We start from the raw sequence: 72,089 nt of genomic DNA on the forward strand, positions 1-72,089 counted from the left end.
AACCCTATGGGCAGATCTGTTCTTATCTCTTGAAATTTGTACTGTATTGCACACAATATCTAACTATTACAACGGAAAACATTAGGCCATAGGGTTAGACCATAGGCCATAGGGGGTGTCCTCGGATGGGGCCACAGTGTCTCATGACCCCTCCTGTCTCAGCCTCCAGTATTTATGCTACAGTAGTTTATGTGTCGGGGGGCTAGGGTCAGTTTGTTATATCTGGAGTACTTCTCCTGTCCTATTCGGTGTCCTGTGTGAATTTAAGTGTGCTTTCTCTAATTCTCTCTTTCTCTCTTTCTTTCTCTCTCTCGGAGGACCTGAGCCCTAGGACCATGCCCCAGGACTACCTGACATGATGACTCCTTGCTGTCCCCAGTCCACCTGGCAGTGCTGCTGCTCCAGTTTCAACTGTTCTGCCTTATTATTATTGGACCATGCTTGTCATTTATGAACATTTGAACATCTTGGCCATGTTCTGTTATAATCTCCACCCGGCACAGCCAGAAGAGGACTGGCCACCCCACATGTGCTCTCTCTAATTCTCTCTTTCTCTCTTTCTTTCTCTCTCTCGGAGGACCTGAGCCCTAGGACCATGCCCCAGGACTACCTGACATGATGACTCCTTGCTGTCCCCAGTCCACCTGGCCGTGCTGCTGCTCCAGTTTCAACTGTTCTGCCTTATTATTATTCAACCATGCCGGTCATTTATGAACATTTGAACATCTTGGCCATGTTCTGTTATAATCTCCACCCGGCACAGCCAGAAGAGGACTGGCCACCCCACATAGCCTGGTTCCTCTCTAGGTTTCTTCTTAGGTTTTGGCCTTTCTAGGGAGTTTTTCCTAGCCACCGTGCTTCTACACCTGCATTGCTTGCTGTTTGGGGTTTTAGACTGGGTTTCTGTACAGCACTTTGAGATATCAGCTGATGTACTAAGGGCTATATAAATCAATTTGATTTTGATTTGATTTGACAAGATCATGTCCTGGCTTGTTGACATGCAGGATTTGTTTTGATTGTGTACATGCAGCGTGATCAATCCAAAATCAAATCTAATCAAATGTTATTTGTCACCTGCGTCGAATACAACAGGCGTAGACCTTACTGTGAAACGCTTACTTACAAGCCCTTAACCAACAATGCAGTTCAAGAAATAGAGTTAAGAAAATATTGACTAAATAAACAAAAGTAAAAAATGTAATAAAAAGTAACACAATAAAATAACAATAACGAGGCCATAATACAAGGGTACCGAGCCAATGTGCGGAGGTACAAGTTAGTCAAGGTAATATGTACATGTAGGTAGGGGTAAAGTGACTATGCATAGATAGTAAACGGTGAGTAGCAGCAGTGTAAAAACAATGTGGGGGTGGGGTGTCAATGTAGATAGTCCAGGGGGCCACTTGAGGGAGAGGTTGTCGTCCTGGCACCACACTGCCAGATCTCTGGCCTCCTCCTTATAGGCTGTCTCATCGTTGTCGGTGATCAGGCCTACCACTGTCGTGTCTTCAGCAAACTTAATGATGGTGTTGGTGTCGTGCTTAGCCATGCAGTCGTGGGTAAACAGGGAGTACAGGAGGGGACTGACTAAGCATGCACCCCTGATGGGCCACCGTGTTGAAGATCAGCGTGGCAGATGTGTTATTGCCTACCGTGACCACCTGGGGGGTGGCCTGTCAAGATGTCCAGGATTCAGTTGGAGAGGGAGGTGTTTGGTCCCAGGGTCATTTCCTAAGTGATTTGTGGGCACTATGGTGTTGAACGCTGAGCTGTAGTCAATGAACAGCATTCTCACATACAGTCTCTTCGGAAAGTATTCAGACTCCTTGACTTTTTCCACATTTTGTTAAGTTACAGCCTTGTTCTAAAATGGATTCAATATTATTATTTTTTTAGTAATCTACTCACAATACACAATACATAATGACAAAGTGAAAACAGGTTTTTAGAAATTGTTGCAAATGTATTAAAAATTAAAAACAGAAAAACCTTATTTACAAAAGTATTCAGACCCTTTGAAATGAGACTCGAAATTGAGCTCTGGTGCATCCTGTTTCCATTGATCATCATTGATCCTTGCGATCTTACTACGTCTTGATTGGAGTCCACCTGTGGTAAATTCAATTGATTGGACATGATTTGGAAAGGCGTACAACAGTCTATAGAAGGTCCTTCAGTTGACAGTGCATGTCAGAGCAAAAAGCAAGCCATGAGGACAAAATAATTGGCCGTAGAACTCAGAGACAGGATTGTGTCGAAGCACAGATCGGGGGGAGGGTACCAAAAAATGTCTGCAGCATTGAAGGTCCCCAAGAACACAGTGACCTCCATCATTCTTAAATTGAAGAAGTCTGGAACCACCAAGATGCTTTCTATTGCATTTACATTTAATGCTGGCCGCCAGGCCAAACTGACAAACGGGGGAGAAGGGCCTTGGTCAGGGAGGTGACCAAGAACCCGATGGTCAATCTGACAGAGCTCTAGAGTTCCTTAATGGAGATGGCAGAAACTTCCAGAAGAACAAACATCTCTGCAGCACTCCACCAATCAGGCTTTTATGGTAGTGTGGCCAGACGGAAGCCACTCCTCAGTAAAAGGCACATGACAGCCCACTTGGAGTTTGCCAAAAGTCACCTAAAGACTCTCAGACCATGAGAAACAAGATTCTCTGGTCTGTTGAAACCAAGATTGAACTCTTTGGCCTGAATGCCAAGCATCACGTCTGGAGGAAACCAGGCACCATCCCTACAGTGAAGCATGGTAGTGGCAGCATCATGATGTGTTGATGTTTTTCAGCAGCAGGGGCTGGGAGACTAGTCAGGGATGAGGAAAAGATGAATGGAGCAAAGTACAGCAAAATCCTTGATGAAAACCTGCTCCAGAGCGCTCAGGACCTCAGACTGAAGGTTCACCTTCTAACAGGACAACGACCCTAAGCACACAGCCAAGACAACGCAGGACTGTCTTCGGGACAAGTCTCTGAATGTCCTTGAGTGCCCCAGCCAGAACCCAGACTAGAACCCGATCGAACATCTCTGGAGAGACCTGAAAATAGCTGTCCAGAAACGCTCCCCATCTAACCTGACAGAGCTTGAGAGGATTTTCAGAGAAGAATAAGAGAAACTCAAAAAATACAGGTGTACCAAGCTTGTAGCATCATACCCAAGAAGACTCGATGCTGTTATCGCTGCCAAAGATGCTTCTACAAAGTACTGAGTAAAAGGTCTGAATACTTAATTGTAATACATTTGCAAAATAACAAAACAAACAGTTTATGTGGTATTGTGTGTAGATTAATGAGGGGGAAAACGATTGAATCAATCTTAGAATAAGTCTGTAACATAACAAAATGTGGAAAGAGGTTTTTGAATTCTTTCCGAAGGCACTGTAGGTGTTCCTTTTGTCCAGGTGGGAAAGGGCAGTGTGGAGTGTGATTGAGATTGTGTCATCTGTGGATCTGTTGTAGCGGTATGCGAGTGGAGTGGGTCTAGGGTTTCTGAAATGATGGTGTTGATGTGAGTCATGACAGCCTTTCAAAGAACTTCATGGCTACCGATGTGAGTGCTACAGGGCGGTAGTCATTTAGGCAGGTTTCCTTCGCTTTCTTCGGCACAGGGACTGTGGTGATCTGTTTGAAACATGAAGGTATTACAGACTAAGGTCAGGGAAAGGTTGAACACATCAGTGAAGACACTTGCCAGTTGGTATGCACATGCTCTGAGTACACGTCCTTGTAATCCATCTGGCCTTGTGATTGTTGACCTGTTTAAAGATCTAGCTCACATCGGCTATGGAGAGCGTGATCACACAGTCAATCCGGAACAGCTGGTGCTCTCATGCATGCTTCAGTGTTGCTTGCCTCAAAGAGAGCATAAAAGGCATTTAGCTCATCTGGTAGGCTCGCGCCACTGGGCAGCTCGCTGCTGGGTTTCCCTTTGTAGTCAGTAATGGTTTGCAAGACATTCGTCTGTAGCCATGAAGTGCTTTGAAAGGTTGGTCATGACATCAACATCATTATACCAGAAATCCTAGTCCCACTCCAATTTGCATACCGCCCCAACAGATCCACAGATGATGCAATCTCTATTGCACTCCACACTGCCCCTTCCCACCTGGACAAAAGGAACACCTACATGAGAATTCATTGACTACAGCTCAGCATTCAACACCATAGTGCCCTCAAAGCTCATCAATAAGCTAAGGACCCTGGGACTTAACACCTCCTTCTGCAACTGGATTCTGGACTTCCTGACGGGCCGCCCCCCAGGTGGTAAGGGTAGGTAACAACACATCCGCCACGCTGATCCTCAACACAGGGACCCCTCAGGGGTGCGTGCTTAGTCCCCTCCTGTACTCTCTGTTCACTCATGACTGCATGGCCAGGCACGACTCCAACACCATCATTAAGTTTGCAGATGACACAACAGTGGTAGGCCTGATCACCGATAACGATGAGACAGCCTATAGGGGGGAGGCCAGGACAACAACCTCTCCCTCAACGTGATCAAGACAAAGGAGATAATTGTGGACTACAGGAAAAAGAGGACCAAGCACGCCCCCATTCTAATTGACGGGGCTGCATTGGAGCTGGTTGAGAGCTTCAAGTTCCTTGGTGTCCACATCACCAACAAACTAACATGGTCCAAGCACCCGAAGACAGAACCTATTCCCCCTCAGGAGACTGAAAAGATTTGTTATGGGTCCTCAGATCCTCATAAGGTTCTACAGCTGCACCATCGAGAGCATCACTGGTTGCATCACTGCCTGATATGGCAACTGCTCGGCCTCCGACCGCAAGGCACTACAGAGGGTAGTGTGAACGGCCCAGTACATCACTGGGACCAAGCTTCCTGCCATCCAGGACCTCTATACCAGGCGGTGTCAGAGGAAGGCCCTAAAAATTGTCAAAGACTCCAGCCACCCTAGTCATAGACTGTTCTCTTTGCTACCGCACGGCAAGCGGTACCAGAGTGTCAAGTCTAGGTCCAAGAGGCATCTAAACAGCTTCTACCCCCAAGCCATAAGACTCCTGAACATCTAATCAAATGGCTACCCAGACTATTGCCCCCCACCCTCCCCCTCTTTTACACCGCTGCTACTCTCTGTTGTTATCATCTTTGCATATTCACTTTAATAACTCTACCTTCATGTGCATATTACCTCAACTAACCGGTGCCCCCGCACATTGACTCTCTACCGGTACCCCCTGTATATAGTCTCGCTATAGTTATTTTACTTCTGCTCTTTAATTACTTGTTACTTTTATTATCTGTATTTAAAATAAAATAAAATGTAACTGCATTGTTGGTTAGGCGCTCGTAAGTAAGCATTTCACTGTAATACCGGTTGTATTCGGCGCATGTGACTAATATAATTTGATTTGATTTGATTTGATCTTCATAAATGCCTTGAATTACTCAGTTGCAGAGAGAGAAAGAGAGCGAGAGAGAGACATAGGAGGTATTTTTTGTTCAGACCTGTAGCGCCTCACCCACGAAGCAGTCATCCTTTTTGACCGTCAGGACTCGGCTGATACACTTGATGCTGCAGTGAGAGAACTTATCGTTGTTCTCCCAGACCTCGTTAGTGGTGTGAGGGAACATCAGGAACCTGCCTTTCACTCCAAAATAACTAAGGTTCCAATTTTGGAAAAAGCAACTACTTTTTAAAATAGTTAATTCCCCTCAAGATCACAGGCTGAAGACTAAAACAAGGTCTCTTTATTGATAGACACAAACGCTTGTTAACTTAGGTGAAGGTCATTTGACACAAAAGACAAAAGTGCTGTGTTACTGATGCCCATAGTTCTGGAACAGGAATACATTGTTTTCATAACAAACGACACACCAAGGACAGCACAGATATATGGTGCTGCAAGGACAGCACAGATATATGTTTGGTATACTGTATATGAGTCAGCAGTGTTTGATGAAATAATGTGTGTGGGTATACATGCCCTGTCAGCAATTGATCAGCCAATCTGTGGGAACCAGATCATGGATGAGGGGGAGGAGTGTGATCTGGGCCATAACAAGACAGACGTCTGCTGCACAGAGAACAAGGAACCCATGGAGTGTTGCCTGAAACCTGGCAACATTGCAGGTAACTTCTGGTCAAAAATTTGCTGTAGGATCAAATCAAATCCAAATACAACTTACAAGCCCTTAACCAACAATGCAGTTTTAAGAAAAATAAGTGTTAAGAAAGTATTTACTAAAATAAACTTAAGTAAAAAAATATATATATAAAAATTCAGGTAATTGATGTAATATGTAGGTAGAGGTAAAGTGACTATGCATAGATAATAAACAGAGTAGCAGCAGCTACTCTGGGGGGACAATGCAAATAGTCCAAGTAGCCATTTGATTAGCTGTTCAGGAGTAGGATGAAAAAAAGCCCTTTGTGATTTGCTGGTCCTAAATCTGTTTCTATGGGTAATTACTCTTTTCTGTCCAAAAGTTTACATAACATCTCCCATGGAGCTCTTAATAAGAAGATTAACATGGTTGTAGCTAAAGGGATAATTACTGCATTTCATACCATTCAAACAAAATAGTAAACAACACCCATGTTATGAAATTGTCTCTGCCTGTCTGCCCACCCACCTGTTTCTTTCTTTCCTTCTGTCCCCTCAGTCCCAGTCAGGGACTGTGCTGTGGCCAAGAGTGTATCATAAGCTGTCAGGGGACAGATGTGAGGAGGAGTCGGACTGTCAGCTGGAGAGTGTGTGCTCTGGTCTCTCCCTCATCTGCCCTGAGCCTACAGCCAAGGCCAACATGACCGTATGTAGTCGGGGCACTCGGGTGTGTCTCAATGGAGGGCCAGATAATGACTCAACATTTTCAGTCCTTGTACCCACTGTCTCAATGTGATGACATTCCAACGTCAGCAGTATCCACTTTAACAGGATCTGTTGTCCTTGGTTGCCATCTTGAGTGAATTTCCTCCATTATTTTACCCTTTCAGATGATAAATGTGGTTCTGGGTTTGGAGAGTCGTTCTGGTTGGGAAGATTTCAATGTAAATTCCATATGTATGGCTCTCTATGGGGGCATACATCCTGAATTATTAGATTTGGGCCAGAACCCATTTCTGATGCAGCCTGGATCAGGGAACAAGTTAACTGAACACGGATGTTTAGGATTTGTGAGAATGAGTAGGCCTGTCTGGCACTATCTAGCAGACATTTTTTTCTGTGAGACTTTGGTGTTCTTTTTCTTGTGTTCTCCTTTCATTCTCTCTATGTCCTCTCCCCTCTCTCCTGTATTGTATTTCACCCTCCCTCTTTTCCTCTCTCTCACTATCCTTCCCTCCTCTTACCCTGTCCTTTTCCCTTTCTCCATCTCTCTCTCGCCCTTTCTCCCTCCTTCCCTCTCGCCTATCCTTCTCTCTCTGTCCATTTCTCCATCTATTTCTCAGAATTGTCACTTTGAGTCACAGTGTGTGAGTTACATCCTGGAGCAGTGTGACTGTCTGGGAGAGTCCAAGAAAGGGAAGTGCCACGTGCTGCCAGCAGCCAGGTAACCACAATCCCTCTTCTCCTCCCTCACCCCCGACTCCTCCTTCACCCTCTTCTCCTCCCTCACCCCCGTCTCCTCCCCTGCTGCGCTTAAATCTGGGGAATGTGTTTACGATTTGGGGACAAACAAGATCGTGTACATTTGCTTAGTCTTTCCCTTAACAACCAAAAGGGCATCTGATGTGGTGGGCTGTGTAAAAGCAGAATTTAACAAGGATAAGGAGCTTGGTTACCAATGTGTGCATGTGCTTTTTCCCTCGGAAAACTCAATCTTTCACCGTTAACAAAACCTGTATTTCCCATGTATTTCTTCACCTTAGACATGCCTGCGACCTGCGACCTGCACCACTTCCTCTGTCCTGACTAAGCAGTTCCAGGTTAAGCGCGTAGCCTTGTTTGCCGGGGAGCCGTGTTCAGCCAAGCAGGTCTACTGCGACAAGTTCCTGGTGTTCAAGGCATCCTGAACACTGACAGGCCCATCGCCAGGCTGAAGAACTCCTTCCTCCACCTGGTAGACCTGGATGAGTTTGACAACCTGGCTGAGTGGATGAAGGTTTGTTTTATGGGGGTCGGCTATCTATCTACCCTATGATGTATTCAGGTTGTTAATTTACAACAGGCCAGAGGATCCTAGAAGATGTAGTGTGTTGAGATGCGTGTAGAGCTCAGTGTGTATATGGAAAGCTTCCTGTTTTGATGTTCTTGATGTTCCAGCTTGATGTTCCAGCCTCAGATGGCTTTGAGCTTTGGCCATGCTGTGAAGTGCAGTGAATCAGGAATGCCCAAGAGCTACTTGGGTCACACATCAGGTTGAGTTAGCGAGAAGGTGACCCCTACTCAGGGTTGGGGAGTAAGGGATTACAAAACAACGGTTACAGTAATCAGTCACGTTACAAGCAAAAATATTGTAATCAGATTACAGATACTTTTGAAAAACTATGTGATTACTTTGAGTATTACTTTTAAATTCAGAAAGGATGTTTGCGTAAAAAAATATTTAACACTTCTCTGATTTTGTCAATGACATTCAAATTAGCATTGAAAAAAGGCACAAGTTTAAGTTTGTTCCACCTGAGCGAGTCTGACCACAAGTCAGAGACCACTATGATGACACACCAAATGTGTTTGAAGGATTGCGGGAAAAGAGTTGGAATAGGCTTTTTTGTAGTCTACAGTCCAAGCTATGTTGGACTGCTGTCGGCATCCAAAGATTATCTAACTTGAATAAATGCTTGGAGGTAAGGATGACAGCAGTGGTGTAGTCTACGGTGATACGGATATCAGTTATTATTGATATTTACAGTGCATTGATGTGACTCATACTGTTGCTCTCTCATTTAGCTATTTGCGCCTTACGGATTGTGGTTGTTGTGGATGGCTGTTCACAAATCTAAATGTATATTTGAACCCAATAATGGTTGAATTCAAGAAGTTTAAGCTGCCTATCAATCATTGTTTTTGAAACCAGTGGACAGCCAGTGAAAAATACGCTCTTGCAACAGCTACGTAGTGCAGATCCCAGCCTATGGAATAAAAGTGGGGCTTTTATTGCTCAATCTAATTCATGCTGATAAAAAAAAATGACATCCATTTGCCTAATGGACACATGCTCAAACTCGCACACTTTTGATAAAGGGCAATCTGTAGTTGCTACATCCATTTTTGGACAAATTATATATATTGATGTAAAGATATAATTTAATCGTATTATTATATGTAGTAGAAAGCGAATGGTTAGAAGAATCCTCCATAACCAACCCATAAAGTAAAATGTAACATTCATGTACAGTATGGCCAGCTATGTAAACTTTAACATTGATTTATCCTTCAATAGATGTCATTCAATTGGTAACATACATTTTTGTCTTCTTCTAATGCCTCTTAAGGGGAAAGTAATCTAAAAGTAACAGAATGTAATCAGATTATGTTACTGAGTTTGGGTAATCCAAAAGTTACGTTACTAATTACAATTTTGGACAGGTAACTATAATGTATTACATTAAGAAAGTGACCTACCCAACCCAGCCCCTACTTGCGCTTAGATGTACCGTTCACTCCCTATGACCAGGGATTTTTAGTGTTAATGGATTTTCTATTGTCTGTATCTGTGCATCCATACCCCCTTCCAGCTCAAAGAAAATACTTTTTTTTTCTCCCCAATTGGCAGTTACAGTCGTGTCCCATCACTGCAACTACTGTACGCGAGAGGCGAAGTTCGAGAGCCATGTATCTGCACTGCTTCTTGACACACTGCCCGATTAACCCGGAAGCCAGCTGCACCAATGTGTCAGAGGAAACACTGTACACCTGGTGACCGAAGTCAGCATGCATGCGCCCGGACTGCCATAGGAATCACTAGAGCGCAATGGGACAAGGACATCCCGGCAGGCCAAACCCTCCCCTAACCCGGACAACGCTGGGCCAATTGTGCGCTGCCTCATGGCTCTCCCGATCGTGGCCGGCTGCGATATAGCCTGGGATCGAACCCGGGCTGTAGTGATGCCTCTAGCACTGCACTCGGGAGGCCCCCAGCTCAAAGTTGATGTCTTATCTTTTCTTTGATTCGAGAACAGTACTACACATAACTGGTTTAGGAGCTATGCCAGCTATGGTTAAGGTTATTAGGCTGTGATATGGCAACAGTAGTGTTTCCACACCACAGCTGAACCGCTAATGCATGCCCATTGGTTCCATCCAAATCAATGTGTCACATTTGGAATGTGAACTGACTAACGTCCTGTAGCAAATGGCTTCTTGAAGAAAAGACCTCAAGTCTATGTGAATGAAAGTAAATGGAATTGGAGGGGTTTTGGCTATTAAACAGCTAACTATAGCAGACTTGAACTAGAGTGGGCGAATGTTTGACTTGTTGTGCTCTTGTCGTCCGCAGGCTCACTGGTAGGCTATTCTCCTCATGACTCTGTCTGCCGTGATGGTCAGCACCGTGTGTCTGTGTGAATGCACCCTGTAGCTCCATTTCTGTCTCTGACTAGGACAAAGACTATAACCGTCAACTATCTATCTATGTTAACAAGTACGTCATAACTCTGTGCCACGTTTCTCAATGCATGTGTGGTGGAAAAGGGGGTGTCGCCAAGTTTGTTTTGCCCTCACTGATCTACGAGTGGGATGTTCTTTGTTACATCCACCTGTCCATTCATGCACTTAATGTACCATTGTTCCTTCCGTCCATGGCCTTCCATCAGTGTCCTTCGCTTAGCAATTTGAACCTGAAGGCTAATTTGATCCTTGACAATCATCCAGTTTTCCACCGTAGTGGCATTGTCTCATTTGACACAATGGACCAGCTTGAACCAGTTTGAAGGACACGAGGATTACCTCTAGTCACCTGTATTGTGTATGTCTATCCACTGGAGTACTGAGGTATCTAGATGAGGTGAGGACTAAAATAAGCTGTGTAGACAGACATGGTACACCAGGCAGAATAGTCCAGTTTTACTCAGAACTGTTGCTGTTCATCAGCCATCGTACTGGAGCTTGAAAAGAGAGTGCCACTGAAAAACAAGAGACCAAATGATATTGGTGGGTCAGCCAAATGGAAAGGCATCAGAATCTAAGGGACAGGACAGTATTCATTCCCCTTGACTTATGCCACATTTTGTTGTCTTACAACCTGAATTTAAAATGCATTAAATACATTTAGTTGCTCACCCATTTACACACAACACCCCATAATGACAAAGTGACATTTTTGCACATTTATTGAAAATTAAATACAAAAATGTCTCATTTAAATAAATATTCACACCCCTGAGTCAATACATGTTAGAATCCCTTTTGACAAAAATTACAGCTGTGAGTCTTTCTGGATAGGTCTGTAAGAATTTTGCGCACCTGGATTGCACAATATTTTCATATTATTATTGTATAAGAAAAATGTGGTTGATGATCATTGCTAAGCATCAATTTTCAAGTCTTGCAATAGATTTCCATGCCGATTTAAGTCAAAACTGTAACTAGACCATTCAGGAACATTCAATGTCGTCTTGGTAAGCAACACCAGTGTATATTTGGCATTGTGCTTTAAGTTATTGTCCTGCTGAAAGGTGAATTTGTCTCCTAGTTTCTGTTGGAAAGGAGACTGAACCAGGTTTTCCTCTAGGATTTAGACTGGCTTAGCTCTATTCCACTTATTTGTATCCCATAAAAACTCCCTATTCCTTGCTAGTGACAAGCATACCCATAACATGATGCAGCCACCAGCATGCTTGAAAATATGAAGAGTGGTACTCAGTGATGTATTGTGTTGGATTTTCCCCGAACATAATGCTTTCTATTCAGGACAGGGGCGCAACTTTCGCTGGGGATGGGGGGGGACATGTCCCCACCAGTTTTATCATTGGAATGTGTTACAAAACGAGGCAACTGTGTGCTTTAGGACCATGCGGACACCTCCGGCTGTTTGGAGTGTTTATCCAACAAAAAAATCAATTATACAGTGGGGCATAAAAGTATTTAGTCAGCCACCAATTGTGCAAGTTCTCCCACTTAAAAAGATGAGAGAGGCCTGTAATTTTCATCATAGGTACACTTCAACTATGACAGACAAAATGAGAAAAAAAATCCAGAAAATCACATTGTAGGATTTTTAATGAATTTATTTGCAAATTATGGTGGAAAATAAGTATTTGGTCAATAACAAAAGTTTAACTCAATACTTTGTTATATACCCTTTGTTGGCAATGACAGAGGTCAAATGTTTTCTGTAAGTCTTCACAAGGTTTTCACACACTGTTGCTGGTATTTTGGCCCATTCCTCCATGCAGATCTCCTCTAGAGCAGTAATGTTTTGGGGCTGTTGCTGGGCAACACAGACTTTCAACTCCCTCCAAAGATTTTCTATGGGGTTGAGATCTGGAGACTGGCTAGGCCACTCCAGGACCTTGAAATGCTTCTTACGAAGCCACTCCTTCGTTGCCCTGGCGGTGTGTTTGAGATCATTGTCATGCTGAAAGAGCCAGCCACGTTTCATCTTCAATGCCCTTGCTGATGGAAGGAGGTTTTCACTCAAAATCTCACAATACATGGCCCCATTCATTCTTTCCTTTACACGGATCAGTCGTCCTGGTCCCTTTGCAGAAAAACAGCCCCAAAGCATGATGTTTCCACCCCCATGCTTCACAGTAGGTATGGTGTTCTTTGGATGCAACTCGGCATTCTTTGTCCTCCAAACACGACGAGTTGAGTTTTTACCAAAAAGTTATATTTTGGTTTCATCTGACCATATGACATTCTCCCAATCTTCTTCTGGATCATCCAAATGCTCTCTAGCAAACTTCAGATGGGCCTGGAGATGTACTGGCTTAAGCAGGGGGACACGTCTGGCACTGCAGGATTTGAGTCCCTGGCGGCGTAGTAGGTTACTGATGGTAGGCTTTGTTACTTTGGTCCCAGCTCTCTGCAGGTCATTCACTAGGTCCCCCCCGTGTGGTTCTGGGATTTTTGCTTGCACAATTGGTGGCTGACTAAATACTTTTTTGCCCCACTGTATATATATCCCCCCACTTCTAAAGCCAAAGTTGCATCCCTGATTCAAGACAAAAAGTTAATTTCTTTGCCACATTTTTTTGCAGTTTTACTTAGTGCCTTATTGCAAACGGGATACATGTTTTGGAATATTTTTATTCTGTGCAGTCTTCCTTCTATTCACTCTGTCATTTAGGTTAGTATTATGGAGTATGTTGTTGATCCATCATCATTTTTCTCCTATCACAGCCATTAAAAACTCTGTTTTAAAGTCACCATTGGCCTCATGTTAGGAACGATACCTGTATCTTTGTAGTGACTGGGTGTATGGATACACCATCCAAAGTGTAATTAATAACTTCACCACGCTCAAAGGGATATTTAATGTCTGTCCTTTGCAAGGCATTGGAAAACCTCCCTGATCTTTGTTGAATCTGTGTTTGAAATTCACTGCTCAACTGAGGGCCCTTACAGAGATGTGGTCATTCAAAAATCATGTTAACCACTATTATTGCACAGTGTGTCCAGTCAACTTATTGTGACTTGTTAAGCATATCTTTACTCCTGAACTTAATTAGGCCACAACACAAGGGTTGAATACTTCTTGACTCAAGACATTAAGGCTTCTCATTTGTCATTTATTTTGACAAGGTTCTAAAAACACAATTCCAATTTGACATGAGGTATTGTGTGTAGGCCAGTGACACAAATCTAAATGGAATCCATTTAAATTCAGGCTGTAGCACAACAAAATGGTTAAAAAGTTAAGTGGTGTGAATACTTTGAAGGCACTCGGTTCTAAAATGGAATGTAGATACAGTGCGGAGATGGTCTCTTCTTGGATGTGTGGATGGGTTTAGATTTGATAGTATATCTAAGCATGATCCTGGACAATTGTACAACCTTGTTTCCATTAAAACACACGCCAACTTCAAAATAGCAGTTCCAATTTATTTAAAGTATGTATATGGTCACATATTTACAGGATACAGATATAATTTAAAAAGTTAAGACGGTAAAAAATATATCTAGTCATATTTTACCATAGAATCACATGCTAACATGATATTTACACATGGTGCACTTAGTGAGTAACTGGTTTAGTAACCCTTTCCTCTGGGTTTCAGTGCAAAAGCTTTATACCACCACCACTTTGACAGGCTTAATGGAACAGGCAGAAATTAAACAAGTCACAATGATTACAATACCAGTCTCTAAATGTATAATATTAGTTATAAATAGCCTACTTAGTGGTGTTAAAAAAAAAAATAGTCTGACAATGAGATATTATTACTAGCCAATTCTTAACTGTAACTTGAACTATGATGCAGAGTCCACTGTGCACAGTCTACCATGTTTCTATTGCCGATGTCAGCGCACTTCACAATAACCACTCATTGACTTCTTTGAGTTTAGTTACCTGGTCACAACTATGAGTTTAGTTACCTGGTCACAACTATGAGTTTAGTTACCTGGTCACAACTATATGGCATACACAGCTAAATGAGTATTATTTGTGTCATAGTTTAGCAGCAACCATGGATATGTTAGTCAAAATACGTCACATAAGCACGTGCTAGAGGTAATAGTTCCATATGAATCATTGAAAAAAAAAAAAAGCTATAACTGTAATAACTACAAAAAATAATGGTTCTCACTGATATGTACCGTATTTTGCTGCAAAGGACTCACTATTGCTGGTTTCAAATGAATATACTGTATAAAAATAGCAGCCATTGCATTATTGCTCAAGTGCTTGACTAAATTCAAAGTTCTCAGAATAATGTGCATTTCAGACCTCATGAATATTACAGTCTCAAAGACCAGATAAAAGGAACAACTCACTAGAAGTAAAAAAATACATACAGTAGGTTAAGACAAGTTATTTTAAGGCACACTTAGTCCGATCCTACAATCACATAGTATTGAGGACGACAATGGTGAATGCTTTAAGCATAAATTAAAGGAAACACATGGGGTTTGAACTGCAGGTACCTCGAAGCCTCTACTCAGCTGGTCATTGGGTCTCTCTCAATCAGAGGCACCAAAGACTTTGTATAAGAGCCATCTCTTTGGGGTTGCCAGAAAATCAGCAAAGATGATGGCATTTACTATCTTTCAGCACCACACCGTAGTTGATGCACCACAAAAGCAGTGCTTACAAAAAAAAATACTTCACATACATTTTTAAATAACACACAGTTCTAGTTCTGGACACAATGTGATAATGTCTTTGTATAGTTTGAAAGACAAAATAAAATACAGCTGTATAAATAATTTCTGCGGAAGGAGGACAGTCGTCTGTTGCTCCGTACATTCAGTGCTTCCCCAGGTTCACTCTGTAAAACAAACAGGGTTAATATTTGTCTAATCAATGGACCCCTGACTGGCAATAATTCAGGAAAGACAATTGATTAGATCAAAAGAAAATACCTTTTTGAAGTTGTCCTCCATTCGTCCTTGCATTTTACAAACGTAACTTCCTGTTGTAAGCTCAGAGCATGAGGATCTTTAATGCAGAATACCATCCTGGAAAAGGGTCAAACAAGAATAGCACATTAAAAAAAACTAAATAAATTGTTTTGCACCCTTTCAAAACTATTATATTTCTGATGTTTGTATGGATGAAAATTGTCTCCATTTCATGAAATTAGGCCTCTTAAAACTAACTTTTTTTGCGTCTCTCCGACTCTGATGCGTATTTTGTGGACCTCCACTTCAGACTCCGCAGAGTCACCTGACCACCAGGAAGACACCATGTTGAGCATGAACGAGGGAGACCAGCTAGTAGACTCCTCCCACTTGAACTTCACCATCAGGAGGTCACCAATGTCTTTCTCTGCTACCAGCAGGAAGGAATGGGTCTTATTGGATGTCATCTTCTCCTTTCTGCCAATGAGAAAGAGCATAGAGGCTCAACTGATTATTGTCAACTCACTTCACAAGAACAAATAATTGACCTTTGAGTGAAGGTGTCATTTCTGAGCACAGACCACAGTAGCACTAGAACTTTAACTATAGACCATAAAGATTAATGTTATCGTAAACGTGAGAAATGGTGTCAGGTGTCTTATCATGTTGATGTACTAGCATGTGCTTTGTTGTATGGTTTAACCGCTTGTTGGACCAGGTACTCACAGCGTCAGTTTGAGGTCTTCAACCTCTCCATTGGTTCCAATCAGGGAGACTGTCAGTGAAGGCTCCATCTCAGACCTGTTCACCTTGCTGAAGAAGTGGATCTTCACCTGGTAGTGATAGACTCTGAACGGCATGGAGGCCCTGGTCTTGGTGTACAGTTTGACGCTACGGGTCTTGCGAACCTTGCTGATATCGTAGCCCACGGTGTTACAGTGGTTCTTGCGGCAGCGGAGGCACATTCCGCGGTCGAACATATCGTTGCTCCCGCAGCGGTACGCCATGCTGGCCTCCTGCTCGTTGACCAGGGAGTCGATGAACAGGTGGATGGAGCGCTCGTGGGAACACCTGGGAACATCATTGATAGCTAGGAACATAAAGGGGATAGTTGCATCACTGGTCCACATTAAAAACCTGAGTTGAGATTCTCAATTGGAGGACAGGCAATCAAATGATAACAAGTAGATGCATCTAGTAGTATATCACTAATCCTGAGAAAGTGCCATTCCCTAACATTACCATTGTAGATAGAGTTATATTAACCTTCATTTTGGGGAGCTACAATAAGAGTGATGTTGTTGGTGACCTTCTGAAGGGATTTTCGCTAGTCGTGATGTTTGCGGTCCTCTGTTTTTAACAGGCATGAATAAACCTTTGTCAGGCTGATGGCGACAATGTTAGTCGTAAAGACAGATTAGTGACCAGTTGCAGTAACTGTGCAGCTAATGTCATGATGTACGTCAGGTTGTACTGACTTCGCCACCCTATTGTTCCTTGTTCACAAGCCTTACCATCTTCCAATAAGTTACAAGCTGACAATTACATGTCTGATTTAGCCAATGATAATGCAGTAACCAGATTGTGTGGAAAGTGATTGTGAATGTTATATGTCGAATATTTGACCAATTGTATAGAATGACACTAAAATATCAAGATGTGATTCTCACCAAAGAGGCCAAGTTTGGATATTGTTTCCAGAGGGCTTTGCAGATTGCAGCCTGGCTGGAAGCTGCCTCCATTGGGGTAGATGTCCACATGGCCTACAGGCTGCTGGATGCCGATGCTTAAGCCCAGAGAGCCCCGCGTGAACGTGTGGAGAACATCCACAAAGTGGGCATCATCTGGGGACAGGCGGCGGTGAGCGTGCTCCCCCTCGAAGTCTGGACCAGCTGGGTCAAGACCTGTAAAGAGAAGGGAGCAATCAGTAAGGAGTGGAACAAGCCAAAGACCAATTAATTAAAGTTGGTACAGGCCAGAGCCAATCAATGATTAGCAACAGTGCATTCATCCTGTCTATGTTTCTCTAGAAGACATATTTACCAGTTATTCTGCCCACTTTATTGGAGGCGTGGCTCCCAGCAAATCCTGCAACATGAGCACCCAGACTGTAGCCAATGAGATGGAGGTTTTCAAGAGGGATGTTTGTTGCCTCCTTGGAAACACATTGCAGTAAAGTGTCAAGTTCATTGCCATGGAAACAATGTACAGTACCTTTTGTTTAGAATATGTTATTCACGATTTATCTGAGAAACAGTGCAGTGTCTTAGATGTTGAGTCATCGTACAAACCTCCAGCCAGTCAATGAAGCGAGCAATCTCTTGTCCCACCATCTTGGTGTTCTGGGCAGCTACTGGATAGTGGTTCTGGGCTGTGTACAGCCAGTCCACCACGATCACATTGGCTTCCTGCTCTCTTTTGTACAGCGCCGAAACCAGCTTGGCCACCCAGCTCTCAAACAAGCCACTCACCTGTTGAGGTAGATGGAAAGAACGAATGGTGTTATTGACGGGATAATCCAAGTCCATGAGCAATAGTTAAGGATTTAATGTCACAGACATACTGCTACAGATTGGAGGGGCTTACTGTCCAGCCGTGGATCACCAGGAAGGTTTTGGATGTGCTGTTGAAAGTGCATTCTTTGAGAGATTCCGGGTTGCCGGGGATGATGTAGCAGATGTCATCTTCCGGCATCAAAGGCTTCCGGAGGGAGAATTTGGCGTAGGCATGAGGGGTGGCATCGTTGTTTCGGATCAAGTCCTTGAAGTTGTCCATGAAATTATCTGAGAATAATGTAATGTAAACACAAAACATCTGCTTAAGACAATTTGGAAAAGTTATTACTAAATGTTTGAAGATACCATTGCAGTAAAGAGAATGGAAGCTTTAGAGCCATCTATGCTGTTTCTAATCTTTAACCACATTGGTGGGAACTTCTGACTGCACAGACCCCTCAGTGCCTGGGGGGCTACTAGCAAGGCCAGATTAACAAATCATATACATTTCCGGGACATGGGCCCAGGGGTTTCAGCCCCTGTATTAATCAGGCCCTGGCTACTAGGGTTCAATCGGTCAGACAGACCCTATAGAAACCACAGCTTTGTCCCTCTAGCTCTGAAAATTCCCAGAGGGTTTCAAAGTAGCTGTGTTCCCAGTGGGTCAGCTGACTCCTCAGCCAAGGTTACTGCACTGATTGTGGAGATTGCATATTCCAGACACAATAAATACATTATATTTCTAATAATGAAAATAAACAATATACTAAGTGTTCATATGCATCAACTGACTATATCTACATCCTACTTCAGCATCGCCGAAGACAACCTATAATTTTTTATTTTTAAGGGGAAAAAAAATGTACAGTACCAGTCAAACGTTTGGACAGCTACTCATTCAAGGTTATTTATTTTTTTAAACTATTCTCTACATTGTAGAATAATAGTGGAAGACAATGATGATAATATGAAATGATGCAGTTACCACATTTTTTTAAAACTATCATTTATATTTGAGATTATTCAAAGTAGCCACACTTTGCCTTGATGACAGCTTTGCACGCTCTTGGCATTCTCTCAACCATCTTCATGAGGTAGTCACCTGGAATGCATTTCAATTAACAGGTGTGCCTTGTTAAAAGTTCATGTTGTGGAATTTATTTCCCTCTTAGCGCGTTTGAGCCAATCAGTTGTGTTGTGACAAGATAGCTCTATTTGGTAAAAGACCAAGTCCATATTACAGCAAGAACAGCGCAAATAAGCAAAGAGAAACAGTCCATCATTACTTTAAGACATGAAGGTCAGTCAATGCAGAAAATTAAGAACTTTCAAAGTTTCCTCAAGTGCAGTCGCAAAAACCATCAAGCGCTATGATGAAACTGGCTCTCATGAGGACCCCCACAGGAAAGGAAGACCCAGAGTTACCTCTGCTGCAGAGGATAAGCACATTAGAGTTACCAGCCTCAGAAATTGCAGGCCAAATAAATGCTTCAGAGTTCAAGTAACAGACACATCTCATTATCAACTGTTCAGAGGAGACTACGTGGATCAGGCCTTCGTGGTCGAATTGCTGCAACAACAAAAAAACTACTAACAGACACCAATAATAAGAAGATACTTGCTTGAGCCAAGAAACATGAGCAATGGACATTAGACCAGTGGAAATCTGTCCTTTTGTCTAATTAGTCCAAATGTTTGATTTTTGGTTCCAACCGCCATCTCTTCATGAGACGCAGAGTAGGTGAACAGATGAACTCTGATGTGTGGTTCCCACAGTGAAACATGGAGGTGTGATGGTGCTTTGCTGGTGACATTGTCAGTGATTTATTTAGAATTCAAGGCACACTTAACCAGCATGGCTACCACAGCATTCTGCAGCGATACACCATCCCATCTAGTTTGTGCTTAGTGGGACTATCATTTGTTTTTCAACAGGACAATGACCCAACATACCTCCAGGCTGTGTAAGGGCTATTTGACCAAGAAGGAGAGTGACGGAATGCTGCATCAGATGACCTGGCCTCCACAATCACCCAACCTCAACCCAATTGAGGTGGTTTGGGATGAGTATGACTACAGAGTGAAGGAAAAGCAGCCAACAACTGCTCAGCATATGTGGGAACTCCTTCAAGACGGTTGGAAAATCATTCCAGGTGAAGCTGGTTGAGAGAATGCCAAGAGTGTGCAAAGCTGTCATCAATGCAAAGGGTTGCTACTTTGAAGAATCTAAGCTATATGTTGATTTGTTTAACACATGATTCCATGTGTTATTCATAGTTGAGGTATACAATATAAAAAATAATAATAAAGAAAAACCCTTGAATAAGTAGGTGTGTCCAAACTTTGACTGGTACTGTATATTTGAGATTATGTAGCCTATCAATTCTGTATATTCTTATGTATCAACACTAGAACAACGTTTTTTCAATCCCTATGGTAACATTACTCAATGGGTGTTCAGCCTTATACTTGTCATCATGTCCTATAAACTATTTATTCTAAGTCATCAAACTCATTAGTAGTATATTATAGCACCTCCTGATAATGCATATAGTAGCCTCATTAGATAAGTGACAGTATCTGTAGGCTGTCAATAACATTAATTAATTATAAGAGATTGAATTCTTCAAATAATATTTCACTTAAGCAGCACAAATGAAATGATCTTTTATCAGGACTGCAAAACAAGGTTGAAACATATTTTTCCTCAATATTGGCTACTCACCAAGTGTAGAAATGGAGTCACCCTCTTCCAAAGACGCCACATAAAATACTGCATTTAACACAAGAAAGTAAAGACAATGCACTTGCAACCTTTTCATTTCTTTGCAGCCTAATAATTCGTATTTTTGGGGAAATGTATGTTAAAGTCTGCAATCTCAGCACAGGGGGGAAAAAATGTAACATAAAACCGTGACAATTTTCCACCGGTTAGAATATTTCCCGTACGATCTCTGGCGCGTAGTGTTGATATCTGAACCTTGAACTGCCCAGTTCTTAAATAGTACCTCTCCCCCTGTTGCAAACCCATTGGTTGCTTTTCCCTCTCCCCAGGAGGAAGGGGGGGGGGGGGTATAGTAAATTATAATACAAAATCACGTTGATAACTGGCAATGACGTTTTAATAATATTAGTTGTATTCAAGTTATTAGTGTTATTTGTTTACAGTGTGTGAGATAGAACACTCAGGCCTGGATTCAATCAGATCAAGAGCGTAACCGATACCTGCAAAGCTGATGTTTTGTCGGTCGGAGGTGGAACTGCATTGGAGCTGTCAAATCGGTGAGCAGCTGCTCCTGTGATCATTGTCTTGAAGCCACACCCATCCCACTCCCATTAGAAGTTCAGAATGAGAAATTGTTGTCGGCTATATAGGAATAATGATCCTCAAATTGAAAATCATTAAACGAAATAATGAGGATTTCTATCAACCTAATCAAGCTGTAGATTACATCTCGTATTCCAGTGACTGAATTTGTGAACAAAGCTGAATGGGATTTCTCTTAATGCGATTTCGGGTTTCCACTAGTTACCATAGCCACAGAGTCTAAATTGGCTAATAGTAAGAATTCATGAAAACAAACAACAATTTGCTTTTTGGCCTTAATTTAAGGTTATGGTTAGGCACAAGGTTAGCAGTGTGGCTAAGGTTAGGTATAAAATCACATTTTAAGAAGATAAATTGTAGAAATAGGTGGGTTTTATGATTTTGTTGCTGTGTACATTGATTCAGGGAGCTGCTTGTGAATTAGACAGGGGCGCAACTTTCACTGGGGATGGGGGACCAGTCCCTCCCACATTGTGAAATTGCATTTTTGTCCCTCCCCCCAGTTTTATCATTGGAATGTGATACAAAACGATGCACCGGTGTGGTTTAGGATCTTGCGGGCGATTCTGAGTGGTTGGTAGGCTGTTTGGAGTGTTTATCCGAAAAAATATGTTAGAAAAAAGTTATGTCCCCCCACTTCTAAAACCAAAGTTGTGCCCCTGGAATTTGACAACACAGTTCCACCTCTGACTCCATGAAAACTATGTGGATTTCAGCTGAAGCGGATTTGATTGAATCTGCCCTCAAATTCAACCTGGAGTCAGGGGTATACGTAACATAGAAAACTTACATCTGTCTCCTTCCATTTATATGTTATGTTTCGTATGGCATGTATTAATTTGTGGATGTCCATCATCCATTTTGTATGACATGTTATGAATTACAATTAAATATTTGCTTTATACGCCTACCCATCGACCCCAACTAACCACCTTACTTTCACATTTGCTTTAAGTAACCTTCTGTCTTATGTGACCATACCAAACGTAACATCCCGGATCTAAGTTTACTATGTTACAGCTAGTCTATAAGACCAGGCTGTCAAATGTTGATTCTGATCTGGCTAGATTGATTTTCTTGTGGCCTATCACTACAAATGGCCTTGCTCTTGAATGCATGAGTGAGGGCGATTTAAGCATAAAGGTTTTTTAGCATGCCTACATTACATTATGTTAACTTAACATTTGCATTATTTGTTCAATTCATATATATAGGCTATTAGAATAATAGCAGTTGTAGCCAGAATGCAAAGTAACTCAGTGGCCTACTGCTACAAGACCTTGAAATTGATACATTGATGACATGATAACATGACACAATAATTATTGGACATATGATCATGTTTTTCTTCTTGTACAACATATCACAACATATCACAGTTCAGAGGGTTTTATGATGTTTGCATGCCAGGGGCACCTCAGCCCACCTAAGGTCTGCTTGAGGGGACTGTTTCTCACAGCAGGTACAGAATGTGTTAAGTGGGCCTTGTGGAGTTTAGGAGTACAACTAGAGTGGAACATAATGTTATGAGCAGCTGCGTACGAACCTGTAATGTCATCAACGTTACTGGCTTTAGTTCTAGAAGACTGCCCTGAGTGGAGGTGGCCAGATGGGCCAGTATAAATCATAGTCCAAATCCTAACCAACCACCCCTCTACCCCCTTTCCCAAGCCCCTTCCCCTAGCCACCATTCACCACTCTATACATCCATAGACCCTTCCCCCTAGACCTAGAGAGAGATTGTGGTCTAGCAATTATGCAAGATTTGATCAATAACATTTCTCCCCAGTTTTCTAAGAAAAGCTGTATTTAACCTGATCCAACCTTGCTTTCTGTAGCAATGCAAATATGAACTGGATTTTTAGCATTTGTCTTGTTCTACCAGCACTGACTTTGCTGATAAATACTTTGTTGAGGGAAAATGTATGTGATACTATAGTGATGTGTTGTTGTACCACCTAGCTATCTGATGATAAATGCACTAATTGCCAGTCATTCTGGAATAGCGGGTCTGTTAAATGAATAAAATGTCAAATGTAAATCTAGTTTGATCATTTGTTTAGGTACATTGAGCAATGTACCCATCCTGTGATCTCTGTGGGTGCACGTGAATAATAAATGCATGCTTTAAGTTTGTTGTTGCTTGACTCTTTGCACTGGGACTTTCATTGCAGTGGCGACCGGTGCCGTTTAAGATAAGTGAGGACACTCTTTTGTTTTATGAGCATGGCCTTATTAATATTACAGCATATTGGATGACTGTCATTCATATTCCATTCATCCAGCTCAATGTAACATGGATAGGTTTAGGCTACTACATGATACTCACATTTTCACCATACCCATCATGAGGTTGCGATAACCTAGCCTATGAAGGAAAGTTTACAACGTAGGTGCACAGGTTAAGAGGAATTTGAGTAATCAGGGTGACAGACATTGACACATTCAATACTGCCTTGTCCAATCCTGCCTGCATCTAACTGTTATAGGGTGTAATCCTTAGTCCAATAGCTGCAAACCAGAGTTTCTATTGAACAAATTCAGTTATGTTTATCTCTGTTTCGTTTGCTTCCATTTAAGAACTATTGTCTTTCTCTCTCTTTGAGTCAACTACTCACCACATGTTATGCACTGCAGTGCTAGCTAGCTGTAGTGTATGCTTTCAGTACTAGATTCATTCGGATCCTTTGATTGGGTGGACAAAATGTCAGTTCATGCTGCAAGAGCTCTGATAGGTTGGAGGACATCCTCCAGAAGTTGTCCTAATTACTGTGTAAGTTTATGGAAGGGGGTGAGAAACACGAGCCTCCTACAGTAAGTTTTGTATTGAAGTCAATGTACCCAGAGGAGGACGGAAGCTAGTTGTCCTCCGGCTACACCATGGTGCTGCCCTACAGAGTGCTGTTGAGGCTACTGTAGACCTTCTTTGCAAAACAATGTGTTATAATCAATTATTTGGTGACGTGAATATATTTAGTGTAGTTTTATCTAAGAATGATTTTTATTTTCTGAAATTCACTGAGGAGGATGGTCCTCCCCTTCCTCCTCTGAGGAGCCTCCACTGATCCATTAGTATTACTACTGAGGGAGGAATAGGTCTAGTTTACCCTCTTCCTCACTTAAGATCATTGATCTTCCCAACAATTACATATAAAAAAAAATAGAGTTTTTGTTGTCATTTAACAGACCCTTTATCCAGAGATGCTTACAGTGGTGAATGCATATATTTTCATACCGGTCCCCTGTGAGAATCAAACCCGGAACCCTGGCATTGTAAGTGGCATTGTAAGCATACTCTTCAAACTGAGCCACACTGGACACACTGTATCAGTCAGTAGGGATCTGGAGTTTGCGTGAGTTGTGATTGGTCAGCCGCAGAGAATTGTCGGACCAGATTTGTTGGACCAGTTTGTTGGACCAAACCTGTGTTTCCATTATCTAAGCAGTGCGCCATTGTGTGTGAAGGACTAAGAATAATGTCACCTGCTACGGTCACATGCTTTCCTTCAGGAATGTGCACATGTCAAGTGTGTCTAGCCTTTATGGTTGACTATTGTTGTCAAACGTCAACCTATCAGAGGCCCCTGGTACCCCTGGTTGCTCGGAATGAGATGGAAACAAAGTTTGGCTCCAATGCTGGTATTTGTCGCTGTTGTTATGTGACAGGTGGAACACAAGGAGGGGGGCATAGCAGAAGTTGTCTTATTGTACTGTTGCCAGATTCAACACACACATCCCTCCTGCTGCATGTCCCTGAAGCAACTCTTGTAGCGGTCCAGTTGGCTTCGAATTGAATGTTGCTTTCCTAGGAACATAACAGTTTCCCTGTAAAGCAGGAACAGCAGTATTAGATAAACAGATGCATCGCTATGGTGCTGCCATGCTCTTTGCTTTTGTAAGGGAAACTGAATCGCTTCTGAAGGGAAGCGTCTCAATAAGTGGGATTTTGAGGCAGTTTGCTTTGATAAAGAGAAACTTTAATGTTGTGCTGTAGAGATTTGCAAGAGCCAGTGGTTTAGTTTGGAAGCCAACTTAACAACAGCTGTTCCCCAATGTTTTGAAGGTGACAAATTGTTCTGGAATGTTTTTTTCCATGGGTTTCCCAGGCTTCTTAGAGTTCTTTCTAAGAAAAACATGCGTGGTTCTGAAGGTTTCAGGAACTTCTTACTACGTGAACCGAAAATATATCTTCGCTTATTTATCATGCATGTGATGTACAGTGTGTGTTGTGTAACTAATTTACCAGGAAGTGGAGCTTTCTCCCATTAGGAACATAATGTAATTTTTCTGAACTATTCTATCCTCACTGCAAAATTCATCTCATGTTGTTGTTTTGGGAGCTTTCCATATGATTTCTTATGGAAAATTACAACATCTTAGAGAGGCATTCTGGGGACATCAGGTTTGGGTCAATTGGGCCAATGAACAGTACAGTTTCAAAGGTTATCTTTGTGGGGTCATCTCTCGTCCACCAACACAATAAGGGAGTATTTCCATGACCTAAAGGGAGGGGAGAAGTTCACCAGCAAGTTCATTACCCTTTCACTGTCAGGCAACACTCACCCCACCAACACACCCAACATATATCTGTCCAGAACTTACTTAGACCCATCACCCCTGGTCTAAGTTAAAAATCTGTCATCCCCATTCAGCAAGTTACAGGAAATTGAGGACCGAATTGCTGAAACACAGTGTATTTCCTCATTCCTCACATTACCCGATTGACTGTAACTTGCTGAATGGGGATGACAGATAGTTTTCTTGTTTTTCCCTAATACTTTTAAGATATATGTTATTAATTGATGAAAAATATTTATAAATGAATGAATTAAAGTTGACCAACTTGAATTAATGTTGACAAAATGTGTTATGTATCTCATGTATTTTTGTACAGAAATGATCCTGTGATTACAATAGTGAGTAATAGGAAAAAATACCTTTCCTGTCATGTTTCCTTACTCTTGTTTTGACGCTCCAAATTCCAAGAATTACTCAATAACCCCACTGTTTTTTTTACAATCTATGGAATTATTCCATGTATTTCCAACTAAGAGAATTTGGGGTCCAAAGCTATTTGTTATCTTCGTGTATTGCCATTGTGTGTTACACAACTTGTTTTGGTATGTTAGTGTACTGGGCTTGGTGATGATAGGCTCTAATGTGGATGTTGTGCTACTAGCATGAGTCAGATAAGGTTTAAAGAGACACAGGTGTCAGATTAGGAACAATGAGACCACTGTGTGTAAAGCACAGCAGGAATAATAATGTTATGAGCTATGCCAGCAATTCACCAGTCAGGGGCAGAACAGCACTAGCCATTCATGTCAAACTATATTAGTGTTACAGTATGTGTCTCTTACACAAGTAGGCAAATGTTGATGAGACCTGTGAATGACAACTGTCTCTGTATTGATGGCATGTTGCAAAGTATGAGGTCATATGGTTATGGTTGTCAAAGAGATGTAAGACTATTTCCAACGATTATATACAATATTGAACAGAGTGCGAATTACACGGAGACATTCTGGGGTCTCTGTAAAAAAAAAAAGAATAATTAATAATAAAGATGTAATTTAAACGGTAAAAACGTATGACCTTTTAATGTGGCATGAACCCAACCGGTCATGATATTTTCATCTGATTGTCGAACAAGTCATTTCAAAAGTAGGCATGTTTGTCAATTGAAAAAGAAAACAGAAATAAACGAAGGGCAGCTAGTTTGGAGTCTTTCCAGCTTCAGTTTGAAGTGATTGTGTTAGCTCTGTGGTTGGCTAGCTCCTCTAAACAACAGTGTCCTGACGGGAAAGCACATGTTCTATGCCAGGTTAAATCGAGCATCATTAGCTCCAAATAAATGTCACTAAAAAACAGCTTAAACAAATGCAGCTACTGTTCTGGCTGTATTGTTTGACGTGACTTTGCGTTAGCCATAGTTGACTAGCTAGCAAGCAAGGGATAAGAACGTTGCCAGACAGTCTGGTAATAGAACATTTCAAACGAACGACTGGGTCCATAGGTAAAGAACAAAAAGACTGAACGACTGGGGTCGAGTCTCTGGCAACCAAACCAATAGAATGAACGACCAGCCGGCTTGGGTAGCAACCCTAAATTTGTGTCGGGAATATATCTTGTGGAAGGATGAAATAGTATGAATAAATTCACCAAAATATATTTTTTCATGAAAATATGTCAATCATTATTTGAATATGTTGGTAACCCATTGTATAAAAGTGATAATGCCCTCGAAGCCGGTGTTTGGAGGATACTGTATATAACAACATCTGTGTCAATACATCCTCCAAACACCGGCTTCTCGGGCATTATCACTTAATTAGTAAGCATTTAAAAATCGAAATAGAACATTGAACTTAAACCCTGTAGAATCATGGACCTTGTGTAACTACATAACAATGGATCAACTATTGATAGAAAATAATAACGCTAAATAAATAGTCTACTACTTTTGGCACAGAGAACTCCCGTACCTGCACAAACAACTGACTGACAAAAGCAAACCATGATAAATCAACGGATAAATATAATGCATTGGAATAAAAGGCTGTTTTTATCAAGGACGCATGACAAACAAGTGGCAAAAATTAGGAAGTGCCAAGGAAAATCTATGCATAAAGGAGCTCATCGGAGGCCATAATTCAACACTACTGGGTGGACAGCACTACCACATAGAAATAAATGGGTTCAACCATGACAGAGAGGTGGGGGTGTTCGTTTCATTGGAAACATTTATTTTCATATTTACCACTGTAAAACATATTTAACACTGCATTTTAAACAGTGAGGAGAATGGTTGAATTAGCATTATTTTAGAGACCCCTTAAAGTTAGACTTGTTGCATTTAGGGGAGCTAACATCTCAATCAGGGGAGCTGAATTTATAGTCCCGTACCCCTTCAAACATTCAACCTCCAGCTAGCACCAGGGTCAGCACACTCTCAAATGTTGTTTTTTGCCATCATTGTAAGCCTGCCACACACACTATACGATACATTTATTAAACATAAGAATGAGTGCGAGTTTTTTATCACAATCTGGCTCGTGGAAAGTGACAAAGAGCTCTTATAGACCCAGTGCCCAAAACCAGGGCCATAATATAATAATCAATAGTTTTGCTCTTTATTTAACCATTGTACATATAAAACCTTATTTGTTAATCGAAAATTGTGAATAACTCACCACAGGTTAATGAGAAGGGTGTGCTTGAAAGGATGCACATAACTCTGCAATGTTGGATTGTATTGGAGAGTCTCAGTCTTAAATCATATTCCACACAGTCTGTGCCTGTATTTAATTTTCATGCTAGTGAGGGCCGAGAATCCACTCTCACATATATCCACATTGAATATAGTTGCGGAGAGTCCCTGTAATCCTAGATTCAGATCATTCAGGCGAGGAAAAACATCACCCAGATAGGCCAGTCATGTGAGAAACTCGTCATTAGGGTCAGTAAAGACAACTTTAAACTCGTCTCTCAATTTTAAAAAACGTGTCAATATTTTGCCCCTTGATAACCAGCGCACTTCTGTATGTTGTAAAAGCGTTACATGGTCACTGCCCATATCATTGCAAAGTGCAGAAAATACACGAGAGTTCAGGGGCCTTGTTTTAGCAAAGTTAACCATTTTCACTGTAGTGTCCAAAACACCTTTCAAGCTGTCAGGCATTCCCTTGGCAGCAAGAGCCTCTCAGTGGATGCTGCAGTTTACCCAAGTTGCGTCGGGAGCAACTGCTTGGACTCGCGTTACCACTCCACTGTGTCTCCGTCATGGCTTTTGCGCCATCAGTACAGATACAAACATGAGCAGCAGCTACATTTGGCTACATACCGTTAGTGGAATTTCCGTGAGAGAGTAATGGTTAATGTGATTGGGTGTTGATTATTTGACTAGGCTACCTGTATTTGACATTGTGTTGTTATTTTGCTGAACACTAGATGGTTTCATTAGATTTTTGGCAGTGAAACGAGGCTACTCAGGTGAGTGAGAAAAAACTCCCAAATGTAATATAAATGGACTCTTTCAAAATGTGAAGATTATTATTATTTTTTTTACAAAAATGAAATAAAACAGTTAAATAAAACAATAGAATACCCCTGACGGCACTGCGCGTACCCCTGGTTTGTGAATACCTGTTCTAGGGTTAGAATAATATCTAAGGAATTCAAGAACACAATATGTAGTTCAGGGTAGTAAAAAATCCAAGAATACCAAAATATATCATGTTTTCACTTTATTAAAGTATCACATTCTGTCTTCATAGAGCACACTGTATTTCAGTTCAGAAAAATAAATGCGCTCAGCCGGCATGGAGACCAATTTGATCAGTCTGTCCAAAGCCACTCACATAAAATCACACCGCTTCATCTAGAAAAACAGCAACATCTATGGAAATCTGCCCAAATATATTACAGCTTAAATATACAAATATATACAGGTACATTCAATAAATAGAATATTAAACATTCTTGGGATGTTTATGGTTATTATGTAGGGCTTACCCACCCATGTTGGCAAAGTCTCACATATATGTTATACATTTAGTGTAGCATTTTGTTTGATCTTTTTAAAGAAAATGGAATGTTTTAGAGGGCATGCTTGACCAAGGTAAGTGTTTCTACGTGATGTTTGACCTATAAAGGAAGTAATAGAAGTACTAAAGCCATACTAACTACTCCTTGTGACCTCTATTCTTCAGAAGTCCAGTGGCCAATTAAAGAATGATCTGAACATAATCCATTTCAACTAGTTGATGAATGATCGAATTGACTGGACTAACGCCCTTAAAGTGACCAGTGCCAAACACAATAACCAAATGCACAAAGAACAAGCAGGGAATTCATCTACAATGATAACGCATATATATATATATATATATATATATATAATAGTGATTGAAAAGCTATTTACACGGGTCACTGCAATATTCAATTCAGTGAACAATGTCACCATCTTTGGTCCCTGTGATGGCGGCAATGAGTGGTTTAGGCATGACATTTAGTGACATGATTATTATAGTGAGCACACTGAATGTGGCAAAAAAATAAGTGGAAGCTATGTCAATCTCTTTGAATCGGAACTACCTAGTATGGCGTTAGAAGTTAATTTATTTGATTTAGTAGGTATACATAAACACAGTTGAGATGAAAGGATTAAAAAGATAATGTAGCAACGTAAGACCAAGTCAAAATCATTTTTTACAAAAAGCAATTGTAACACTCTCCATGATGACGACTAATAGAAGAAGAAGCACGTAAGCAGACATCCAGCACAGTGGGATGAAGTGATTGCGGGTGGAGATGAGATGACACAGGTTGGGAGGCAGAACATACAGCACAGGTCAGAGACTAAAATCCCCTATCTTCTCTCCAGTGTATTCTCCCAGGCTCCATCCAGCTTTGGCTGTGTGGTTCAGTGTGCACTCTACTGCTTCATGCAATTTTATTCTTGAAGTGGCTTCCATGCATCTTGAGTCTGTGCATCCTGAAGATAAATCAAAATCAAAAGAAGAACATGAAGAAATACGTTTTGAATCCCATCTTTGGTTATGATTGATTTTTCTATATTCAAATGACCAAAGTTTCACAAAGTTTTCTTACGTTTTCTCTTTCCGGCTCATGTTGTCCTCTTTTGATTTGACAAAGACTACGTCGTCTTTTCCTCTGATGAGGTAGGCATACTCTCCATCTTTAGCACTGAAGATCACCCTGGAGTCAGACAGTCAAGACTATCAATAAAAGCCTTCTTGACACCCTTAGCATTATAACCCCAAAGACTGGCAATGTGAAAGGCGATGTGCTGTGTCAAAGGTATTCAAATACTGTCCACAGTACTGGGGTTTAATTCATGTAATTAATTGGCCTTAGAGCGAAACCAGCAATGCTGCTGACCTTAAGGTCTGTGAATTTGAATACCCCTTCTACATATAGATATACAGCTCATCATTACTATCATAACTTACCTGGATTGAGTCTCCCCTGCCTTGACACGTATTTTGCGGATGTGGAAGTTTTTGTTGCCCCAAATGTCAGACCAGCTGAAATAGGCATCTTTCTCCCAGCGCAGCTTGACCATAAGCAGCTCCCCAACGTCCACGTCGGTGGTCAGCAGGAATGACACAGTGCTGTTGGTGTTCAGGAAGGGCCTGAGGGGTCACACACAGATCAAAGGTGAGTGGATCAGTTCATCTTCTGTACTGTATATAGTACCCAGCTGAGGTGGGGTGGTGAGGTGACCGGGTTAATTATGAGCTACAATGTCAGTGTTTTATATTCGTAAGTTTGGACTTGTTTAAACATTATATCAAGCATTTCTGGACAACTAAGTATTGCGCAAAATGTTTTTGTATTTCCTATCATTTCCTTATTTGATTTAATATCAAACCATACATACATGGTGTAAGGTATGTCAGTCTTCTCATCATGGGTTCCGTACAGAGAGATTTTCATGGGCTGCTCAGTGTAGGCCAGTTTCTCACTGCTGAAGAAATGCACCTTCACTTGGTAATGGAAAACTGTGGAAAGAATGACAGAGACCTTCATTTAGAACCATGCCACATACAGACGAGTGTCACAGAGAAAACTGTGGAAAGAATGACAGAGACCTTCATTTAGAACCATGCCACATACAGACGAGTGTCACAGAGAAGGTTTTGCCCTCTGAAACCCTGAGTCTGTTTTCTCTTATGGAAACAACTGCAGTCTGCCCAGTTAACACACATTCTCCGACAGTTTGAAGTGTTTGTGGCATGTGGACATAATCCCATCACTGAAGCCAACAGTTTGAGCTAAAGATCCCCACTCACACACTATTGTAGTATCTCAGTGCTTAAGACCTGTCTTTACATAACCATATTATTGATCCACTTACTGCCTTTGTGTGAATAAGGGAAATACAATGCAGTGTTCAGCTTCAGATTAAATTGTCCAACCTTCCACTGTAAAACCAAGTGTGTAGGATCTGAACGCATAACTTAACACCTTTCTGTAACACTTTTTAAATGCGTCAAGGCATTTAGAATTCAAAATGAAAATGTGTCACAGTATTTAGATTGTAAACACCATAACATGTTTATCCCCTGTAACACTTTTAACTAACATGAACATATTTATTCAGCACAAGGTTTTTAGGTTTTGAACACTAAACACTGGGGGTGTTGTTTTAACACTGCAGGGTGTAAAGCCATATTTGCATATTCCCCAGCATGCCTTTCGCGTGATTGTGAGGGATACCCACCCATGTCTGTGTTTGTAACAGAGACATTGTTGTTGCATTCAATAACTTCTTTCCCGAATCCTTCAGCAAGTGACTGCCTAAGTGAATGTGTTTCCATGAAAATACAACCCTTTATGACCACATATTACACATTTCCTAAGGCCTTTAGTTATGGCCTACATTGTGGTCTGAACATCCTGGCTCATCAGACCTGCAAGTCACAATACACTGGTTTATGAAGTGATTAGCAATTCCTATCAGAATCCAGCCAGAGGGAGTATAGCCAACAAATCAGACTATTTTATCACCCACAACCTGCACTCAGAATGTCTGCTATGGTGGAGAACTTCACAACAAAGACTACCTAAACCATCTAAACTAGAACAACCGACTCAGTAACTAACGGGTGCAAAAAGTCCAACCCCTACAGATTGGATTAGTTTAGAAATATTTAAGTTATTTATATGTGTATACTATGAGCTCAATAAATCAATGCGCATGAGGACACAAAGATTTTAAAACAAACTATTCTAAAAATCAACCTGCAACAAAGCATGCTGGGAAATATGATGAGGCCCCTCCCTCATATTTTTCACTCTGAGAGAGAAATAGACTCAAGACAGTTGAGTAACAACAACATCAAGCAATTGAAAATAAATGTCCTGTTCAGTTGTGCTAAAATGTAAGTAAGGTGACAGACGTTCCTGACACTGATCTGAATAAAAGGCATGGAAAGTCACATACATTTTTGAATGACTAAATGCACACTAAACGTGACGATGGGAAAGTCAACACTAGTGTTTAAAATCTGAACACTTAGGAGATATAGGTGTTCTCTTGGTTAGAAACTGACTGGGAAAGTTGGCTATCTTGTTTAATCTTGCATTCTAAACACCTGTGTTTAAGATGAGAACCCTTATTGGCTAATCTAAATGCCTAATGTTTAAGTTTTAAACACTGACGTTTAGGTTATAAAAGTGTCATTTGCTTCATAGTTTTACAGTGTACTACAGAGATGTTATTGTGTGCCTAAATTCAAAGCCAGTGCCAGAAGCATTTCCAATTGGTGTGGAAAGTTTCCTCTAACTTTCCATCGTAAGAATTCACGTGCAGTGGTTTCCAATTACCAAACCACAGCCGCTACTCATGTGACCTTCATGGCTTGCGCCATGAACCTTGTTTTATTCCCCTTGCTTGTTTTTGTTTGTCCCTGACGCCACTACCTTATCAGATATGTCAGACTGTACCAATCCTAGAGTAGTGGGGTGAGGAGGGAGGAAAATGGACGCAGGCTTTGGCAGATGTTATAGAATCTTTTATGGATAGTGGGTCAGGTGACTAATAAGGGAGGGACTTGTGTAGACTACAGTAGTTGTTCTCTCAGGGTGGTACAGTATCAATACAGTATGTACACAGTTGGGGCCCATTGTACTAATGTAACATGCACAGGATGGTAAAGAGACTCAGTGTTCAGGATCCGCCCCTTTTTTTCAATTTTCGTTTAAAATGACATACCCAAATCTAACTGCCTGTAGCTCAGGCCCTGAAGCAAGGATATGCATATTCTTGGTACCATTTGAAAGGAAACACTTTGACGTTTGTGGAAATGTGAAAGGAATGTAGGAGAATATAACTCAATAGCTCTGGTAAAAGATAATACAAAGATGGCAGCAGCGTATGTGCAATGTTTTAGACTGATCCAATGAACAATTGCATTTCTGTTCAAAATGTTGTATCAAGACTGCTCAAATGTGCCCAATTTGTTTATTAATAACTTTTCATGTTCAAAACTGTGCACTCTCCTCAAACAATAGCACGGTATTATTTCACTGTCGTAGCTTCTGTAATTTGGACAGTGCAGTTAGATTAACAAGATTTTAAGCTTTCTGCCAATATCAGATATGTTTATGTCCCGGGAAATGTTATTGTTACTTACAACCTCATGCTAATCGCATTAGCCTACGTTAGCTCAACCATCCTGTGGAGAGACAACGATCCCGAATAAGTTTTTAAAGTTCTCAAGGCCAGCTTGAGCCAGCTCCTAGCCACCACTACAATAACTACATTCAGCTATCCGGACTGATACATTGAGGATTTGACAATTAATGTACGTCAGGTAACTCTTAACTAAATCTATTTTAGTGCCAGGAAATTAACTTCCTGTTGTGAAGAAGAGTGTTGCTTTGTGCATGCATGCATTCTTGTCTTAAAACAATTCCTCTCTCATCCTTACGTTTGAAGGGCATCATCTCGCGGGTCTTGAGGTACATCTTGGTGTTCCGGGGCAGGCGGACCTTGTTGACACCGTAGCCCACCTTGTTGCAGCGGTTCTTACGGCAGTTGAGGCACATGCCCTTCATGAAGGCCTCCTTGGAGCTGCAGCGGTAGGCCATGGTCTGATGCTCTGCTGCGTTCACCAGTGAGTCGATAAACAGGTGGATGGAGCGCTCATGGGAGCACTTCACAAGCTGGTCCATATCTGCATAGGACAGGCGTAAAACAAGACCATTAGGTCCATGAAGTCTGAATCAATGGCTGATTCTCTAATATACACCAGACTAACAATGTGACTGTGTCTGTGTAATGTGCTTATTCTGGCTTATGACGTATGGCTTTCAGTGTTATGGTTAGAAAACTGAGGCCTTGTCAAAGTACTTGTTGCAAGTGTTTAAACCCCGTGAAGATTTACTACAGTATAATAACAGACTTTGATGTTACACTATCCTCTACTATATGTCAGACAGCAGAGATATGGAGAAGCTAGAATAGTAGAAGGCATTCTATAGTACAGTGTCTAGTTACAGTACGTACTACGGATGCCGGTGGTGGCAATCATCATCATAGTGTTCTGCAGATCACAGCCTGGCTGGAAGGTTCCTCCGTTGGGGTAGATGTCCACGTGGCCCACAGGTCTCTGGATGCCGATGCTGCGGTCTGGGGAGCCCCGGGTGTTGGTGTGCAGGACGTCCACGAAGAGAGCATCGTCGGGGGACAGGGTGCTCTGGGCGTCAGCAAACTCAAAGGTCGGGCCGGCTGGGTCCAAACCTGGGAGACAGAGAGAGAGAGAGAGAGAGAGAGAGAGAGAAAAGGGGGAGGATGAGAGAGAGGGGTAGAAGTAGAGACAGAGAGGGAAAGAGAAGGGGGAGGGAGAGAGAGAGAAGGGGGAGGAAGAGAGAGAGGGGTAGAAGCAGAGACAGAGAGGGAGAGAGCGAGAGAGAGAAGGGGGAGGATAAGAGAGAGGGGTAGAAGCCCACAATGTGCTTTAGTGATGATTTGATTATGGTTTTCAATGGCCTCGAGATGTAATAGTTGGGTAAACTTTATGGAGACAAATGGGAGGGCTACTGAGGCTAAATGCATTGAGATAGAACTTGCACATGTAGGCCTATGCATCTACATAGCGACAGACTGATAGATAAACATTAAAACCTCTTCAGCAGAGAAGGGCTGTCTGCTCACCTGTGATCCTGCTGACTTTGTGGTTGGTGAGGAGACCAGCGATGCCGGCTACATGAGCACCCAGACTGTAGCCCAGCAGATGTATCTTCTCCCAGGGGTAATCAAGTGTTTTCTGACAACAGGGGAAAGCAGACATGGTTTTATTTCTATTTTCCCATTATTGTGACTGTGTAAAGTATTGGCTGTAAAACTTGTTATGCCATCCTAACACCCTCTCAAGTATATTCTGTTCTGTCAGTTATACTGTACGCTTACACATGTAATCATTTCAGGTAGTTTATCATACCAATGTCTCCTAGCTTCACTAGCTCCACCTGCTGCTTCTATCAATAATGAGCTGTGTAATGAGTGATTGATGTGGATCAACAACATGGCTGTAAAAAGCTTTTAGGTGTACTAAATCATAGCCAGGAGTAAAATACAACCACAGCATTGACTTCGAAATTATTGTATCATCACCAGTCACATATTGCTTATTTCAAATATGTTTCTGCATTGTCAACATGAAAGTCTGTTCTTGTGTGAACCATGCAATCTATTATGTTTCTGCGGTGCTGAAATAATTTTTTTGCCCATGCGACAGACGGCTGTATCTGTCCATTAATACAGGACTAGTAAAGGCCCAGTGCACTACTTTTGTAAAAAAAAAAAGATATAAATTAATATTTGTTTTAATTCCAATTTTTCAGGTGGTGCTGTAGCACCCTCAGCACCCCTACTTCCTGTGGCTATGTTCCTATCTACCCAGTGTCCTGGAGATCACCCACCTGCAGCCAATTAACAAACTTGGCCACGTCTTTGCCCACCAGCTTGGTGTTGGCAGCGGAGGTGAGGTAGTGCTGCTGCGCCCGTGTCAGCCAGTCCACCACAATCACGTTGGCCTTGGGCTCCCTCTTGTACAGCGCTGTCACCAGCTTAGGGACCCAGCTCTCAAACAGCCCCGTGACCTGGACAAACACATTTTCGGGGTCAGTGGCTAGCCTGACTCACTGTGAACCTAGCCCTCATTGTTTACTCACAGCACTGATTGAAGACGAGCCAAGTGTCAGCACTTTTACACATGAATGAGCACTACAACATTATGCCTAGGGACAGCGGGGGGGGGGGGGGGCTTCTCATCATGCATCTTGTTATCAATGCTGAATATATTTTTAGGATCAACATTGTTGAGTTATTTCCCTAATTATGCTCGACAAGCCTCATTGAAATGATGATCAACAACTTCTGCTTTTGCGGTAATCATGACAGTGTCGAAGCTTTTTACCGTCCATCCATGAATGACCATGAACGTCTTATACCCAGGGTTGAATTCACACTTTGGGATGGTTAAGGGCTGGCCGGGAACGATGTAGCACAAGTCATCATCCGGTATCTCAGCAGTTCTCAGGGAGAACTTGGATACAATGTCTGTGTAGTCCTCAAGCCATTCAGTGGAGTTGCTGTTACCTGCACAGACACAGTGATGATGTTAAACTGGCTTCGTCAGTCATGTCGTCACTCACCTACTAGTGCATGATCCCGCATGTAAGCACTTTGAACAGCTCTCACGGCATACAGGTTACCACTGTGCACAATGCAGGGGAGTCTATAGGAATCTGCCTTATTCATTACACTATTGTTTACATTTTTAACCAGATACATATTAAAACCTAGTCTAGATGTCTGATTATTTCAGACTTTTTTCATTATCATGATTGTACAAGGAGGTCACTAGCATTTCAAAAACACTTTACCACAACCAAAATGTATCTCCTGACAAGCATCTAAAATGTGTTTACAAAGAAACCAATTGCTGTATTTATCATTACGTCATTGGCAATTCAGCTTTTAATTTTTTTTAAATCTTCAAACACTATCTATTTTGGAAGAAAGTAATTACAAAGCCACAATCTGCAGAATCTATCAGTTTATCAATTGGTGTAATCTAATCCAATTACCAGCATGACAAAAAGATATCGATAGTTTTACCGGTCCAATGTCGCCCCCTTTTGCATCTTTTGAAATTCTACCAAACAAACATTGTAGTAATAACATTATAAGCCTTTTTAAATTACGTTTTTTTTTTGTGATATCACAAACATACACAAATAGGCCACATTAAATATCGAATATAATGTCAATAATAATGATAAAATATCATGCATTATGCATTATGTGTAAAACAACGGGAAAATTGTTATTATACATAAATTAAAAATAGAACAAATATCACATTTTCGTTTTCAAAATATTATTTTAAGTGCACTTGAACATGCAAATAATGTCGTGTCCTTAAAATGCCTAATTGAAATTCTGTTGATCAGATTAATTATATATATTTTTGTAATGATTGAAAAGATTATTCATGAGAGGTGCGCACCCTGACAAAATGCACTCGAGTGGGGTGCGTCTGACTGAACTGAGGTTACTCTCGGTCACTTGGAGGAGGCTGCATCAATTTTACTGCCTCCCGTTGGCTCTAGTGTTTATTTTATGGGAGAGAATCAACATTGAGTCAAAGAATGTGTTTATTTAACCTATCTCTAACAAAGCCAAAGTCAGCTCTACAGACAGCTAGGTTAAATATCCCTTACTTACCAAAAAGTGTTTGTTCTGGTGTACTTGAAAAAGATACACAGATATTTGCCAGAATTATCCAAACGGTGACCAAAAAGGTATTTTCTTTTCCCATATTATTGTTGATCCAGAGGTTTCTCCGTCAAGTCCCGAATGAAAATGTTCTTGTATGTTGGTTTAGGAGTGGTAGATCCAATTGTATAGGTCAGTAGGACCACTGCTCTGGTCTAAAAGTAAATCTGATTTGTGATAAGAGTGGAGTTTCTTATGAAGTCTGCCACAATTGCCGCCCCAAGTTGTCTTTATGAGTGGCTCATTTGAATAAACAAACTCCATTGGTCGGAAGTGAGTGGGCTGGGCTTGAACTGGTTCCAAATGCAAAATTGACCAAAAATCATTCACAACTCTCTCTGCCCCTTCACCGCTGTGTTTCACAAAAATACATGTTATACGATTTAGCTGTTTTAGCTTTCCTTTATAGTGATACCTTATTTGTTTATTCAATTCAGAATATCTTGTCTTGGTAAAAAAAAAAAAAAGTGAGATGTTCACCATTCGGTTTACTTGCTATTTAGAGTTTAAATGATATAGCCAAATATAGCCAAATGTTTAAAAAAAAATATTCAAGTTATATTCTCGTTAAAAAAAACTTTTATTCGAAATGAGCTTCTATATAGGTGTTTGAGTTATGCAGTCTGTACAAACCTCAAGCTCCAGTTTTGGCTCTTCTGTGATTTACCATGCTGTATAACTGGAGTGTCTCAGAAGACATGTGGCTTGATAAATGTAATTCGAAAACTAGTATCTTAATATAGGCCTATGTCTATCCAAATATATGTCCACAAAGCGAAACGTGCACGTTTTTGCGTCATATTCTGCTAAATGCATGGCCACTATTGGTGCTGAAAGAACTATCCTACAGGCTAATAATATTTATTCAATAAAATGTGTCGATTTAATTTTGAATCAACTTGCGTAATGTCACCCATGAGGGAGAGGAGCAATGAGTGTGTTGAGTAAGCCCCTTCTCTCATAGCTCGATCTTTGCTGAACAATTACTCTCAGCTGAATTTGGAAATGACTGAGCTCGATTGACTCACAGATGATTGTTCTCTGTTGAAATTCAGAAGGACATATTTTAATGCGTTATGTTAACATGTGCAGTACTGACCTGCGCAAACAGTCTCTTGGCATACTCAAATAAATGAATCATTCAACGGGACTATGAAAACCAGATGTTTAAAACACAATTCATATAGTATGTTGGCAGCTAAACCGTTTTAAGGTTCTGTTAACTTGAATCTCTCTTGGAAATAGTACAAAATATATATTTTTTAGAATGGAAGTTACACTGGTGGAGAGGGAGTGGTGTGGGTGTGAAATTAGTGTGATCATATCACTGGTTTTATGAACAGTGAAGTATAACACTGACTCATGTCTTGACAGAGACTGATGCATCCCAATATCTTAGTCTGAGACATGGGCTCGTTTTCCCCTCCACGTTTGTCTTCTACTTCGGGCAAAACATAAAGTAACCTGAAGGTCAACATGACATAGCTTGATGAGAGAGCAATAACATGTGCTGTTTGATTGAGGATAGAATATCATTGGTCTATAAGCATAATGCATATCCACATTTCTGACTAACTCCTGTGATGGATCTTTAGTAAATAGCCTGTCCTCCGACTATAGAACATTCCAAGCATATATCTTACACTGCAGTACTATTGTTTCACTAAATCTCATCATCTGTAGAAACAAACTCTCCAAAATAAGCAAAAACCGAGGTCAGGGGAGCATGTAACAACTTAGTGTTATTTGTCAGGGAGGACTTGTGTTCTTTGCCCTCGCTAAGAAATGACCCACAGATCTGAGTGGATGTTTAAACGTTTCTGTGTGTCTTATATGTACAGTAACTTATGCAGGTCACCGTAAACCTGAGATTTGTGGAGAAATTACAACTCTGTATCTTTTCCGAGTGCAGATGCAGCATTGTTGGCCAAATAAAAACTAAAAAATGTTTGGTAATCATTCAACTAAGCTTTCCCATTCCTAATATAGCATTTTGTTTTTTAATGTTTTCCAGTGATGTGCATAAAACTAAAGGAATTGATGCTTAGCAAGACCAAAATGACAACCCGGTATTTAAGATGGTAATGACACCTAACCGTGGTCTGTGATATCTAAACCACTGAAGGCACATTCTAATTAAGAAGAAAGATGCCTATTGGCTGCGCTCCCGTTGTATCTCTCTTATCTCAGACAGACTATCCAATGAGGTTGACATATTTGGCCCAAGGGGGAACCATTATGGTAGAAGAAATGTAAGCCTGACTCTGCAATCCACAATACACACCTGTGGGCTTTCCTGACAACACTGAGGAAAAGTCTACTTGACTCTTCAATTGGTATGGTTTATTAATAAACAGAACCACAGACCCACGTTTCCCAACAACCACTTTAGAGAGGAGATTTAAAGAACGGTAGTCACACCATGAGGAGACAGCTGGACATGCATAGGATGACAGAGACCGAGACACAGAGAGAAAGACAGCGAGACGACAGACAGGCAGACGGACGGACGGACGGACGGACATAGCTTTCAAAAAGACAGACAGTTATCTTTACATGCGTGAAAACAGCATAAGTGACATACAACAAACATGATCATTCACCAAAGGATGCACCGTGACATTATTGCCATTTTGCAAACTCCAGTCTAAAAACCTGCAGCTCTGTCTAGGAGGTCAACGAGCCCTGTGAGCATGAATTACTAATGTTTACATGAGTAATAAATATACTGAACAAAAGTATAAACGCAACATGCAACAATTTCAACGATTTTACGGAGTTACAGTTCATATAAGGAAATCAGTCAATTGAAATAAATTCATTAGGCCCTAATTAAAGATTACACATGACAGGGCAGGGTGCAGACATGGATGGGGCTAGGAGGGCATAGGCCTACCCACTTGGGAGCCAGGCCCAGCCAATCAGAATGAGTTTTTCCCCACAAAAGGGCTTTATTACAGACATAAATACACCTCAGTTTCATCAGCTGTCTGGGTGGCTGGTCTCAGATGATCCCGCAGGTGAAGAAGCCAGATGTGGAGGTCCTTTTCTTGTCCCCAGCACAAGGTGCACCTGTGTAATGATCATGCCGTTTACCTGTCAGGTGGCTGGATTATCTTGGCAAAGGAGAAATGCTCACTAACAGGGATGTAAACAAATTTATGCACAAAATTTGAGAGAAAAGCGCTTTATATGCATATGGAACATTTCTGGGATCTTTTATTTCAGTTCACACCTTACATGTTGCGTTTATATTTTTGTTCAGTATACTTAATTATAAACATGCATATGTAGTAAATACTACTCCAGCTGGTCTCCTCACTCTCTCTGCATCACACAAACTCACACAGGTCCTCTAGCTGAGTCTGCAGTCAGTCCATTGTTTATTAGAACTCTTCAACCCTCTTCAAAAGGGCACATATCTGCATCAAACAACCACACTGCCAAGGTCCCCAGTGTTCTCACTCCAAACCCCCATTTGATTACTCACAGAGTGGAGACGCTGTCGGAAAACTGTAAACGAGCATAAATTTAACTTATATATGTTTCATGAGGAAGCCAGCGGTGAATCCATGTGTACAGTGCTGTATGTCTGCAGGACTTTGGCTTGTGGTTTCCTCATTCAGGGGAGTGTGTGTTCTTTGCTTTAGCTGTAGGCCAAGCTGGACGTCCATGCCCTTTGGTCTTGCGGTGTGTAATGAGTATATTGTCTGTGTATACTGTCTGTGATGTACTGCAGTGGGTTCAGCACTTTTTCACTATAATCCACCAAAAGTGTTTTGCTTGTGACATACCAAGTCAACACAAAACAAATGTTTCTAGATAGGATCCTGTCTTCAGTTGCAATCGTCCAGTGGGTCTCAGCTCATCATTTGGGAAACACTGTATATCATAGAACCTCCTCTCCTCTCCTCTACTCCCCTCATCTAATCCTACTCTCCTCTTTTGCTCAGCTGGGAGACTGTTCCCAGAGGCCTTTGGTAATGCTGTCTACAGCTGTGCCTTTTCCGACACCGCCTACAGTAAACTCGCTACCTCAGCCTAGCCCCAAACCTATATCTCCATCTATGTCAAGGACCCCTGCCGGCCTGTCCTAGCACGCACATGTTGACCCTCTGCCCTGGACCTTGTGCTTGGGGAGGGAGGGAGGGAGGGAGGAGAAGAGCAACTCTCCTAGAAAATGTAGAATTGATTGTTGATTGAAAAAGGTCACATAGCACTGTTGTTTTGCATACCAAGCTCTTTATCTGAAAGGGGATTTGTTGTATTTCCAGTCGTTCCCCCTATCGTCATGTCCTAGACACAACTAGAGAAGACCAAGGTGCTGCTAAAGGCCTCGAGGCCAGCTCAGCCGAGCTGAAATGTAAAAAACACACATTTAGCCATTAAAACCATTAAAACAACCCACATGGCTTATTTCAGTGGGGCATTTAAGAGCTAAAGAAAGCAATAATTTGTGACAACACACAAGATGTTGTCTCCATATTTGTAAGTCCCATTAAATAATTCACTATGAGAGGCGGTGGATGTTTGGGGCAGTAAATTGGAAAGAATGAACCCAGAAAGGGTTGAGTCTTACGACTTTCCTCATTACAGTAAAAAAGCCCACAGTCAAAAAGTAATGGAGAAACACTGGAGAGAGAAAGAAAGAAAACCCTCTCCTGCTTCATCCCTCCGTCCTGACGTGACATGAAGGAAGTGACCTTGTTCTGTCCTCAGGCTGTGAGCTGTATGGAGGCTGAATGACACAATGTGTGTGTGTGTGTGTGTGTGTGTGTCTGTCTGTCTGTCTGTCTGTCTGTCTGTCTGTCTGTCTGTCTGTCTGTCTGTCTGTCTGTCTGTCTGTCTGTCTGTCTGTCTGTCTGTCTGTCTGTGTACATGCATGCTTGTATAAACATGCATATGTGTGTGTGTGTGTGCGTGTGTAAGAGCTACGAGTAAATTAGTCAATTAACTCATTTCACCTGCCTGGTGAAATTAGTTAATAGACCAATAAGAAATACAGTTCCATATCTCTCTGCCAATAACAGCTAGTTTTCAGTTTTCCCCTTACCACTCAGACCACTACCAGACAGTCATAGCAAAATTCTTGCTTGAGAAATTGCTCTTGGCTAAGAAGCCATTTTTGATTATTTTTGACTCTTTTAATTGACAACCACCACAGTAAGGTACTTAATTGTTACCCAGAAATGATTTGATGTTGAGATGGAAACGGCTGCATTGGACCTTAAAAGCACAGGGACATGGAGCCTTGCAGGGGAGAACCAGTTTGGCCTCTAATAAGAATCAGACTGTTGTAAGTCCACTCCTCCTCCTCATTCTACTTACACAATCATATTTGGAGACATTCCCATCTATCTAAACCAGTGGTGTGTTCAGTCCACTCTGACCTGAATGAACAATCCTTAGGGGTTTAGTTATGACTGATTAGACAGCTGCAATACAGCTACAGTTATATATGGTGAAACCTTATTCTATATTATACAAGACGATGTCCGCTACTGTACCTCCCCTACTCATAGGTGTGCTGTGTCAGTGTATGCCTCCCCCCCCCCATTTCATAATTCATGAAAATAAAACACTAATATATCTTGATAAGATAAGTATTCAACCCTATGAGTCAATACATGTTAGAATCATCTTTGGCAGCGATTACAGCTGTAAGTCTTTCTGGGTACGTCTCAAAGAGCTTTCCACTCCGGGATTGTGCAACATTTAAACATTACAATTTTCAAAATTCTTCAAGCTCTGTCATATGGTTGTTGATCTTTGCTAGACAACCATTTTTAGCTCTTACCATAGATTTTCAAGCAGATTTGAATCAAAACTGTAACTCGGCCAATCAGGAACATTCACTGTCTTCTTGGTAAGCAATTCCAGTGTAGATTTGTCCTTGTGTTTTAGATTATTGTCCTGCTGAAAGATGAATTCATCTCCCAGTGTCTGGTGGAAAGCAAACTGAACCAGGTTTTCCTCAAGGATTTTGCCTGTGCTTAGCTCCATTCTGTTTCTTTTTAATCCTGAAAAACTCCCCAGTCCTTAAGGATTACAAGCATACCCATAACATGATGCAGCCACCATTTATTTCTTTACTTACCTATTGTTCTCCAAACACCTTTTTTTGCACTATTGGTTAGAGCCTGTGAGTAAGCATTTCACTGTAAGGTCTACACCTGACAACTAAACTTGGATTTGATTTGATTTGATTATGCTTGTTAATATGGAGAATGTCACTGAGTAATGTGTTGTTTTGGATTTTCCCCATAACACTTTCTATTCAGGACAAAAAGTGAATTTCTTTGCCACATTTCTTTTGCAGATTTACTTTAGTACATTGTTGCAAAAAGGATGCATGTTTTGGAATATATTTTTATTCTGTACAGGCTTCCTTCTTTTCACTTTATCAATTAGGTTAGTATTGTGGAGAAACTACAATGTTGTTGATCTATGCTCAGTTTTCTCCTATCACAGCCATTACACTCTGTAATTGTTTTAAAGTCACCATTGGCCTCATGGTGAAATCCCTGAGCCGTTTTCCTTTTTAAATGTTTCAAAAGGAACTAGGCAAGTCTATTTAACTTGGCAAGTTTTTCCTCTCCAGCAACTGAGTTAGGAAGGACGTAATTAAGTGTAATTAAGTGTAATTAAGTGTAATTAATTAATTTCACCATGCTCAAAGGGATATTCAATGTCTTTTTTTAGGTGCGCATCTATAGGTGCCCTTCTTTGCAAGGCATTGGAAAACCTCCCTGGTCTTTGTGGTTGAATCTGTGTTTGAAATTCAATGCTCGACTGAGGGGCCTTACAGATCATTGTATGTGTGGGGTACAGAGATAATGTAGTCCTTCAAAAAATCATGTTAAACACTATTATTGAACATAGAGTGAGATTTTGTGACTTGTTAAACACATTCTTACTCCTGAAGTTGTTTAGGCCTGCCATAACGAAGGGGTTGAATACTTATTGAATACTTAAGACATTTCAGCTTCTTATTTTGAATACATTTGTACACATTTCGAAAAACACAATTACACTTTGACATGATGGAGTATTGTGTGTAGATCAGTGACAAAACATCTCCTTATAATACATGATCAATTCAGGCTGTCACTCAACAGAATGTGGACAAAGGCAAGGTGCGTGAATACTTTCTGAAGGTAATGTACATCATGCATATAAATACACACACATTCACATCACACACATTCTTAGAAATGGGAAAAGTATATGCTGAATGCCACATGTTTTTCCACATGATGCCCCCTCTGTGTAGGAGACTTGCCTTCGTAACTGGTATAAAACAAAGAGGGACTTCATGAAGGCAAGGGTACCCCATGTCCTTTTACTAATGCTTTTCTCAAATCTACAGATCCCAGGTCCCGTCCCACACATCTACGAGCATCAAGATCAGGTCCTACATTGTATTTGCCCCTTTAGTTTTGACACATTTTTTTTATGTTACGGCCTTATTCTAAAATGGATTAAATACATTTTCTTCTGCATCAATCTACACACAATACCCCATAATGACAAAGTGAAAACAAGTTTTTAGAAATTATGTTCAGTGTACCATAAAAAATGAATGAACATGCACCTGTGGAACGGTCGTTAAGAAACTAACAGATTACAGATGGTAGGCAATTAAGGTAACAGTTATGAAAACTTAGGACTAACTTTCTACTGACTCTGAAAACCACCAAAAGAAAGATGTCCAGGATCCCTGCTCATCTATGTGAACGTGCCTTAGGCACGTTTCAAGGAGGCATGAGGACTGCAGATGTGGCCAGGGCAATAAATTACAATGTCTGGCCTCCCGGGTGGCGCAGTGGTTTCGGGCACTGCATCGCAGTGCTAGCTGTGCCACCAGAGACCCTGGGTTCGAGCCCAGGCCCATGGTGTGACACAAAATTGGCCTAGCGTCGTCTGGGTTAGGGAGGGTTTGGCCGGTAGGCAAATCCTTGTCTCATCGAAGCACTAGCGACTCCTGTGGCGGGCTAGGCGCAGTGCACGCTAACCAGGTCGCCAGGTGCATGGTGTTTCCTCCAACACGTTGGTGCGGCTGGCTTCCGGGTTGGATGCGCGCTGTGTTAAGAAGCAGTGCGGCTTGGTTGGGTTGTGTTTCGGAGGATGCATGGCTTTCGACCTTCGTCTCTCCCGAGCCTGTACGAGAGTTGTAGGGATGAGACAAGATGGTAACTAATAACAATTGGATACCACGAAGTTGGGGAGGAAAAGGGGGTAAAAAAAAAATGTCTGTACTGTGAGACACCTCAGACAGCGCTAGAGGGAGACAGGATGGACAGCTGATCGTCCTCGCAGTAGCAGACCACGTGTAACAACACCTGCACAGGATCGGTACATCTGAACATCACACCTGCGGGACAGGTACAGGATGGCAACAACAACTGCCCGAGTTACACCAGGAACGCACAATCCCTCCATCAGTGCTTAGACTGTGCAAAATGGGTACAAAAAGGGTTTGTAGGCCAGACATCACCGGCAACAACGTTGCCTATGGGCACAAATCCACTGTCGCTGGACCAGACAGAACTGGCAAAAAGTGCTCTTCACCGACGAGTTGTGGTTTTGTCTCACCAGATTGAACTCTTTGGCCTGACTGCCAAGCGTCAACCTCACTGGAGGAAACCTGGTACCATCCCTACGGGGAAGCACGGTGGTGGGGATGTTTTTCAGAAGCAGGGACTGGAAGTCATCAGGACCTTAGACTGGGGTGAAGGTTCACCTTCCAACAGGACAATGACCCTAAGTACACAGCCAAGACAACGCTGGAGTGGCTTCCGGACAAGTCTCTGAATGTCCTTGAGTGGCCAGCCAGAGCCCGGACTTGAACCCGATCAAACATCCCTAGAGAGACCTGAAGATATTTGTGCAATGACACTCCCCGTCCAACCTGACAGAGCTTGAGAGGATCTGCCGAGAAGAATGAGAGAAACTCCCCAAATACTGGTGAGCCAAGCTTGTAGCTTTATTTGTGTTTTTTATTTAACCTTTATTTAACTAGGCAAGTCATTTAAGAACCAATTCTTATTGACAATGATGGCCTACACCGGCCAAACCCGGACGATGCTGGGCCAATCACGGTCAGTTGTGATACTCCCAATCACGGCCAGGTGTGATACAACCTGGATACGACCCAGGGTGTCTGTAGTGATGCCTTGAGCACTGAGATGCAGTGCCTTAGACCGCTGCACCACTCCAAAGAAGACTCAAGTCTGTAATCGCTGTCAAAGGTGCTTCAAAAAAAAGTACTGAGTAAAGGGTCTGAATACTTATGTACATTTCTGTAAATTTGCAAAAATGTTTTTTTTTTACGTTTTAGCTTAGTCATTATGGGGTATTGTGTGTCGATTGATGAGAAAAGTAATCCATTTTAGTTATTAGGCTGTAATGTAACAAAATGTGGGAAAAAGTCAAGGGATCTGAATACTGTGAATCGATCAGTGGTTCACCCATCAAGGTCTTGATGGACTTGGCGTGATGGGAAAATATTATTTTTTTAATGTTTCTTTGGGACCATCAGGCGATGTCCTCACAACTGATACAATGACATGTACTTGCAATGTTCCCATGAAATGTGTCTAGAATATAAGATATCTTATATTCTGAGAACATTGTAACCACATTCTAGATAAGTTCTGCTTGACATTAAGGGAATGTTCTTGTAACTTTAACACCAAAACCAATTCTCAGAAGATTTTTGATAACATTCAGTGTATTCTGTTGGCAAGGGAAAATCACACATGCTTTTAACATACAGTGTTTTCAACTTGCATATTTGACACACATGATTACATTGTACATGTTCATTTATATAGTAATTATTACTCAACATGTCCTCACCTGGGATTTGAACTCCCAAACTCTTGGTTCACAGCATTCAGATCTTCCTGCTACGCCACCATGTCTGTGTCAATGATCACTGTTTAAGGGCTTTCTGTATAGTTGTCTAATGTTGGTGGGGAATATTAACCTGTTTAAATAATATTCCTGAATCACTCTGGTCAATATATGTTTTTCTTGAGTGTACTTTTAACAGAGCTGAGATTTACTTCAAAGTGCATTCACCGTAATCCTTACATCTACGGAGCTGTTTCAGATTCACACAAGTGCCTAGGGAGGAAAGGTGCATTTTTTTTGTGTGTGATAAGAGCCTAACTATACTGGCCCAATAAGAACATGACCTAGAGATATCCCTTATTGGGTTAGTGCATAGGGTGTTTGTCATTGATGCTGGTGACCTGGGTTTGAGAACCACTAGCGGAGTCACCCTACTCTCACATTTTTAGCAATATACAGGTATGTTAATGTCATTATTTGGCAACAGTTACAACACACCTATCTGACCTAATAAAAAATTATCATTGAAAGACGGTAATCAGTAGAATTCTAGATAGCTGAGCATCTCAAAGAGAACTCTCTTTTGTCTTTTTGAAATTCACAGCACCATGTCGAACAAACGTGTCTCTGATAATGGAACACATCAGCTCTCGTCACTGCATTCCTATCTGTAACGTTCCTAATTTGTTGCCGAAACATGGCCCAGGTGGTGGTGTTGCTTATGATAGAAATGTCCGTAGAACATGGTTGCCATAATTCTCAGAATATCATAAATGTGTATATCTACAGTAGCATGTCTGTACTTTCTCACATTTGCCAATTAAGCAATGGTGATGCCAGTTATACCAAAGCCATACACAACACAGAGTTCCATCTCCAAGTTTTAATGTGGACAAATTGACAAATTGCAACAGAATCACTTGGGATCAGTGTTGTAGTCCAGTGGTTAAGAACCAAATACACTTTACTCGAGATCGTTCCACTTTATGATACAAGTATCAAACTTGGTACACTGATACTAGATACCTTAAGGAACATTTTAAGGATTGCAAGCAGTCTGGGAAGCATGTCAGTCAACCAGGGCGACCATTTCAATAAAATGGCTACCATTTGGATATCCAGTTAGAATAAAATCATTCCAAACAATATCTTACTTTGTAATGTTATCTACCCACTAAATACACCCCACAGATAATATAGACAGTCATTCTGATCATAAAATACTCTTAAGACCTTCATGAGGGTCATACTGTCCATAATCCTGTGACTACGGGAAAAGAATATTGACTTTGTGACAGAGCCACCAAATTTTACACACAGCTGGCGTATTTCTAAAGAAGTATATTTGGCTATATTATAATTTCTAATATGGCCACCAACCATCTGCATGAGTCCATATTGGACAAGATTCACTTGGCCATATATCCATAAATAATTGGTACATACAGTCCAATGATGTCTTAAAATGTTTGAGGGGGTCTGGACAACACACTAAAATGACCTAAAGATGCCATATCCTTTCAACTTTCAACTTTTAGTTATAAACATTTGTAAAAACACGTGCCAAATTACTGTTTTTTGTAAATGTTTTCATGACTAGTTACAATAGATTACACGTGAACACTCGAAAAAGTAATAGATTTGGGTGTTCCCTGCCCTGTACATGTCACTTTTGGTCAAATCCCATAGGAATGTACAGCAGAATGACAGGTTACCCATTTTAACAAAATACTTTTATGATGAGTCCTTCCAGCCTTTACACAAAATAAGTCATTTATTATATTCAGTGGTTGGTGCAGTGCAATTCTTTTGCTGCCAGAGTACAAAAATAAGGAAATTATGTTTATGTTTCTCAATCAACGTAGCCTGTTGAATAATATAATTTTATATGCATATAACAAATCATCCAAATGTAATGTCTGCCTACGCCTACACACATTGCCTTGAATAAATGTTTGTATTTTTAATACCCTCCAACACCAAATTAGGCCCTACCAAATTTCAAAATAAGTCATCATCACTGTCAATCGTGAATGATAATCCTTCTCATTTTACAAATGAAACGTCCAAGCTGCATCTGAATGCCAACCCGAACCATGTGATCTCTCTCAGTTTCATGAAAATATGCATTTAGATCTTCTTTCGTGATGTGAGTAAATATTCTTTGAGTTGAGTTCAGAGCACACGATACTAACAAACGGTCTAGCCCACCAGTGTTGTTTTCATCAGAGCACATTTCCCCTTAAATCGCATAAGAAATGATGTGGTGTTTTTGGTCTTACAGTAACGTTATAGTATGCTATTATTTTCAGGCTGCTATGCAGAATACTAATTCATCATTAATTAAGTGATCTTACGAGACATTGATTAGCCTCTCCAGTGCACTCCGGCAGCACTACACACAAAGCTATACTTAGTTTTCAAAGATGACTCCCAACCACCTGATAGGGCCATAATGGAAAGGACTCACATGGCCATATCTCCATAAATAATTGGTACATACAACCCAATGATGGCTTAAAATGATTGAGTGGGTCGGGCGAGCAGAATAAAATGCCCCAAAGATGCCATATATACAGTGCTTTCGGAAAGTATTCAGACCCTTTGACCTTTTCCACATTTTGTTACATTACAGCCTTATTCTAAAATTGATTAAATCATTTTTTCCATCATCAATCTACACACAATACCTCATAATGATAAAGGGAAAACAGGTTTTTAGAATTTTTTTGCAAATATATTTCAAATATTCAGACTCTTTGCTATGAGACTCAAAATTGAGCTCAGGTGCATCCTGTTTCCATTGATCATCCTTGAGATGTTTATACAACTTGATTGGAGACCACCTGTGGTAAATTCAATTTATTGGACATGATTTGGAAAGTCACAAACCTGTCTATATAAGGTCTGTCAGAGCAAAAACCAAGCCAGGAGGTCGAAGGAATTGTCAGTAGAGCGCCAAGACATTGTGTAGATGCCCAGATCTGGTGAAGGGTACCCACAAATTTGTGCAGTATTGAAGGTCCCCTACGGTAAAGCATGGTGGTGGCAGCATCATGCTGTGGGGAAGATTTTCAGTGGCAGAGACTGGAACATTTTCTAAAAACTGTTTGTGTAGATTGATAAGGAAAAATATATATCCAGTACCAGTAAATTTTGGGTTGGAACCAAAAATCTCAAATTTGGACTCATCAGACCAAAGGACAGATTTCCATTGGTCAAATGTCCATTGCGCGTGTTTCTTGACCCAAGCAAGTCTCTTCTTCTTATTGGTGTCCTTTAGTGGTTTCTTTGCAGCAATTTGATCATAAAGGTCTGATTCAACCAGTTTCCTCTGAGCAGTTGATGTTGAGATGTGTCTGTTACTTGAACTCTGTGCAGCATTTATTTGGGTTGCAATTTCTGAGGTACAGTTAACTCTAATGAATTTATCCTCTGCAGCAAAGGTAACTCTGGGTCTTCCCTTTTTGTGGCGGTCCTCATGAGAGCCAATTTAACCATAGCGCTTGATGTTTTTTGCGACTGCACTTGAAGAAACTTTTAAAGTTCTTGAAATGTTCCTCATTGATTAACCTTCATGTCTTAAAGTAATTATGGACTGTCGTTTCTCTTTGCATATTTGAGCTGTTCTTGCCATAATATGGACTTAAATAGGGCTATCTTTTGTACACTACCCCTACCTTGTCACAACACAACTGATTGGCTCAAATGCATTAAGAAGGGGAAAAAATCCATAAATTAACTTTTAACAAGGCACACCTGTTAACTGAAATGCATTCCAGGTGCATACCTTAGGAAGCTGGTTGAGAGAATGCCAATAGTGTGCAAAGCTGTCATCAAGGCAAAAGGTGGCTACTTTGAAGAATCTCAAATATAAAATATATTTAGATTTAACACTTGATTACTACATTATTCCATAAGTGTTATTTCATAGTTTTGATGTCCTGACAATTATTCTACAATGTCGAAAATAGTACAAATAAAAACCCTTGAATGAGTAGGTCTGTCCAAACTTTTGACTTAAATACTTTGTACAAAAGTGGTGGAAAAGTACCCAACAATCTACCAAAATGACTGATTCTTTAACATACTTTCATTCTCATTTTCAGTCTTTTGTCTGAAACTGTCAAATGGGTGTTCCCTAAAGTCTACTAATTACAATGACATAAAATATGCTATTCTGTAATTTGTCAATTTCAAGAAATATGACAAGAAACCTTCCCTGTATTTAATTCCATGTACTTAGAATGTTGAAAATGGAACCAAGGACATGAAGCCATTCCAATAGAACTCTTCCTTATTGAATTGAATGTATGGTACATGATACTAATGACTTATTATGCAAGTACTGTTTTGGTACATGATAAATATCATTCTAATCCACAGATATCACACAATATTTTTTCATCATTACCCGCATGCTGAAGTTTGATCCTCTCATTTGAGGGATCAAAATATTTTAGTACTATTTTTGAAAACTCAACAAAAAACATACATGATCCATTTGATTGTATTTTCCATGTGCATTGTAAGCCATCATTAGGCTTAATATGCTACTTACTAATGACGTTATGGCAAATTCAAATTACAGAACAGTAATTTTAGGGGACATTTCCACCACATTTCTGCATAAAGATTAAAGGACACGTACATAAGGCATACTTGGGTCAATGTATTGTGTTCTCCACCCCACCTCAAACATTAAAGCCATCATTGTACCAATTATTTATGCAGATATGGCCATGTGAATGCTGTCCAATTAGAGCCAATGTAGCTGGTTGGCAGTCATTTTGGAAAACGGGTCTTTTAGAGTATAATAGGTTATTAAATCTGCAATAGCACTATCGCTATACATTGTTATGTTGTAATTTAATGTCTCTCTGCAGGACATAATACATTCCTATGGGATTTTACCTAAAGTGACATGTACAAGGCAGGTTTCCTGTCACATTTTTTAAACGTGACACAAGACATAATATCACATTATATATCATTTCAATCAGTAGTGGCACATGTTTTCACCACTTTCCTACGAAACATTTTAAGGATACGTATATATGGCATCTTTGGGGCATTTTATTGTGTTTTCCAGACGCCCTCAAACATTTTAAGCCATCATTGGGCTGTATGTACCAATTCTTTATGGATATGTGGCCATGAGAATAGTGTCCAGTACGGCTCCATGCAGCTGGTTGGCGGATGTACTAAAACCCTCAGAGTGGAGCAGCTCACTGCTGAGATGAACTTGATCAACCAAGTTGATTTCACTTGTTGACTCTCTCTCAATGCCACACACCTGTCATTAATTATCAGGACTGCCCTGATAGGCTCATTCACACCTTTAGTTTGTATTTAAGTCCTTTCAAGCCATTTCTCTGTTTTTTTTCTACAGTTGTGTGGATTCAGGTTAAGCGTACTGTAAGTTTGTATTATTTTCCATGTACTGTATATTATAGTTAAGTCATAACATTGTCAAAATTGTCAAAGACTCCAATCACCCAAGTCAGACTGTTCTCTGTTACCGCATGGCAAGCGGTACCAGAGCCCCAAATCTAGGTCCAAAAGGCTCTTCAACAGCTTCTACTCCCAAGCCCATAAGCTTGCTGAATAATTAATCAAACGGCCACTTGCACTATTTACATTGACCACACCCTCCATTGTTTTTACACTGATGTTACTCGCTGTTTCTCGTTATTGAATATTTTCTTAACTCGATCTCTTGAACTACATTGTTTAAGGGCTTGTCAGTAAGCATTTCACGGTGAGGTCTACGCGTGTTGTATTCGGCGCATGTGACGAATATAATTTTATTTGAACATTAAGTTGTCATGTACAGAAAGTATTCATACCTCAACTTCTATATTTTATTGTTACAGCCTGAATTAAGATGGATTACAGATTCCCCCCCCCCCCCCTCACCCATCTATGCACACAATGGCCTACACAATGGCCCACACGTCATATTTATTCAAATTGAAAAGCAGAAATCTCATTTATTGTATTCACACCTGAGTCAATGTTAATCACTGTTGGGAGCTATTACAGCTGTGAGTCTTTCTGGTTCAGTCTCTAAGAGCTTTGCACACCTGGATTGTACAGGTGTGCAAAGTTTGCGGTTGATTGTCGTTTATTGCTAGACAGACATTCAAATCTTGTTATAGATGTTCAAGCTGATTTTAAGTCAACTGTGATTAAGCCACTCAGAAACATGCAATGTGGTCTTGTTAAGCAACTCCAGTGTGATATAGGTTATTGTCCTGCTGAAAGATGAATTCATCTCCCAGTGTCTGTTGGAAAGCAGACTGAACCAGGTTTTCCTCTAGGATTTTGCCAGTGTTTAGCTCTATTCCATTCTCTATTGCATTCCCTGGTCTTCGTGGTTTCATCTGTTTATAATTCACTGTTTGACTGAGGGACCTTACAGATAATTGTATGCGTGGGGTACAGAGATTAAATAGTCAATATATTGTTTTAAACACTATTGCACACAGTGAGTTCACGCCACATTGTGATCTGTTAAGCACATTTTTGCTCCTGAAATTTAGGCTTGCTATAACGAAGACATTTCAGCTTTTCATTTTATTGATTTGAAAAATGTAAACATAATTCCACTTTGACATTATGGGGTATTGTGTGTAGGTCAATGACACAATGTCAATTTAATCAATTTTAAGTTCAGGCTGTAACAAAATGTGTGATTGTTTCTGAAGGCACTAACTTCCTTATCCTTATTTGAGATATATTGGTTTAATAGATTCATCCTTATGCAACCTGCTTATGTCTCTCCTTTGTTGCAGAACCACATGAATTCAAGTTTACCATGTCCAACCATAAATCCTTAAATATGGGAACTTTGGTGCTGGCTCTGTCTGTTTGATCTCTGACCTGATTGGCCTGGTGACATTTTACATTTACATTTAAGTCATTTAGCAGACGCTCTTATCCAGAGCGACATACAAATTGGTGCATTCACCTTATGACATCCAGTGGAACAGCCACTTTACAATAGTGCATCTAAATCTTTTAAGGGGGAGGGGGGGGGGTGAGAAGGATTACTTTATCCTATCCTAGGTATTCCTTAAAGAGGTGGGGTTTCAGGTGTCTCCGGAAGGTGGTGATTGACTCCGCTGTCCTGGCGTCGTGAGGGAGTTTGTTCCACCATTGGGGGGCCAGAGCAGCGAACAGTTTTGACTGGGCTGAGCGGGAACTGTACTTCCTCAGTGGTAGGGAGGCGAGCAGGCCAGAGGTGGATGAACGCAGTGCCCTTGTTTGGGTGTAGGGCCTGATCAGAGCCTGGAGGTACTGAGGTGCCGTTCCCCTCACAGCTCCGTAGGCAAGCACCATGGTCTTGTAGCGGATGCGAGCTTCAACTGGAAGCCAGTGGAGAGAGCGGAGGAGCGGGGTGACGTGAGAGAACTTGGGAAGGTTGAACACCAGACGGGCTGCGGTGTTCTGGATGAGTTGTAGGGGTTTAATGGCACAGGCAGGGAGCCCAGCCAACAGCGAGTTGCAGTAATCCAGACGGGAGATGACAAGTGCCTGGATTAGGACCTGCGCCGCTTCCTGTGTGAGGCAGGGTCGTACTCTGCGGATGTTGTAGAGCATGAACCTACAGGAACGGGCCACCGCCTTGATGTTATTTGAGAACGACAGGGTGTTGTCCAGGATCACGCCAAGGTTCTTAGCGCTCTGGGAGGAGGACACAATGGAGTTGTCAACCGTGATGGCGAGATCATGGAACGGGCAGTCCTTCCCCGGGAGGAAGAGCAGCTCCGTCTTGCCGAGGTTCAGCTTGAGGTGGTGATCCGTCATCCACACTGATATGTCTGCCAGACATGCAGAGATGCGATTCGCCACCTGGTCATCAGAAGGGGGAAAGGAGAAGATTAATTGTGTGTTGTCTGCATAGCAATGATAGGATAGACCATGTGAGGTTATGACAGAGCCAAGTGACTTGGTGTATAGCGAGAATAGGAGAGGGCCTAGAACAGAGCCCTGGGGGACACCAGTGGTGAGAGCACGTGGTGAGGAGACAGATTCTCGCCACGCCACCTGGTAGGAGCGACCTGTCAGGTAGGACGCAATCCAAGCGTGGGCCGCGCCGGAGATGCCCAACTCGGAGAGGGTGGAGAGGAGGGTCTGATGGTTCACAGTATCGAAGGCAGCCGATAGGTCTAGAAGGATGAGAGCAGAGGAGAGAGAGTTAGCTTTAGCAGTGCGGAGCGCCTCCGTGATACAGAGAAGAGCAGTCTCAGTTGAATGACTAGTCTTGAAACCTGACTGATTTGGATCAAGAAGGTCATTCTGAGAGAGATAGCGGGAGAGCTGGCCAAGGACGGCACGTTCAAGAGTTTTGGAGAGAAAAGAAAGAAGGGATACTGGTCTGTAGTTGTTGACATCGGAGGGATCGAGTGTAGGTTTATTCAGAAGGGGTGCAACTCTCGCTCTCTTGAAGACGGAAGGGACGTAGCCAGCGGTCAGGGATGAGTTGATGAGCGAGGTGAGGTAAGGGAGAAGGTCTCCGGAAATGGTCTGGAGAAGAGAGGAGGGGATAGGGTCAAGCGGGCAGGTTGTTGGGCGGCCGGCCGTCACAAGACGCGAGATTTCATCTGGAGAGAGAGGGGAGAAAGAGGTCAGAGCACAGGGTAGGGCAGTGTGAGCAGAACCAGCGGTGTCGTTTGACTTAGCAAACGAGGATCGGATGTCGTCGACCTTCTTTTCAAAATGGTTGACGAAGTCATCTGCAGAGAGGGAGGAGGGGGGAGGGGGAGGAGGATTCAGGAGGGAGGAGAAGGTGGCAAAGAGCTTCCTAGGGTTAGAGGCAGATGCTTGGAATTTAGAGTGGTAGAAAGTGGCTTTAGCAGCAGAGACAGAAGAGGAAAATGTAGAGAGGAGGGAGTGAAAGGATGCCAGGTCCGCAGGGAGGCGAGTTTTCCTCCATTTCCGCTCGGCTGCCCGGAGCCCTGTTCTGTGAGCTCGCAATGAGTCGTCGAGCCACGGAGCGGGAGGGGAGGACCGAGCCGGCCTGGAGGATAGGGGACATAGAGAGTCAAAGGATGCAGAAAGGGAGGAGAGGAGGGTTGAGGAGGCAGAATCAGGAGATAGGTTGGAGAAGGTTTGAGCAGAGGGAAGAGATGATAGGATGGAAGAGGAGAGAGTAGCGGGGGAGAGAGAGCGAAGGTTGGGACGGCGCGATACCATCCGAGTAGGGGCAGTGTGGGAAGTGTTGGATGAGAGCGAGAGGGAAAAGGATACAAGGTAGTGGTCGGAGACTTGGAGGGGAGTTGCAATGAGGTTAGTGGAAGAACAGCATCTAGTAAAGATGAGGTCGAGCGTATTGCCTGCCTTGTGAGTAGGGGGGGAAGGTGAGAGGGTGAGGTCAAAAGAGGAGAGGAGTGGAAAGAAGGAGGCAGAGAGGAATGAGTCAAAGGTAGACGTGGGGAGGTTAAAGTCGCCCAGAACTGTGAGAGGTGAACCGTCCTCAGGAAAGGAGCTTATCAAGGCATCAAGCTCATTGATGAACTCTCCGAGGGAACTTGGAGGGCAATAAATGATAAGGATGTTAAGCTTGAAAGGGCTGGTAACTGTGACAGCATGGAATTCAAAGGAGGCGATAGACAGATGGGTAAGGGGAGAAAGAGAGAATGACCACTTGGGAGAGATGAGGATCCCGGTGCCACCACCCCGCTGACCAGAAGCTCTCGGGGTGTGCGAGAACACGTGGGCGGACGAAGAGAGAGCAGTAGGAGTAGCAGTGTTATCTGTGGTGATCCATGTTTCCGTCAGTGCCAAGAAGTCGAGGGACTGGAGGGAGACATAGGCTGAGATGAACTCTGCCTTGTTGGCCGCAGATCGGCAGTTCCAGAGGCTACCGGAGACCTGGAACTCCACGTGGGTCGTGCGCGCTGGGACCACCAGATTAGGGTGGCCGCGGCCACGCGGTGTGGAGCGTTTGTATGGTCTGTGCAGAGAGGAGAGAACAGGGATAGACAGACACATAGTTGACAGGCTACAGAAGAGGCTACGCTAATGCAAAGGAGATTGGAATGGCAAGTGGACTACACGTCTCGAATGATCAGAAAGTTAAGCTTACGTAGCAAGAATCTTATTGACTAAAATGATTAAAATGATACAGTACTGCTGAAGTAGGCTAGCTGGCAGTGGCTGCGTTGTTGACTATGTAGGCTAGCTGGCAGTGGCTGTGTTGTTGACACTACACTAATCAAGTTGTTTCTACAGTGCTATTCGGGGGCTAGCTGGCTAGCTAGCAGTGTTGATTACGTTACGTTGCGTTAAAAGAACGACAATAGCTGGCTAGCTAACCTAGAAAATCGCTCTAGACTACACAATTATCTTTGATACAAAGATGGCTATGTAGCTAGCTATGTAGCTAGCTACGATCAAACAAATCAAACAGTTGTACTGTAATGAAATGAAATGAAAATGTGATACTACCTGTGGAGCGAAGCGGAATGCGACCGGGTTGTTGAGTGCGGAAGTTCTATTCGGTAGACGTTGGCTAGCTGTTGGCTAGCTAGCAGTGTCTCCTACGTTAAGGACGACAAATAGCTGGCTAGCTAACCTCGGTAAATTAAGATAATCACTCTAAAACTACACACTCTAAACTACACAATTATCTTGGATACGAAGACAGCAAAGACAACTATGTAGCTAGCTAACACTACACTAATCAAGTCGTTCAGTTGAGTGTAATAATTTCTACAGTGCTGCTATTCGGTAGACGGTGGACGTTTGCTAGCTGGCTAGCTGCTGGGCAGATAGCAGTGTAGACTACGTTAGGACGACGAAATACGATAATTACGCAATTATATTTGATACAATGACGGCTATGTAGCTAGCTAAGAAGAAATTGCTAAGATTAGACAAATCAAACCGTTGTACTATAATGAAATGTAATGAAATGTAATGAAAAGTTATACGACCTGCGGACCGAAGTGCGGATGCGACCGCTCGACATCTAACCAACCAGTTACCAATTTGGGTTTCTTAGCCTATTTTCCAGTGGCCATATTGGAAATGACCGCCGGGGGGAAATGGACAAACTGCGACGACACTATAGCACTGGTTCTCAATCCTGGGCCTGGGGACCCAAAGGGCTGCACATTTTTGTTTCTGCTATCGCACTACACAGCTGATTCAAATGATCAACTCAACAAAAGGCTTGGATGATTTGAATCAGGTGTGTAGTGCTAGGGCAAAAACAAAAATGTGCACCCCTTTGGATCCCCAGGACCAGGTTTGAGGACCACTGCACTATAGAAACAAATACTTATTCCTTAGCTGTGTGCGTTTGGTGGGTCTTACAAAGTCCACCATTTTTTCTTGTAGCTGCTGGAAGATGGTCAAAAGGACCTCAATGAACACTCAGGGGTCTTTAGAGTACTATATCATCAGAATTGTTGTTTATGGGGTTTATTTTGTGGGTAGATGACGTTAAAGTTATTTTTGCTATTGTTTGGAATGATTTGACCATGTTCTTCTAACAGGAAATCCGAGTGGCTGTCATTTCATTAAAATGGACACCCTAGTTGACTGACAGGCTTTCCAGACTGCCTCAATCTATAACATGTTCCTTAAAGCCATGCTGTAGGCTAAACCGTTTCCAATATGCTATCATAAAGCTGAAAGTTGGCAGCTGTGTTACCGCACTAAACCTTTTCCTGTGAGTTAATTGAGAAATACAATTTTAGTCAAATTCAAAGGCAGCACTGATCTTTTTTTTTCTTCCAAAAAAACCTGAAAAAGCATCTGGAGTTGGTGAAAAAAGGGCACGAAGTTGGTAGCCAAAGTTCCAGACGTGTGAAAGAGGAAATGAAAACGCATTATGATAAAGATGCAGTGTTCTAATGACATTTCCATAAACAATCAACATGTCTTAAGCCTAGGCATCCCGCTAGTGGGACAACTTCCTGTGAAACTGGAGGGCGCGCAATTCAAATAAATAATCCAGAAAAATTATGGATATTAAACATTTAGGTACATAGAAGTCTTATATCGGTTGAAAGCTTAAATTCTTGTTAATCTAACTACACTGTCTGATTTACAGTAGCTATTACAGCGAAAACATGCCATGTGATTTTGTGAGGAACCAACAGGATCATGAATAACTCCTACCCCCAAGCAATAAGACTGCTAAACAAGTCTGCTAAATGGCTACCTGGACTTCCTGCATTGACCCCCCCCCCCCCCACTCTGGACTCTACCCACACCCTCACACATCCTTACACTGACACACTACATATGCCCACACACACTTTCACTACTACTGCTCCACATGCCGCTGCTTCAGCTCGGCATCTATCCTGTTGTCACTTTACCCTTATGTACAAAGCTACGTTGTACCCCTGCACATCGACTCGGTACTGGTACTCCCTGCACATCGACTCGGTACTGGTACTCCCTGCACAGTATATAGCCATTCTATTTTTACTCGTTATTCACTGTGTATTTATTCCTCGTGTCACTATTTCTATTTTTTTATATTTAACTCTTCATTATTGGTCAAGGACCCGTAAGTAAGCCTTTCACGGTCTACACCGGTTGTTTACGAAGCAAGCGACAAATAATATTTGATTTGATTCAACATTAATGTTCTTGCAAAATTCTTATATAATGTATCTAGAACTTTATCTTATATTCTGAGAACATGGCAACCATGTTCTGTGTATGCTTGGTGGGATGCTGATGGAATATTCTCCTAACCAACAGAGAACTGGACTCATGAATGTCTTGCAACGTTCCCGTGAATTGTCTAGAACAAGTTCTGAGAACATAGTAGCCACTTTCTGTCTTAAGTTCTATTTGACATTAAGGGAATCGTCTCTTGGAAACATTCCTTGCACATCACGGGAAAATTCCCATGAAAACATTAGTGAATGACCGAATGACTCTTCAGGGAACATTGTTGGATTGTTTGTTAGCTGGGTTAGTTGCTTAACTCAGTTTAGGATTGAACGTGCGAATGCCTTATTGTGTACTAATACGTTTGTGTGCTTGCATGTATACATGCCTGTGTGTATGAGGAATTGCTTTCAGTCAGTTATGTGAGGAATGCAGAATGGCCCAACAGGATAATGTATCTTGTGTTCACCCAGGAGCTGACTGACCATGGGATCCATCCCAGCGCCAGCAGGCCCCATACACAACCGTCAGCCAGCCTCCACTGTGTAACAGCATTTCACAACTCATCACATCTACCCCCCCACCCAGGCCCAGGAGACAGTGTTGCCAGTCCTGCACTCAGCCTACCCATTTCACAATGGCGCAACTCCATGCCATTATGGCCCATTTATGATATTTTGTATTTCCTGAAACGAAATCTATCAAATGTTCATTTGGGGGTAGGATGTTTGGCGTACTTTTGAAATCTGTATCCAAAATAATTATTGAGAAATAACTCATTAAAGTTGTGACATTTGTGACATTTTGACCTTATCCTGGCCTTCTTTCAGACACTTCAATGAGTTTCTAGATGATACATAGCATGTGTTGGTGTCATCTGAAACATTACTGTGTTTTCTGACATATGATTAGTGGTTAGATTAAGGATACAATTGATTTACATTAATGGATAGAGAATATATATATATATCTCAAAAGTATTCCCTTTTGATTTGTTCATTTTTAGACCTGTTTTAAAACATATTTATGCCAAACATCCTTTCCACAAAGGACTTTTTATGGATTTAATTTCAGGAAGATCCAGTGTATTTCTGCGTGCTTCCATGAACAGTGTGTGTGAATGCGTTTCTCATGCCAATAAAAGCCCTTAAATTGAATTGAATGCATTTGTAATTGTGCATAGTACAGAATCAGAGTACAGGCATGCTGGTTAGTATATACGACATGTCTGTGTACGTGTGAATCTATATGCATGTGTATTATTCTTGGCGATCAGCCTTGTTGGTCAATTCTATGACCTCTCTTTCTCGCCTCCTTTTCTTGATGTAATACAGAAACAGTCTTATTGTTCTGTTTGACTTATAGCCTGAAGGCTGCCTCCCCGGAGCTCCAGTTACTTAGCTGAGCTTGAATTCCATGAAATGATAAGGATGTTTTCACAACTTGACTTCTGTTCAGGGAAGGACCTATGGCAATACGCATGTGCCTCCCACCTCAGTTTGGACCAATCATAATTAGGGCCAGGAGTTTTTCCTGAACTAACCAGGAACAACTCTGGGCCCTAATAGTAGCATAACACTTTTAGGGCCCAGAAACATATGGATGATGTTATAAATGAGCACGTCACACTTACACTTTCTGTTTTCAGGAACTTCCCCCATGTTGTGCCGATGTATCCATCGCACGCATCTCACACAAAGTGGGATCAGGTGGGGCTCGGGTACCTGCGGCCATAATGCTATGAACGCTGTGTAAAATGTCAATTGAAAAATGGATAGCCAAAAATAATATTATGAACGCTAGCGTGGATGTTGTCCTACTTTCTCTTAAACCTTAGACAGAGTGGGGATGGATGGATGGAGGATTGTTCTGGGAAGAGCCTAGTGACTCCTCCATGCTGGTTCCTTGGGGCTAGCTGTAGCAGGTCAGAAGAGTGATGTCTTAGAGAGTGTAACCAGTGTCCTCAGAGTGCCTTCATGTGCAGGTCTTGTTGGCCTAGCGTGTGTGAGTTGAGGTCCAAACCACTCATCAACAGAAACAAGCGAAGCCATTTCCAAAGCCATTTGATGTGGGTGAGTGAAGGGATGTTGCTCTGTAGGTGGATGACAGGCCTACGTGTGCTTCCACTCTCTCCCCTTAAACTGTATTGGTGTGGTTGTGTTGACTTTAGACTTCAGTTGCCCTACATCTGGAGAGCCTTTTGTGATGATAGTTGCACAGGGGAGGAGGTAAAGGAAGTAGATGAGAGCTCCAGTCTTTGCTGTACACATGAGGGGCCAAGGAGATGGTCATGGCTGAACAGGTTCAGACATGGAAAGGGTGGAGATGGGGTGAAGGAAAGATGCAAATACACAGATGATGGGTACAAATTTTGTTTTTACACACAGGGAGTCATCAGGGCTCAGATGGTCCTGGAGGAAATTAGTTCATGACTTAGTAAAATAAAAACTGCACAGTTTAGTTTGGGTGCTGTTTCTGTGAGTCTGTTTTAAGTTTAGTTTCTGAACTTTAACCACGGTAAAATGAGACAAATGGGAAAGTTCACTCACGGAAATTAAGAGAGAAACTAAAGTTTCTGATGTCCAGCCTACATTTACATTAAGTAATTTAGCAGACTCGTATTCAAAGTGACCTAGTTTTATGGTTTATGATAGGGGCCCTATCATCCCAAATAGTGTCCCTTTGACAAAATGTGCCTCCCCCCTCCCCGTTTAAACTAGTTTTGTTTAGCTAATCAGATGAAAACATTACTTCAAACTACTTTTGGGTACATTGTTAACATTTCAACATGAAATCCATGTCTTAAACCTTGCTATGTTTCGGAATTAGCAAAGAAAATCTGCTTGACACAATGCTAATTACCTTACAGATCACAAAGCCAGCTAATTTCCATTCCATTCATATGCAAATTCATTTGATTCATACACTGGCTTGTCTGGTTGGCATGTTTTCATTTTAACCTTTTATACACTTTATACACTGAAATAATAAAATTTTAGTAGTCCTCTATTATGAGTCAATTTTTTTTCCATCTCTCATAGTTTATTAGTACACCATTCTGGCTGAATACACAGTATAAGTATCTATTGTAGGTCCTAGGATACAACAATTAATGATGTTGAACTAACAAATACTATCAAGGGATACCTTACAATTTACAACAATAAACAACTTGTAAAACAGCTGTGAAAACTAACCTGGAAATATTTCTGAATTAAATATATAATCCTTGATCTTTTTTTGATACAGGTGTGTCATTAATTTATTTTCACTGATTTTATTTTGGTACACAGATGGAGATCATAGACTGAAATACTGTGTGGAATAGAGAGGTGGGTGCGTGGTTCTGCCTGTGACTTGTTCACAACAGGCAGTCTCAGAAGGGGGACTTGAAGAGGGACACTGCGAAGTCCAGGGACTGCTGCTCTCTTTGTTCTGAGTGTTTGCAGTGCTAATGTTTTTAATTTGTGTATCTCACATATTATGTGCTCAGTAGAGCATGAAAACTTTCTTAGCAGATAATGCCAACAAGACAATAACAGTAGCTGTAGATGAGGTAATGAAAAGTTGGAGGGTGGATGGAGGACATCAGGTGGATCCACGTCTGGGTGCTAGACAGATCCCCTAGGTTCTGGAGAACAGGAGCAGAGTTAAATGGGAGAGGGGAGGGTCCTTTAGATCTGAGAGTCCTTTAGGTTACTTTTGGCAACTTCAAGCAGGCAGGCATGTGCCTTTTACTGAAGAATGGCTTCCGTCTGGCCACTCTACCATAAAGGCCTGATTGGTGGAGTGCTGCAGAGATGGTTGTCCTTCTAGAAGGTTCTCCCATCTCCACATATGAACTCTGGAGCTCTGTCAGAGTGACCATCGGGTTCTTGGTTACGTCCTTGACCAAGGCCCTTCTCCCCCGATTGCTCAGTTTGGCCGGGCGGTCAGCTCTAGGAAGAGTCTTGGTGGTTCCAAACATCTTCTATTTAAGGATTATGGAGGCCACTGTGTTCTTGGGGACCTTCAATGCTGCAGATTGTTTGGTACTCTTCCCCAGATCTCTGCCTTGACACGATCCTGTCTCGGAGCTCTAAGGACAAGTCCTTAGACCTCATGGCTTGATTTTTGCTCTAACATGCACTGTCAACTGTGGGACCTTATATAGACAAGTGTGTGCCTTTCCAAATCATATCCAATCAATTGAATTTACCACAGGTGGACTCCAATTAAGTTGTAGAAGCTTCTCAAGGATAACCAATGGAAACAGGATGCACTTGAGCTCAATTTCAAGTCTCATAGTAAAGGGTCCTTAATACTTTTGTAAATAAGATATTACATTTTTTTACCTGAGGATTGATTGTTGAGGAAAAATTAGGATTTAATACATATTAGAATAAGGATGTAACAAAATGTGAATCCATGGGCCGAACATGTCCCCATTAACATCAACGGGGCTGTAGTGGAGCGGGTCGAGCGTTTCAAGTTCCTCGGTGACCACATCACCAACAAACTATCATGGTCCAAACACACCAACAAAAAACCTTTTCCCCCTCAGTAGACTGAAAAGATTTGGCATGGGTCCCCCGATCCTCAAAACGTTCTACAGCTGCACCATCGAGAGCATCCTGACCGGTTGCATCACCGCCTGGTATGGCAACTGCTCGGCATCTGACTGTAAGGCGCTACAGAGGGTAGTGCGTACGTGTCACGTTCTTTCAAAATCGAACCCAGAAGCAGACCAGGACAAGGAGAGTAGGAAGAAGGTGAGTATTTATTTACAAGTGAATGTGAATGGGTAGATATATCCAGGTGGCGTAGCGGGCAGCGGTGGTGAGTTGATTGGAGTAAATAGGTGGATCCAATGGGGTAGCGGAATCCTCCGACGACCAGGCGGGAATGGGGTAAATGATCCGGGTGAGTAACTGAAGACAGAACAAACGGAGGTAAGTTTAAGGCAAGCAATACGTAAAAAACAACAAAACAAATTCTATCCAACTTGAGGCTGATACTATGGCACAACATACTGTTCATGGCTAACGATCCGGCAGGGAATGGATGTCAGGTCAGAGCTTTTGAAGGGGAGAGGTGATGATCAGGACAGGTGTGCAGATTACTGATGGGATACAGGTGCGGGTGAACATCGATCTCCCAACAAGCTAATTCACCCGGCAACCAGACAGGGTGCGTTCCAGGACACCGGAAACACACTCCAGGACAGAAACACAGGCAAACACAGACTCAGGAAGCGGGATTCGTGACAGTACCCCCCCTCCGACGAATGCCACCGGGCGGACTACCTGGAGCGCCAGGGTGGAGGCGGTAGAAGTCATGAAGCAGGTCGTCATCAAGGATCTGACGCCGAGGAATCCAACTCCTCTCCTCTGGACCATATCCTTCCCAATCCACGAGATATTGGAAACCTCGACCCCGCCGTCTGGAATCCATTATGCGGCGCACCGTGTAGGCAGGACCACCTCCGATCATCCGAGGAGGAGGACGAGGAGGAGGGGGCAACAGAGGACTGAGGAGAACCGGCTTGAGGCAGGAGACATGAAAGGTGGGGTGTACTCGAAGCGTTGCCGGCAATTTGAGTCGGACCACAACAGGGTTAATGATTCTCTCCACCACAAACGGACCAATGAACTTTGGTGACAGTTTCCTCGACTCAGTCCGTAGAGGAAGATCCCGTGTAGCCAACCAAACCTTATCTCCGATGGTATAAGCGGGAGCAGGAATACGGCGACGATTCGCCTGGATCTGATACCGGTCAGAAACTCTAAGGAGGACCTTCCTGGCCCGATGCCAGGTCCGGTGGCAACGACGAATGTGGGCCTGGACAGAAGGAACCGAAAGATCCCTCTCCTGAGAAGGAAACAAGGGAGGTTGGTATCCGTACAGGCATTGGAAGGGGGACATCCCAGTGGCAGATGAAGGAAGGGTATTATGGGCATACTCGACCCAGGGTAATTGAGATGACCAAGAGGTGGGATCAGAGGAGACAAGACAACGCAGTGTGGACTCCATCTTCTGGTTGGCTCTCTCCGCCTGACCATTAGATTGTGGGTGAAATCCAGAAGTGAGACTGACTGTAGCTCCAATGGCCAAACAGAAGGATCTCCAGACAGCAGAGGTAAACTGAGGACCACGGTCAGAAACAATGTCACTGGGCAATCCGTGGACCCTGAAAACCTCCCTAACCAGGATCTCGGACGTCTCCGTGGCAGATGGAAGCTTGGAGAGAGGGACAAAATGAGCAAACTTGCTGAATCTGTCCACAATGGTCAGAATGACCGTGTTCCCAACAGAAGGGGGCAATCCCGTGACAAAATCCAGGGCCAGATGCGACCAAGGTCGCCGAGGAATAGGTAGGGGGTGAAGAAGCCCAGAGCTGGGCCGATTGGTACTTTTGTTCTGAGCACAAACAGGACATGCGGCAACAAACCTCCGGGTATCTTCTCCCATGGCAGGCCACCAAAATCGTCTGCGCAGTAGCGCCATAGTCCGAGCAACGCCAGGGTGACAAGCTATCTTGCTGGCGTGGGACCACTGAAGAACAGCAGAACGGACCGACTCAGGCACGAACAACCGACCGGGTGGACCGTTACCGGGGCCGGGCTGCGCCCGAAGGGCCGCCATCACATCCTCCTCAATCCTCCATGTAACGGCTCCCACGACAAGGTTCTGGGGAAGAATCGTCTCAGTCTTGGCCCCACTCTCATCCGTCTTGGAGAACATCCGGGACAAGGCGTCCGCTTTGCCGTTCTTCGACCCAGGTCGGAACATCAGGGAAAAATTGAAGCGTCCAAAAAACAAAGCCCACCTGGCCTGACGGGAGTTGAGACGTTTAGCCGATTGCACGTAAGCCAGATTCTTGTGGTCAGTCCAGACCACAAACGGTTGCTCCGCTCCCTCCAACCAGTGACGCCACTCCTCCAAGGCAAGCTTCACAGCGAGAAGCTCCCGGTTACCCACATCGTAGTTTCTCTCAGCTGGTGAAAGACGACAAGAGTAGAAGGCGCAGGGATGGAGTTTACCGTCAGTGGAGCTACGCTGGGACAGGATGGCGCCCACCCCCACATCAGACGCGTCCACCTCAACAACAAACTGACGGGAAGTGTCAGGTTGAGAGAGAATCGGCGCGTTGGTGAATCGGCTCTTCAAGTTCAGAAATGCTCGGTCTGCCTCAGGAGTCCAACAGAAAATTCTGGTGAAAGACGTCAGAGCAGTTAAAGGGGCGGCCACTCGGCTGTAATCACGGATAAACCTCCGATAGAAGTTCGCAAATCCCAGGAATCTCTGGAGCTGCAATCTCTTACCGGGCCGGGCCCAATCCCGAACCGCCCGAACCTTCTCATGGTCCATCTTGATCTCACCCCTGGAGATGATGTACCCGAGGAAGGATGTAGTGTGGGCGTGAAAATCACACTTCTCTGCCTTCACAAACAGACGGTTCTCCAATAACCGCTGCAGGACCTGCTTAACCTCTTAAGTCGACCCTCTACCTTTTGAACATTCTGTTAAAAATCGCGCAACATTTCAGCGCCCTGCTACTCATGCCAGGAATATAGTATATGCATTTGCTTAGTCTGTGTGGATAGAAAACACTCAGACGTTTAAAAAACTGGTTAAATCACTGCTGTGGCTTTACCAGAACGGCATTTACATCGAAAAGCACAGGAAAAACTGATCACTGAAAATGGGAAAATATATCCATGCGCTACTTGAACCCATTGATAAAGGTGAACCACAATTAATTGACTGAGGTTGCAGTACCTACAGCTTCCACACGGTGTCTAGAGTCTTGTCATTTCCCTTCGAGTTTTTTCTTGGTCAAACACATGCAGGGCACCGTATCTCCTATGGTCTAGGACCGGATATTTTCGTTGAGTTTCTAGCCGGACATTTTTCCAGACGGACAGCTAATGATCTTTACATCGCCTCCTGATGAATTTTATCGCTTATTAACGTTTACTAATACCTAAAGTTGCATTACAAACATATTTCGAAGTGTTTTGTGAAAGTTTATCGTCGACTTTTTGAATTTTAAAAAATGACGTTACGTTTTGAAACGATGTTTTTTTCGTTTATCACACAGTCTACATATAACGATATCTAGGCTTTATATGGACCGATTTAATCGAAATAAAGACCCAAATAGTGTTTATGGGACATCTAGGAGTGCCAACAAAGAAGATGGTGAAAGGTAATGAATGTTTTCTATTTTATTGTGCGGTTTGTGTAACGCCGAAATGCTAATTATTTTGTTTACGTCCCCTGTGGGTCTTTTGGGGTGTTGCATGCTATCAGATAATAGCTTCTCATGCTTTCGCCGAAAAGCATTTTAAAAATCTGACTTGTTGCCTGGATTCACAACGAGTGTAGCTTTAATTCGATACCCTGCATGTGTATTTTAACGAACTTTTGAGTTTTAACTAATACTATTAGCATTTAGCGTAGCGCATTTGCATTTCCAGAGCTCTAGTTGGGACGCAAGCGTCCCGAGTAGAAGCAACAGGTTAACATGCTGGATGTGGCTGGAAAGCTCCTTGGAGAAAATCAGGATGTCATCCAGGTAAACGAACACAAACAGACCGATTATATCCCTCAGCTCTGGATAAGAGCGTCTGCTAAATGACTTAAATGTAAATGTAAATGTAAGCACGTCATTCACCAAACTTTGGAACACTGCTGGAGCGTTGGAAAGTCCAAACTGCATCACCTGGTACTCGAAATGTCCCATAGGTGTATTGAATCCAGTCAACCACTCGTTCCCCTCTTTGATCCGAACCAGATGATACGCATTGCGTAGATCAAGCTTCGTAAACACAGTAGCACCCTGTAAAGAATCGAAAGCGGAGCTCATCAAGGGCAAGGGGTACTTGTCCCTGACCGTAATATCATTCAACCCCCGATAATCAATACACGGTCGAAGAGAGCCATCCTTCTTACTCACAAAAAAAAATCCAGCTCCCAGGGGTGATGACGAGGGACGAATGAGACCTGCAACAAGAGACTCCTTTATGTAGGTCTCCAGGGCTTCCCGCTCAGGTCGAGAAATACTGTATAACCGTCCCTTGGGAAAGGCAGCTCCAGGGAACAGCTTAATTGTACAATCATAAGGTCGGTGGGGAGGAAGTGACTGAGCTTTCTGCTTACTGAACACCTCACCCAACTTGTGATAGGTTTCAGGAACCAGGGACAAATCAGGAGGAGCAGACTCACTGACCCGACTGGGGACAGCATGAGAACAGGCAGTCCTGAGGCAGTTAGCATGGCACTCAATGCTCCAACTAGTTACCTTACCAGTCACCCAATCGAACGAAGGATTGTGTTCTCTTAGCCAGGGGTATCCAAGAACCAGAGGAACATGGGGGGAAGGCTAAATGAAAAAATAAATAACCTCTGAATGATTCCCCGACAACAACATCTTAACCGGTTCAGTCCTCATAGTGATCCGTGCCAGAATACTGCCGTTCAGAGTGGTTGCTTCAATGGCTTCCTGTAATTTCTCCTTGGAAAGCCCCAGCTGTTCCACTAAGTCGGCATCAATGAAACTGTCATCGGCACCTGAATCGATGAAAGCGTTAATCGCTAAACTCTGATTCTTATTTATGAGGGTAGCAGGAAAACGAGGTCTGACAGGGCTCTTGAGAGGTTGAAACTGGCTCGCTAACAAACCTCCCAAACTTAACGAGCCGAGCAGTTTAACGGGCGCTGAGGACAAACGGAGATGTAATGTCCCGAGCTACCACAGTAGAGGCAACTGTTGGTCTCACGTCTACGTTGGCGCTCGTCCTTAGTTAACCCGTGCCGCCCCACTTGCATAGGTTCAGGATCTGGCGGCAGGACTCCTCCACTAATCCCGTGTGAGGGAAAATGATCAACCCGTTCTGGTCCACTTCCTGACCCGAATGGTAGCCGAGTCTCAGATTGATTAGATGGACCCCACTGCTTCTCCCTCCTTCTCTCTCGGACTCTATTATCTACCCGAATAGCTAAGGTGACCAAGCTGTCTAGGTCACTAGGCTCTGGATAGGATATCCGCTCGTCCTTGAGTTGCTCCGACAACCCCTGGTAAAAAGCCGCTTGTAGTGACTCCTCATTCCAACCACTCTCGACAGACAATGTCCTGAACTCGATCATAAAGTCTGCCACACTGCGAGCTCCTTGGCGAAGAGTGAACAAACGTTTAGCTGCGTCCTTACCTCGGACTGGATGGTCAAAAAGCTTTCTCATCTCTCCCGTGAACTCCTGGTATGAAGCCATGCAGGTCTCCTGTCGTTCCTAAACGGCTGAAGCCCATTCCAGAGCTCTTCCACGCAGCAGTTCAATAACAAAGGCTATCCTAGCCTTGTCAGTGGCGTAAGAATGGGGCTGCAGATCAAACACTAACCCACACTGCATAAGAAAAGAACGGCATCTCCCCAAATCCCCTTCATATTTATCAGGCGTCGGTACCTTGGGTTCACGGAAGGAAACCGCACCAGACACGGCAGGTGAGATGGGTGAAACAGGTGGTGAATGAATCGCTGGCAAACTGAGCTGATCCTGGATTTGTGTCAAGCTAGCAGATAAGTTCTGGATTGAACCCGTTATCTCCTGTAGCGCCGTCTTGTGTTGTCCCAATGTCTTCCCCTGCTGGGTAATGGCATGGCAAACGGAGTCCAGGTCCGCTGGGTTCATCCTTGGCCGGATCGTTCTGTCACGTTCTTTCAAAATCGAACCCAGAAGCAGACCAGGACAAGGAGAGTAGGAAGAAGGTGAGTATTTATTTACAAGTGAATGTGAATGGGTAGATATATCCAGGTGGCGTAGCGGGCAGCGGTGGTGAGTTGATGGGAGTAAATAGGTGGATCCAATGGGGTAGCGGAATCCTCCTCCGACGACAGAACAAACGGAGGTAAGTTTAAGGCAAGCAATACGTAAAAAAACAACAAAACAAATTCTATCCAACTTGAGGCTGATACTATGGCACAACATACTGTTCATGGCTAACGATCCGGCAGGGAATGGATGTCAGGTCAGAGCTTTTGAAGGGGAGAG

The 72,089-nt window shown here is 42.4% G+C and overlaps 2 protein-coding genes and 1 pseudogene across 2 annotated transcripts; 1 reads left to right on the forward strand and 2 right to left on the reverse strand.

Annotated features, from left to right (window-relative positions):
* The first annotated feature begins 5,465 nt into the window (after positions 1-5,465).
* Positions 5,466-20,221, forward strand: LOC115108238 (disintegrin and metalloproteinase domain-containing protein 10-like; annotated as a pseudogene).
* LOC115108237 (lipoprotein lipase-like) lies at positions 13,940-20,891 on the reverse strand. The gene is made up of 9 exons (XM_029632347.2): positions 20,642-20,891; positions 18,008-18,204; positions 17,713-17,892; positions 17,465-17,576; positions 17,092-17,325; positions 16,148-16,511; positions 15,680-15,898; positions 15,443-15,538; positions 13,940-15,348 (listed from the first exon to the last, which is right to left on the reverse strand). The coding sequence occupies exons 1-9, from the start codon at positions 20,736-20,738 to the stop codon at positions 15,327-15,329; spliced, it is 1,521 nt and encodes a 506-aa protein (XP_029488207.1). The 5' UTR covers positions 20,739-20,891; the 3' UTR covers positions 13,940-15,326.
* An 8,584-nt stretch (positions 20,892-29,475) lies between these two features.
* Positions 29,476-38,772, reverse strand: LOC115108239 (lipoprotein lipase-like). Its single transcript, XM_029632348.2, has 10 exons — positions 38,508-38,772; positions 37,195-37,376; positions 36,698-36,877; positions 35,931-36,042; positions 35,283-35,516; positions 34,705-34,950; positions 31,650-31,770; positions 31,219-31,401; positions 30,857-30,964; positions 29,476-30,740 (listed from the first exon to the last, which is right to left on the reverse strand). Exons 1-10 carry the CDS (start codon positions 38,599-38,601, stop codon positions 30,689-30,691), a joined length of 1,512 nt encoding a protein of 503 aa, XP_029488208.1. The 5' UTR covers positions 38,602-38,772; the 3' UTR covers positions 29,476-30,688.
* Positions 38,773-72,089: the final 33,317 nt, after the last annotated feature.

The sequence above is a fragment of the Oncorhynchus nerka genome, linkage group LG24 (genome assembly GCF_034236695.1).
Source record: "Oncorhynchus nerka isolate Pitt River linkage group LG24, Oner_Uvic_2.0, whole genome shotgun sequence".
Lineage (NCBI taxonomy): Eukaryota > Metazoa > Chordata > Actinopteri > Salmoniformes > Salmonidae > Oncorhynchus > Oncorhynchus nerka.

Bases quoted from the DNA above. Each gene is read 5' to 3' on its own strand.
- LOC115108237 (XM_029632347.2), bottom strand. From the start codon at position 20,738: ATGAAAAGGTTGCAAGTGCATTGTCTTTACTTTCTTGTGTTAAATGCA. The intron at 16,512-17,091 runs GTGAGAATCACA...TTATGTTCCTAG, and splicing joins ATCCAAACTTGGCCTCTTTG to CTATCAATGATGTTCCCAGG. The intron at 15,539-15,679 runs GTTAGTTTTAAG...ACCCTTTTCCAG, and splicing joins GTCGGAGAGACGCAAAAAAA to GATGGTATTCTGCATTAAAG.
- LOC115108239 (XM_029632348.2), bottom strand. From the start codon at position 38,601: ATGGGAAAAGAAAATACCTTTTTGGTCACCGTTTGGATAATTCTGGCA. The intron at 30,965-31,218 runs GTAAGTTATGAT...GTCTGACTCCAG, and splicing joins GCAGGGGAGACTCAATCCAG to GGTGATCTTCAGTGCTAAAG. The intron at 30,741-30,856 runs GTAAGAAAACTT...ATTTATCTTCAG, and splicing joins ATGAGCCGGAAAGAGAAAAC to GATGCACAGACTCAAGATGC.